Here is a 72,089-nt window from a genome sequence, read left to right on the forward strand (position 1 = left end):
AAGACAGTTACAGATATGCGACAACCATTTTGGACATGAGTGTACTAATCGAAACACCTTACCGAGTAGAACAAAATGATATACGTCAGCGTAAAATCTCTTGCAAGTTTTTGAGAATCTGATATTTTCATAAGATTATTTCAATAGTACATAGTGAAAATTGTTATATACGGTACCTATATTACGTATATGACAACATAAACTCAAAAACACAAACAGGGTACTCAAACCAATGAGTTATAGAACCTCAGTAGTATAATACAATTGGACAAAAATAGATATTTAGTATGGAATATATAAACTCTATACATGTCACTAAAAAGAAACAGTAATGCATCACCTGGGAGATAGCATTTACCTGGGAGAAAATTTCTGTAATAGAACGGAGCACTACATATGGAATATTCAATTTTTCTTTCTTCTAATAACAAATCACCAAAAATTACTAAACTTTTGTGTAAAAGTAAGAAATTCGATATATTACAGTATATAATTTCCAATTATCAAATTTCAATTTATGTCACGTTATAAGTTAATGATGGAGTGGGCTTCTAAGAGGCAAGTGCATTTTCTGGATAATCTCAAAATGGAGCTTAATACTACTAACTGTTTGGTTTGTCTAACAGCAAAGGAAATGGGTGATCTAGCGTGCGGCCGGGGATCCCAGGGTCCCAGTTTCTTAAACGATAAAAAAAACTAAAACTATTATTTATATTTGAATTTTTTTGAGAAATTAGATATAGTATGAGTTGCAGGTTTTCTGCTGTGCAATGTGTAAAACAATCCTTGAGGTCTACAATGCCAACGTCCGATCTAGCTATAATATCCATCGGGTGAGAGTTAAGTTAAAATCTCCTGGAGGACCCACGAAAAATTGTAAACCATGATATACGTATTATAGTTTGAGTTCTGGCTGCTGCACCTCTCCCACAAGTTTTACCTTTTTGATCTTCCACTGGCAAAATCTCGTAAATTTATAAAACCATTGGTGACAATAGGTGCCGTAATATTATGACCTAACATGGATATGCATTAGTATTATTAGCGTTAAATATAAAGCAAACATACACGTATACGTTGTATACGTATACAGGCCTATCCCGAAATGAAACATAACAAACGATAAATATCATTGAGATCGATAAACACAAATTTCCTTTTGTACAAAGAAAAAAAATATCCTGTACGATTTCCCACTATCTATCAAGATGAAACTCATCTTGAAATACTCACTAATCAAGCATTTTATTAAGACATGAGCCAGATGATACCCCAAAACTATGATGATTATTTTAGCTATAATATTCTTTAAAGACAAGACACTTATTAATCGATATGTTGATAATACTGTTCGAAGACATTTATCAATCAACACATCGATAATATTGTTCGAAGATATTTATCAATCCATATATCGATATTACTATTCGAATACATTTATAAATCGATATATCAATAACACTGCTAGAAGACATTTATTAATCGATAAATTGATAATACTGTTGAAGAATTTATCAATCGACATCTCAATAGTACTGTTCGAAGATATTTAACAATCGATATGTCGATAATACTTTTCGAAGAAATTTATCAATAGATATATCGATAATATTGTTCGAAGACATTTATCAATCAATATATCGATAGTGCTGTTTGAAGACATTTATCAATCGATATATCGCATTGAGATTAACAAAATGACATATTTGGTGGTAAGTTATTATGAGTAGTTTTTCTAGAAAATCGAGAGGAAAATTTTTACAAAAAAAAAAAAAAAAAAAAAAAAAAATGTTAAAATGATCGTTCTTTCCCAATCTAATGTAATAGATAGCCTTTATACTGCTGAAATAGCTTAGTATTACTGATTTATGTTTTGCATGACAAAAATGTGATCCATTAAAGAGTATTTTGTTGTTTAACTTCTACCAGTAAGGCACCTTACTACTTGTAAACCAAACTTTGTTGTAATAGAGTAAACGCATCAATATTGTAATTTAGAATCAGTGAATCAAGGTTGTGCAAAAATACTCTGTCCCATATACTTTAATTAGATGATCTTTAGTTGGGTCAATGATGAAGTCCTTACTTGCAAGAAAATAATTCATCATTAAAATTCTTGTACATTATCAGGAAGAGTAAGCAAGAAACATCAAGGAATTTCCTCCATTGCTTACATGAAATAAAATATAACTGAAGCAGGAAAATTGAGGAAATTGATTTTTATTTAAAAAAAAAAAGTTTTCTTTGTCACTTATAAGAAATTGATAATTTCAAGAACACAAATTAATTAACGAATATAATATCTACATATACTGGAAGGGAGAGAAATTATGGCGGATAGACCTTCGGATCGTCTTGTTACAACTGCTTCGTAAACAAACATGGTTCAATAGCCTGCATTAGATTCCCCTCCTCCTACTCTTCCAGAGACCAAGTGACGTCACTCATAGGTATTGGGTCATCTTGGCCTTCAATATTTTGCTTTAACAAATAGCTGTTGTCGTAATGGCCTTCGAAGATCTGAAAAAACAGGTACAGCATATTGGCTGGCATTGACGGATCTTCTTATCATGTCTTTCACCTGTTTGGTTACAGCACGAGATTTTTAATTTATTGGAATGCAACAAACAGGCTCTCTTCTCCGCATCACTCTACTGCGTAAAAAGATGGACAGCCTAACGAGACAGGTACAAGAGTTTTGTTCAATGTCACAGCTAAAGATCAAGTCAACTATTGAATTTTAAGGAATTGGAAGATACTATTTCTTAGCACGCAAGGATGTCTTTTTTTTTTTTAATGTGTGTGTGGGGGGGAGGGGTGTCTACATGCTTGTAAGACTGTCTAATTTTCGAGTGTCCGTCGTGAGAAAAAGCTTGCTTTATAATAATAATACAAGTTGTTCTGTAATTATCTTACAGAAACATATTATTAAATACAGAATTATGAAACCTGCTTCAATCATATAATGGTTCATCGTCATTCTGGAAGAAGTAGCTACAATAAGTTTAAAATATTAGGTTTGAGTTATAGCTGTGAAAGCTTTGTTGGCAATATGTATTGATTAATGTTATTATAATTTTGATACTCCTGCTACACGTAATTCCCTCTTACTTCTTGCTAAACACAATTTCAGTGTTTTTATGCTGTCTAGTGGAGTCTTTGGAAGGTAATCACAGTAAACATTTAAACGTTGTAGCTGTAGGATAAGGGAATATGTACTAACTATTTCGTAGTACAGTACGTAAGCTTTGTTCCCTTATTTGTTACGATAAAATTTAATTTTTACTGATGTTACTTCCCTCAACAGCATCCAGTGATACTACCCCCCCCCCCCCAGCGCCGTAACTTAGAATTTTTTCTGGGGGTTCAAGCATTAATACGCGTATTTGTCGTCTAGAAAAAGTTGTTTTTCTAATTCTTGTTCCCCTCTTTTCATCTTTCTCTTACTCTTTATTGCCCCCCCGTAACCTGTGGTCCCACCCTCACGGCAAGGTCTCCAGAGCCCGTTTCATAAATGACAAATTAATTAAGAGGGCAATATTGATAAATCTCAAAGCCATACGAACAAATATTATTTCTAGGGCCCCTATTAGTAGACATTTTTTTTTTTTTTTTTTGCTGAAATGGGCTCACGACTCATTTTTGTTTTATTTACCTCTTGGGTGCTGTTTTGTTTATGTAATGTAGTGAACCTGTTCGATGCTTCATTTATAATTTCATACTCCTAATCGCATGTGGAGTAAGAAAATTTTATCACAAAACGGGCTCCCCTCGAAAGGTGGGGAGCTTCCCTGAGGGAGCAGTTGTCCCCTGCCCACCACAAGTTACGGCCCTGCTACTTCCGATCACAACGAAGTATGAGAAATTCTTTTTTTCTTGTCAGTCTCTTCTCATGGACAACATTATGTGGCACGTAAAAACATACTTAATTTCAACTTTATGTACAATGTCACTATCCACACTAACTTCCTATAAAGTGCGCCTTTCTACGAAACATTCATGAATATTAATATATATATATATATATATATATATATATATATATATATATATATATATATATATATATATATATATATATATATATATATATATATAGATATATATAGATATATATATATATAGAGAGAGAGAGAGAGAGGCGGATTTTGGGGGTGCATGTGCACCCCGCTTTGTTGTAAATATACACTATCTAAAATGAAAACAAAAAAGCAACACTTCTGTAAGGACTCTGTACGATACAAGTAGTATAGGCCTATATCATGTTTCAAGTATGAATGATTAAAGAAATTCCTTATCTAAAACAACAAGCTAATTATATGCTAAACATTATACTGATACAAAGCGGCAGTGTCTCAGTTAGTCAATTGTTAAACGTTGGCTTTGCATTTGAAAAGTCGTGGGTTCAATTCCCGAGACCAGACACATTTCGAGGGCAATTTCTCATTCACACCACAGATGCCTAATGGCATTAAAAAATTCAAATTTAATTCAAATGTACTAGTAGTTATCGGTGTATCCCCGTCAAAGAAAGGCAAGTCTTTACTTTAGGCAAGGCAATGACAATAACCAATTCATCTGAAACGGTTCCCAGAGTTATAGTTACAGTTTCCAAGAAGGAAAGACAAAAAACAATGTTCTCTGCCGCACTCTAACCCGCCTTCACTCGCTAACGCTCACTTGGCAATACTATGTAGTGACAGGATATCACTGCATTGTTCAAAGTAAAGAGTTACAATCTGGATCCGGACCTATATACGTAAAATCGATGTATGTGTTAAGGAATTATGCTTGGACATACCCGCTACAATATGGTTTGCTAACCTCATGAATTGGATACGATTTTTTTCAATAATTTAATTACTTATTTTAAAATTCAAATATTTTATACATAAGAACCCACCTTAGAAATAGCTAATTCGATTTGGTGTGAAAACAATTCGATTCTCGATATGATCTCGAACATTCTTACAAATGTATATAAACATAAGTTTATCAAACTAAGAACCTCGTGATCTTGTGACTAATGATCCTGGAACTATATTGGCCAAGATCGCAATCTTTTGATGCATTTTTTTTATCATTCCTAAAATTCTTGACGAAGATCGTAATCTTTTGATCCTTTTTTTTAGATCATTCCTAAAATTCTTGTTAACACATTACTTGACACTCTGAATCGAACCTTAAATAAATAAATAATGATGATTATGCTACTATAGTAGATTACTAGGAAGCAAATATAATTCAAACTAATCTTTAATTATTTGTTTGAAATAATAATCAAACAAAGGCGCGTTGTTCTTGTGGTATTTCGAATTAAATAAAATAAACTATTTTTGGACAAAAAATTGTATTGATAACACACATGTAACAATAACAACAGTACATTTACAAGTACGAAGACAAGTACAATACGTATCCGGAAGGAGAAAAACAATTATTGCTGTCTATGCTGAAACTACATATTATTAAACCGAAATAAAAGAATCTTGGAAAGAAAGTTACTACAGTACAAATGGATTTTAAAGATCGTGAGATTTAATCAATAAGAGACTGAAACCATAAACGAACTATTCCTTCAAATCATTAGATTTAGGAGGACAATTTGAAGCTTCCCCTCAAGCCTGTTCCTTTGGTTCGAACCAGCACATTTCCATCCAAGCCCTTTTGAATGGCTTTCTTGAGGTAGGCGTCGAGACGACTGCTGTTTCTGTTGGTGTAGAACTCTCTGCGTATGAACTCTCTTATATACTTATAGGACACGCCATAGTTTCGTCGGCGGTTACTTTGGATGGCAAGTTTTGCCATTTCAATCAGAGGGAGGCGAGGCCTAGGCGGTTTTGCTGGCGCTTTGAATGATTGCGGTTTTTCTATATGCGATTCGTTGTTTGCCATTTGGTGAGTGCTGTTCGGTTTTGGTACCTTCTTTCCTCGTTTGGCACCAGAGGGCAGTTTCATCTGCGGTTCAAGCTTCTGTTGTAAATGGAAGTTATTGGTATGTTCTACAAGGGGCTTATTAACAAATGGAGCTGTTGCACCTGCTTGCGATTCTTCTCTATTTATTTTCATGTTCAATTCTCTAAGTGTATCCAACAAATTCGCTAAATCGGCAGGAGAAATGGACTGAAATCTGTCACTATTAGCATTATTGTCAGCATCTTCATCATCATCAGAAGAAGAAACAGATTGAGATTTGTCATCACTATTTTCATCATCAGCGTCTTCATCATAATCATTAGAAAGAAATTGATATCTGTGATCACTATCATTATCGTCAGCATCTTCTTCATCATCACCATCATTGTCATGGTCATTGTCAGCGTTTTCATGATCATCAGACCCATATACCTCAGTCTCTTGATTTTCATTTAAAGGTTTTACATAAATATCTTCAGAATTCCCTTTTCCCAATTCAAAATCTTCAATATTTTCACCAGTTTTATCAAGTACTACTATTTCAAAACTTTGATCGACTTGATTCTCAACTACATTTCTTTCAATTTCAATATTTCCTTTCTCCAAATCAAGAAATTCAAGATTTTGAACATTTTGATTATCAGGTGTTTCTTTTTCTGTGAAGTTCTCTTTAACATTTTCTTTCAGAATTTGTAAATAGTCCCCCATTTTTACGAAAAACTAACTAAACTTTCTTTGTAGATACCTACGGGAATTTCAATTTGATGAACATTCAATATTGTTTCTATGTATTTTTAGTTGTTATAAGAGCATTGTTAAATTAAATTATTCCTGCCATTGTTGGATATACTATTTATTAGGGCTTTAAGACTTTTCTTTTCATTATTATTAAATACGTATACAGTTTTTGAGTTCAAATTTTTTCTTGCAAACTACTTGACAGGTTGTATATTTATATATAATGTGTGAAGTATAAATTTGTCTTTTTAAACACTACCGAAGAAGGACTTAAAACAATTAGTTTTGTAATTAGCACCAAATTACTGTTCTCTCGTTTGTTACCTACAGGGATCAAACCAGTGATCGTAGGTTTCCTTAAGCCCTGAAAAATATGGTAGCGTTATACATATATTAACGACCCAGGAGGAGGATCAGACACACACACACACACAAAAAGCTGACATAGCACGTATATAATCTTAAGACGCTTTTCCTAATGTAAAGATTTAAATTTTACGCTTTTCGTACAAAAATTTAGCGAAAAGGGAAAAAGGGATTTTTCGATAAAACGTGAGAATCCAGGGAAATTATGGCGCTGACTGAGCAATGTAAATGCTTAAATTTTTTCATTGTTCTTCAGAAATAAACTAATACAATATCAACTGTGTGTGTTTATGTGCCTGTCTGTTCAAAGAGGCATAACTTGCACTCATTGTTAACTGAGTGTATTTGTATCTTTATTTCTTGTGAAAAAAAGTGAGGGGCAAAAGTAAAAGTATGAGAAACAAAAAGAAATTGAACCGAACTAATGTACTTGCAACTTTCTTTAATGTAGCTAAATTAATTTTATCATATAACTTCTGTCATATGCATTAGACACTAGGGAAAAATTGACAAGAAATGGGAATATTTTGTCAGTCGAAGGAAATTTTCTTAAAAAAGGAACACCTTCCTCAAAATTTCCAATTGAATGATGGGAAATTAAGAATACGTGGCAATGTGCGTATAGGTAATGTATTGTATATGCTGTGAACAGCTTGTTTAATGTTTTAATTCGGCTCTCAGATGTATCATTGCGATGTTTGAGATACAATAAATATTGGGTTTGGTTCCTAGTCTTAATTGATTTTCTTTAACTCAACCCAATCCAACCCCACAGAGTAATTATAACGTATCTTCTGCATAAATAATTAGCAGCGTAAAGAAGTTTGGTTTTTTATGAACCCTTAACAAGCTCAATTTTACCTAGCATAGGCTTAAATTTAGCAATTTACTTCAAGTTAAATGAAGTGTATTAACTTAAAAAGATGAATGCTATTTTTGAAAATAGATAATATTTAACTCTTCAAATTGGCCGAGTAGGAGAACGTTGAGTTTCATTTTAGTGTTGGATCCCACGGATCAATATTTTGCATCCTGCGCATTATACTAAAGTTCTAATCTCGACAGTACTGCTAGTATAGTCTATGAATCAGGTATGATATCCATAATTACTCCCATAGAAATACATGAGAAACCGAATTTTGATTGTTCATGTCTTGGGATCAACTGAATGAATCACCTCCATCCAAATGCGCCCATGTTATGATTTCCAAGCGGGCAGGGGGGGGGGCAAGTGTAAGCGACATTTCAAATGTAGTCTCAAATTTTGCGGTAACTATTCTAAAATATCTATTGGGTTTTCGATATTCCGAAGCACAATTTCCTCTAAAAGGGGGCTGGGGCGATCGACCCACCTTGCCCCTTCCCTGATGGGCGCCCTTGCCTCCATCAACGAAGTAGATTTCTAAATTTGAGACTTTACGTTCTGTCGAAAATTGATTGTAATCCTTCACGTAGTTCTTGAGATTTCTTGTCTCCCGGACAGACGGACACATGGACAGGCAGAATAAATATATCAAGGAGTTTTTGATAAATTTAACTCGTTAAAAATATATTAATGCTTTTGAATATAACATGCATAATCTTTCATTTTAAGGTCCCACAAGTATGACCTTTAGGCTAAAGGAGACGGTGATTAAAGCAAGTAAATTATGATAAAAGAATTGGTGGAATGAGAAAGTGGAAGCCCCGAAGAGACCCACGGACACCAGAAATTTACTTGGCCGGAGATCGAACCAGAGATCTAACACACCAGAAATAAGAATTCTACAACTGAGTCACCGTGCACCCTTAATAAGCAAAATATTATTATTTAAGTTATGTATATGAACAATAAATCTTATATATTCATCAAATCATACGTGTTTCAATGAACCTTAAAAATTCGAGAGAAAAAATATACAGAATAAAGTAATTCTTCAAGAAAAAATAATACCATTTTCGTGTCTCGACTTTACTTGAAAAAAGATTCGAGACTAGGACCAAAAAGAAAGGACGGTCCAGCCTAAATCGTGATGGCTGGTAGCCTTATTAATAAAGAATTGAATTTATCTGGACCCAAAGTCATGCTGCACGAAATTATCTAATTATTCCGTTCCTTTGTCTCCCACATGTAAGTCGAATATCAAGAAAAACTGAAACCAGTTTTAGATTATATTGATTTAAACAAATCTGAATACCAAACTTCATGTCTGTAATTTGAAGTGATTAGGAAATAAGTTCATTTCATTCTAATTAGAGACCGGATGTTAGGCAAAATACCTATTCTTTAATATTAAAGATATAATCAAATATATCAAATATTACGTTTTAAAATTTATATGAGGGTTACAGTTTCGATTTGAGCCAATTTTATTTTGCCTATTTTGCTTATTTCGCCCCTTACTGCCTAAATAATTGCTTTAGTGCCTAATGTTATCTATTCTATGTATTTTCTTCAAAATAAGTTTTTATTGGGAATATATATATATATATATATACAGGGCCGGATCCAGGATTTTCTAAGGGGGTGCACCAATAACTACCAGTACATTTGAATCAAATTTTAATTTTTTAAATTCCTTTAGGCATCTGTGGTGTGTATGAGGAATTGACTTAAACTATTGCTTTTGCAAAACTCCGCTTTGTTTTTTAAGCCCCAAACGGAAACATGACATTACATTTTCGGAAACTATTGTTATTTTCACTACCAGCTTCTCAATTTAGATAGGTATATTCACACGTGCTCCGGTGCACCCCCCTAAATCCGGCCCTGTATATACAGTAAAAGAAGATATTAAAAATAGGTATATTTTTATATTCTTTGAACATTATCTATGACGTGAATCTATTTTTAATTGTATTGAATACTATTTATATTTTACTTCCAATTACATTTTAGTGCTTACATTTTAAATTTTAAGTGCCTATTTGCCTGTCTATTTTCCAGGTTTTTTATGCCTAAACATCTTATCACAGTGTTTGAAATTTAATTATAATGACAGCAGACTCACCACTTTTTCCTTCCATATATTTTTGTAACTTTTTAGGTCATTCGCAAGAATCCAAGATTATTAGGCTAAAAGTACCAGGTCACGTATGAACATTTGCAGTAAATTCCTAATTTTAAACTTGCTTTTTGTTGAAATATTAAATTAGTTAAATAATAGTTCTATAGTGACCAAAAATGAGAAACAGAGAATATTTTGTCCTAATAACATGAATATGAACATCTAATGGACTTTTTAAGTATTAACTGATATTTTGGAGAAAAACGCCAGAACGTTTGGAGTTTTGAACGATCTTGGAGAGAGCAGATTATGTAAGCCTGGGATGTCCGTGGTAAACCGGGACGTTTGTGAGTCTTAGCTGATTATCAAGGAGCACTTAAATACGTATTTAATTACTTCAAATGAAAAATCGGCCATTCCAAAGTAAGAGACGTGACATTCGCACAGCTATTTAATGCAGCCCCAGATTTAAAAGTGGTACATACAAACTAAGAAAGCCTTCATCTACAACGACTTATCAAAAATGATAGTCGTAAACCTGGTTCGTTTGCTGAGATAAAAATTCGAAGTGGTAGTATTTCTTTGGCATGAAAATATTAGCTTTGATAATTATGTACCATTAATCTCACCTTTTTAATAAAAATGACAACGTCTATAAACGGTGCTAAACTGGTTTATTATTTGATATAACTTATAATATCCTTTTCTTAAAACTGTTAAGTACACAAACTCACTGACTAGGTAACCATAAAACATGTCCATAGCAACAACTATCCCATAATAATCACTTACATGTATTAAAAACATTCTTCTTTTGTTAATATGAAATTAACATTCTACTAAGTATAGTGCACAGTATGAGTACTTTCTGCCCAAGGTACAGGTAAATATTACTCAAACCAAAGTATTTTGTTATATAAAAATGTCGCTCGACAAAGGGACTGAATATAAAAGTCATGAGTTGGCTTGGCTTTTATCTTCAAGAACCACTGGTCCGTTTACATTAGTGTTCTTACATTACATATGTCCATCATATTTTGATCGCACCTTGTATATCTATTCATTACATTTCACATATACATTAAACAAATCTTACATTTCATCAATATTTATCTTTAATTACATTAATTATATTTATTTCATTATTATCCATTATATTATTAATATATCTTCTTATTAAAATATCGTCGCTTATTTAATTCATCGTCGCAGGGTGCGATTTCAAAAAATGTAAAGGACAAACGTGGGTTACAAATAGTATTAATCTTTACGGGCGCATTAAATAACAAACAAGTCGGATGTTGCATTTAAAGGTATACATAGTGGCACTAAGATGTTATAATAAAGAAGAATTTCCTACAAGGTATTCGTTGAATAATTAATTTTATAGAATAGAGCTTCTTTTTAACATAATCTTTGACAATTAAATTTTCAACACAAATCAATCTAATATAAATAATCTTTGCTTTTAATCATTTATGAATCGAATTATGATTCTTCACATTAACAAGAAAGAATAAAAATCATTTGAAAATTATCATTGATTAATGAAAATTAAAGAGAATTAAATTGACTAAAAATAAAATAAATGTTCATGAAAATCTAGAGCTGATATGAGTCTAACTAAATTTCATTGACAGTAATCAGGTTACATTCGTACTTGCATACGGTTCTAATAAAGTACACTGTACTGCGCTATCATGATTAGGTTCTACATTATGTGGTACATGTCTTTCATCGTGATTTTGATGTTGATATGAAGTGCCCTCTCTTGCTCTCCAATTACGTCTATCCACGTAGTTCGCTGCATTTCTGGAATTTCGCTCATTACTTCGATTAATTTTATGTCTACTGCGGTTGAGTGATCTGACATCATAATTACCATGATTAGTTAGGTTAGGCGGAGTCCCTACATAACTTTGTCTATTTTGCTCATTTTGATTGCTAGAGTATACTCGGCTTAGGTTAGGTTCTGTATTATTCACACTCCGAATATTTAAATTCCGAACAGGCACCAAATGATCTGAATTATTCTTATTTTTACCTATTCCCGATTGTGGATTCATGGCATGGTATTGAGTTTCGTAGCATTGGACAAGCATCAATAAATGGCTGAAACTCATACACTGTGTGGAAAATAAGATCTGTTGCAATTTAAATGGAAGCAAATTTCGAATCGATGCTATTATTCTCGATTCCGATTGCAAAGGATTAACGGCCTTTAATTCGTTGTAGACATTTACAACAAATTCTACAACAGATTTGTGCAATCGAGGATTGAAGTGTTGATTTCTAAGGGTGGCATCTCTATTTGCCAGCAAAAAGTCATTTTCATAATTTGCGATTAATGCCGCTTTGAATTCCTCATATGTACTAATGTGATCACGTATTGCCTTAAACCATAAGGAACAAGGTGGGAGTAATACATGGGGTATTAATTTCATATATTGTGATCTATCTATACACATTATATTGCATTCGTCTTGGAATTTCTCTAAGAAAGAAGTAGCATTCTCATTACACTTACCACTGAATTTGCTCATAGCTCGAATTTCACTCATTTTAACACTTAATTTTACCTTCTTTTTCTCATTCCTTGTTCTTGTCGAGTGATAGTTCCTATCCGTGATATGCTGTGTCGTCACACCATCTATGTTTCGCTCATCAGTACTCTTCGGACAACTTTCTTCTAGTATAATATCTTCATCAGACCCCGGCGAAGGCGAGTTCATCTCTAGTGAGTGGGGAAACTCAAAGCGATCACTACCCAGGTTATTACGGTAAAGGTTGTCTTTAGCCTGTAACGTTCTAATCTCTTCCTGAATAGTAGCTAACAACTGTCTATTTACACGTATGTTATTAGAGTTGTTGCTGACCTGGATCTTTTGCTGTTTAATGGAAGATTCTATTACTTCTAAATCTTTTTTTACAGCACAGATTTCTTGATTTTGGTGATTGTGCTTTTCTTGACAATCATCGGATATCCTTTTTAACTTTTCCTCGAACTGTGAGGATATGTCGTTCACCACCTGGACAATTGTCTGTTTCGTTTCATCTGATTTCTGTTCTATCCGTCTACTTAATTCTTCATATTGCTTGTTAGCTTGGTCAAACTTCTGTTCCATTTCGTCAAACTTCTGTTCCAATCGTCTGCTTAATTCTTCATTTTGCTTGTTAGCTTCGTCAAACTTCTGTTCCATTCGTCTACTTAATTCTTCATTTTGTTTGTTAGCTTCGTCAAACTTCAGTTCTATCTTCTGTTCCATGGTCTTGTTAGATTCGTTGAATTTCTGTTCCATGTTCTGCTTTAATTCTTCATTTTGCTTCTTTATCTCGGTAGACATCTGCATTAATTGTCGCTGTAAAGCTAACAAGAGTCGATCCTCTGATGTCAAACCTGGTGTTACACTAGTTTCATCTTTGTCACTAGTATTTGATTCCTGCTGCATTGTTTCGTTGTCCATTTTTCTTATGATTACTTTACCACTTCGCAATATGGTTAAGTTCGTATTCATTAACTGTAATATAAAAGTAAATTCAACCTTACTCTTCTTCTTCGGGAACTGAATTTACAAGGTCCCGGGTTTCGGCAAACCAAAATTTTTATAACGACTTATCAAAAATGATAGTCGTAAACCTGGTTCGTTTGCTGAGATAAAAATTCGAAGTGGTAGTATTTCTTTGGCATGAAAATATTAGCTTTGATAATTATGTACCATTAATCTCACCTTTTTAATAAAAATGACAACGTCTATAAACGGTGCTAAACTGGTTTATTATTTGATATAACTTATAATATCCTTTTCTTAAAACTGTTAAGTACACAAACTCACTGACTAGGTAACCATAAAACATGTCCATAGCAACAACTATCCCATAATAATCACTTACATATATTAAAAACATTCTTCTTTTGTTAATATGAAATTAACATTCTACTAAGTATAGTGCACATGTATGAGTACTTTCTGCCCAAGGTACAGGTAAATATTACTCAAACCAAAGTATTTTGTTATACATCCGATAGATATTAATGTACTCTGTATACACTTGTATATGTATATTTATTGGAACATAGCTACATGTGTATTAGGCATTGGAACAGTGGTAACGGACATAACTCGCACGGAAGCTATAGGGTGCCGCATATGCGATTCTGGTGCACCTGCGATAGCCATTTTTCACCTATGGATTGTTTAAAGTATTAAGAAAGTTAATAAATTATCATATTTATATCATGGTTAAATGATTGAGATTAATCAGAATTTTATGTGTCCTAGTTGGAGTAACGGACGTGACCGATGAAAGTAACGGACGTAAAAGTATAATTTTATCATATCCAACTTTTCAGTTAACACATAAATGTAACATTGAACAATAAATTTAGTAAGTTTACTGACATGTAAGTAGATTCGTACCTGTTTTATTGTAGGAAAATTTATTTAAACTTACTACAAGAGTGTGTCATCTTTTACGTACTAAAAAGAAAGAAAATATTCAACATATCTGTCAATAATACTGAGTGTTGATTAAATATTTCAAACGATATAACAGTACAATTTGGAATATAATGAAAAGAATGTCATAAGAAATTACAAAATTAAAAACAAACATCAACCATCATCACTACTATAATTATATCAGTGTACCTTACACCCTGATATCTTAGAAGATCCTCAAAATCAACTTTAACTTAAAACACCTTTACTTTTGTCAAGTCAGAAAGAACAGTACTACTATCAAAAATATTATATTTGCCACATTGTTGAAAGTGGTGATAAGGAAGCAAGCCAGGAATCGTTAACACTAAATTTCAACATGCATCCAATACACTGTTGCCACACTTGGTACAATTGTACCAAATTCAGCTCTTTTTGTCGTCCGTTGGTACCACGCTGGCATTTTCAGCTCCTTTTGTGAAAAATTTGGTACAATTCTACCGCATTCAGCACCATTTAACAAATGTGTACTTGTCACATATTCAAAAGTGTCAGTAAGACCTTCTCTACATCTCTTTCTTTCGATGTCTTTCAGGAAAGCTTCTAGGGCCCTGGGCCGGTTGTACCGTACATCTTTTTACAAATGTCAGTTTACTTACCTTATATTCTTCTTACAGTCTATTACCCTCCTTCGGTAGTGAAATAGGCGAGAATAAAAGGCAATGATTTATATTTTAATATTTTATTATAACGTACTGTTTACACTCGAACTCGGAGATGATTGATTTGTTCCCAGTTTTATATTTTTTCATATATGGGCATAATACCGTTGTTTTGGATTATTAGTCACTTTGAAATAAAGGCGCGTTTGGTTTCGTTACAATACATACCGAAGATGATAACTGTTTTCCCTTTTAATTTGCGGCCTCTGTTATACTTCCTATGCGCAACAATAGTTTCTTCTTCTTCCATGGTTGTTCGGATTTCTCCTATTTGGATGTTTTTTAAAAAAGAGTACTTTCTCGACTTGCACTCTTGGGAGAGGGTGGTTGGAGTGTTTTAGAACTTCACCTCTTTAAGTTTCGTGTTATTATAGAGCCACTGGTATTACGCTGGTATAAAATAATGAGTTGAGCCCTTTTTGTTTCTATTTAGTACTATTTTTCAGCCCACTCCAGAGATTGGACTGTGGCAACACTGATCCAATAGTATCTTGTTTCCTTCAATGTCCTCGTTGGGCACGTAAGAGAGATAGATATTTTTGCAAATATCCTCAGCTGCGTGATAATATTCAAAAGCAGAATTAACACTTCATTTAGTTAAAATTCTTCTTCAAACCAGTTTTTTTTTTTTTTTTTTTTTTTTTTTTTTTTTTTTTTTTAGCTTCCCCACAGCATCCATGAGGATCCGTTTTGACGTCAAAACATTACATGCGTCAAAATCCTTACGGTTTAAGTTAACACAGAAACCACTGCAACTTAAATTTTACAACAAAATAATACTCAATGACAAGTTGAATAATGTTCACACATTTATAGATGCGGTACGTTACATAACAGCTAATTTTAACGTTATGACAACCTACGAAAAACTGCTCTATAAGAACCAACCCAGCACAAGTACTCAAACTCCTATTTCATCAGTCGCTCGTAAAACCACTATTTCCTACTACGACAGGTTTATTTTGCTGAATCAGTACAATTTAAACATTTTTCTGTACAACCAAAAAAATGGTTTCATTTGTAAATAGTTTCCAATTTTTTGACTGATTGCTTTCAAATTTTTTGGAATGGCCAAAGTGTAAACTAAATTTCCTGTACCTAAAATTTAAGTGATTTCCGGATATGGATACCTTATTAAAATAACTGCAAACCCGATTTTATTTTCTTCCACTTCAAATTTTAAAAAAAAGGAAATCTTTGTTAGTGGCACCTTACGTAACAAGAGCTTACAGTGTTAAATTTTCAAGTTTCTAGCTTAAGCCGTTTCGCCTAGACATTGATTAGTCAATCAAGGAGTTTTTTTTTATGTATATGGGGACTTTATCTCGATTCTGCATGATTCCTATTCAATATCAAGTTAATGTTCTATTTGATGTTGAATCCACTTAACCGCAAAACGGAAAAAAAGAACTTAAAACAGCGAACTAAATTCAATATGTTAACTAATTCTGTAAAAACAGTTTACCCCGTAGCAGAAATAAAACTATGTAATGTCATTCAATCTACTCATGCAAATCAGTTCACAGTCCACTCAAGACTGTTATTACCCACTTCTGGCAAGCAGCTCGATAAGCTGGAAGAGGTAGCTCACTGTGACCTGTGTAAGTAACGATTACTGTTAATATGTTATGATTATCTCTTTCGAGCTAATGAAGACATAAATAGCATGCCAGTGATTTATGAAATGAGTAACTCTCAATCGTGAAATGGTTGACTACCTCTGCTCTGTACCAATTATCCGAATTAACAGGTTCTGGATATCCAGAAATCCAGGTAGGTGTGGGTGTCTTCAGAAAAAGAAAAAGATTATATATGTTTGAAAATTTCTAAAATCACTTTTTTATTAATGCAAAAGAGGTAGGTATCTCTTTTATTACAAATATTTTTTAAAAAATATATAGAGAGAAGTTTACAGTTATATATACGTATTAACGGAAGATTAAATTGGGATTTCAAAATAACTATATTTTCACGAACGAATACGTACTTTTCACATTTCAAAACACTTTCTTTTCTTTTATATATATATATATATATATATATATATATATATATATATATATATATATATATATGCATTTTCATTTAACATTAGACGCATAAAGAGTGTACAGCACAAACGGATCGTCCGATTTGAAAAATAATTCCTTCACTTTAGATTGAAAACATATTTGGAGACGGTTTTCCCTCTTACATTTTTTTTGTTGCAACTATAATAATAACAGAGTTACCCTATGTCAGGGAAGTTTTGAGACACCCTGTATTGGATGTGTTGCTAGGATCTGTAGGTACTACTAAACAAGTTGCAATATTTGGACATTGTGGAAATAGCATGCAAGATCAGTGGCCTACGCATGGTAGACAGAGCTTGAGAACTTCAAGTCCCGTTGATAAAATTCTGTGTAAACCAATAGCTACCTTTCGATATAGATTTGCATTCAGCAAAGCATAAATTGTCCTTAATGTTTTGCAAGTATGAGAAAGAGTAAGTACTTTCCCATACTTGAGAAATGATTTAGTATTAGTGAAATGACAGTAGTGTCGAAATATTAAGTCGTTACAGATCGTAACATACTTATTAAACAATTGTTTCACAAATATTATGCGTAATCGCTTTATGCAATTCATTAAAGTTGTTTACATTTTGTGCAGAGCGTTCATAATTTATTTTCTTAACGTTTTTATTAATGTAAATAAAATAAGCAAAGAACAAAGCTTTAAAAAAAATAGTCATAAGTGTATTACGTAAAGATATTTCTTTTTTCGTTATTTTCGTCTGTCTAGATTGTAAGTTGGCATCCGTATTTTCTTTGTTAAAGCCCTGAATCACCGTGACATAACATCGACGACACATCAGTATACGGTGTGTGTTAATTTGAGGTAGTGTTGGTGTTGGGATGGTTATGCGCCAAAGACTGCAGAGAGTGAGATCGGGTAATACTGGTAAGTCGAAGCCAATGTAGGAAGAGACATTAAGTGGTTTGGGAGTAAGGAAAATGAAACAAAACGAAGAAGAAGAAGAAGAACGAAGAAAACAACAAGTGTGATGCGCTGTTTTAATGCGTCTGTCACTGGCAATAGTTCTTCTTCATACCTCCTCCCCTTCCCCTTTCCCAAAATACCCCCACCCCGGCAATTATTGGTAAAGGAAAGGCCTTCGGTTACTCTTAAGTCACACACCATCTTCTTTGCCCGCAGACCATGATGGTGACCTTTTTTGATTAAAGAAAAAAAAGCAATGAGCAATTCTTTATCTTTTTTTTTCTCCATCATCATCTTCGTTGAGGGATAGATGTCCCTTTCAAAAAAAAAAAAAAAAAAAAAAACTAAGAAGGAGGACACACAAAAGTCTATAGTAGAGGGGGGGACAGAGGTAAAAGAGAGAGAGAGGGAGAGGATGAATTGGATTATAAATGCCTGCCGACTACCCCATCATTCTCTAAACACCTCGCGTACACGTAACACAGAGTAGACACACTGTGGATATTAAACAACATCTTATTATTACTAAAACACATATCAAGAACTACAACGCATACCGACAGGATGAAGCTGGTATGTATTTTGTATACATTTGTTCGTATTGTGCCACTCGGAATGTATATATATATATATATATTTTTTTTTGCATACATGTGCTTTCTATGTGAAAATGTGTGTTTATTTTTTTTTTAAATGCTTCTTGTAAAAGATCATCATAGTGTATGTGTGTGTCCTAAAAAAAAAAAAACTTCTTAAATCAAACATTGCACAGCAAATTAAATATGTTTGGTGCTAGTTATATAAATATCAGGTCAAGGCGAGAGAAGCGTGAAAAACCAGCATTAAAACAAGTGCGTGTGCCTGTAAGTGTGTTTGAAATTTAGGTACACAAAAATAAACAGAAAATATAATCAACGTACTCTAGAACACTTATGGACGGTGGCCAACAGTTAATGACATTGACTTTGATTTGTTAATTAGTTCAACATATTTTTTTTTGTAATGTTAGTTCATTAACTACGCTCTGAACCAGGTTTCTTGCACGAGCAATATCTAAGTACCACATATTTCTTAATGTCTTCTTGACTGTATTTGGTTTGCAAACATACTTAAGTGTTCTATATAAGTATCATTAAGATCACACTTGAAGCGTAATCAGATCCAGATTAGCAAACACTTCAAAACTAAAGTTATGTTTGTATTGCTGCCAAGAAGTGATCTTACAGGTAGCGGGCGCATCACATTGTTCCATTTAGCAATCTACATATGACAAATACAGTATTAATTTAGAGATTAATGATCTGCATTGTGTTTCGTTAAAAGTTGATCTCGAATAAGAGATACTAAAACGGTTTTCTTTGAAATACGTGTGTGCCACAGGGTTTGAAGAAATTGATTCACAGAAGAATGAAATCTTTATTTTTTACGTCTCGCGAATACGCCGGCTACACTAAAGGACGCGGTGATGATGAGAATGGAATGAAATGGTGGAATTAAGAAAGTGGGAAGAAACGGGAGAATCCCGAGAAAACCCACGGACATCGTGTTTGTCCACCGCAAAGTGCAATTGGCGCAAGCCGAGATCGAACCAAGGACCCCATGCACCAGAGGTGAACGCTCTACCACTGAGCCACAGCGATTTACAGAAGATATTCACTTCTGTAGCTGTAAGTGATAACTAGACACTGGAATGTTGAAATGGACATATGATAAAAGTTAATACATTGAAGTTCGTCTGACTCTCATGCTTCAACTTCAGTAAACTTTAAATTTCCTTATGTCACTCTATATTGCATATATTATAGCTTGAATGCCTAAAATTGCCTATTCATTTCATTTTCTTCAAAATCAGGACTCTATTGGGATAACTACATTAATCTCTTGTTGAATAAGGAATTTTGTTGCCTCCGAATAATTTCTTTCTTTAAATTACTCTGTGTAACGTTGCTTGAAGCCTTGGTCTGCTGTCTCAAGTGATTACATTCTGTAAATAGTTTATTAGATACGTATAAAAATAATTTCATGCTTTTATCTGTAGACTAAGATCTGAAAGCAACGACTAGGAATGTTTATAGACTACCTGAACACTACGCTTGGCTTTATTTCAGTTTCGGCATGTCATTGGATGTTGATATTCATTACATAGTTAGACTTAGTGCCAATTTTTCTGCCTATTTCCCGTGCTTGTAAAAATGCTACCTGAACATCCAACGAGTTACCTTAATGGTTTAAAAAACTGATGAATTATTGCCACAGAAACAATCTTCTCTATTGGATCAACTCTAGATTTGTTAATCTCTTCTACCCTAACATCTTACTTTGTAATATATTCTTAACTTCAACTAATCTACCTAAAGATCTTCTTCTGTCTTACTAGAACTCTTTGTATCTTTCGCATGTTTATGTTTGTTCTATCACAAACGTATGGATTTTACTACTCGTATGATATTTGGTAAAAGATAACTTGTTAAAGGTCACCAGTTTGTTCGTACCAATTTTTTTTCTCAAAACTGTTCTTCTGTCTATGTGTCAATCAATTCATACCGCATAACGTCTTAGTTAAGGTCTTATTTTTAAAAAAATCCTTATTTCCTCGCTGTAAGTCACAAAAGTAACAAGTTTTGTAAAGTGTTGGAATATACATTTCCGTACATTAATCTACTTTCCATTTCGTCGTTGATTTCATTCTTACTTGCATTAATATTTCCTTTGAAAGTTTGCCCTTATGGCTAATTATCACGGATGCTGATCTTGGGATCAAGGGGCCCCAGGCCTTCCAAATTTGATTGAGCACACCTGAAATCTGGATATTTTTGCTTGGATCTTTGTTTGGGTAGCTGACATTCAGATACATTCACTTGAACTCCCGTCCCTCTCCCATTTACTCAGAAATCAACGCCCCTGTTTCTCGAGTTCGAAATGTTAGTAATAAGGACATAAATTGTCTGATGCTTTGAAGGATTATTTGAAGAAAATTGAAGCTGATTACATTAAACCGTCTTTCACTAAAATTACTTGCAATAACTGACAATCATACTGTCATTTCAGCATTGTTAAATTAACGACAGAGGCAGGTGCGTACCCATAAACTTTTCAAGGAATGATCCAAAGTCGAAATATTGGAAAAACTCAATGCAAAGTGGAAACCCCGTGAGTGCTCCCCTGGTGGAGATAAAACAAGTATATTATCTAAAAACAGTTACGAAGTATTTAGAGTGGTTCCAAACCCGGTGAACACCCATTGGTTCGCCTGTGTAAAGGGGTAAAAACCTATAAATGCACAGAAATACTGTTCGGATAACTTAATATACAATTCTTGCTAAAACTTAAATAACTTACATACTTCATAACATAGTTGATAAATTAACAGGTGCCAGGAGGAATATGATTGTTATTTTAACTCTGACGATAACTCCCTACACTTTTCGGACGTGTTGCGTCAATCAACGCCTTCCAGAATCAAAGCGAGGCAATGGAGTCCTCGCCTCTACTGGTATTCCTTGCCCGTTAGAATTAGATTACTTCTAATATTTCTAAACAACTAGCCATGATAATTTGCTTTGTTTATATTTTTGAAATTCTATTTTGTTTGCCTATTTTAGATTGAGACTTATTATAGCCATTTATAACAACGGAACTATATATATATATATATATATATATATATATATATATATATATATATATATATATATATATTAATAATTATTAATGGACTGTTGAAACTGAAATATACAAACTGGTCTATGTAGAACAGCAGAGAAGAAAAAAAGCAAAGATTGTTGAGGCAAGTTTGAACTCATGCTCTCTCGGAATGCCTTTTTCCTCACTGGTAATAAAATTGGACTACCAAAAGCAATATTTCCACTTTTTAAATCATTCTGTCTTATTGTAAATTGAAGTAATTGAATTCAAAAACATCGATATTGGCACGAATTAGTTCTAGAGAATAATGCTGACCGAAATGCAACATTTTTGGAGTACAGTTTGGGTAACACGGCTTGAAATCGTGTGGTATAGTTGAAGCGATAATTTACTAACGTGTTATTGCCAGGGTTAAACAGATAATGAATTGCTATTATCTTTGATCGCTGTCTTAATGTTGTAATTAATAGTGATTTGTATTTGAGACAGAGTAGCGTGGTTTCACTTCATGATATTCATCACTAACAAAGGCCATTCGGTGAGCTCTGGTGATGTACAGTTGATTGGAGGTGTAGTTGACCACGAAATCTTCTCCTATATATGGCGAATTCTAGAAATTGTCGTGTGTACGTTTCTCCTGTCTCCTGTAGCTTGCCCATAATAATAGAGCTATGTTTTTTTTTTTACTTATTAATGATTCATTATTATTTTGATACTAATCATACCGCTGCGGTTAAGAGTAAGGTTAGCGTAGTCAGTAAATAGTATACTCACTAATGAAGTGACTTAGGATTGATCTGTTCTGGGGGCAGGATACTTCTCTCATTCTTCCTTTGTGTTCCAATCTAGTTCTGAGATTCGCCCAGCTTTTTTAAATTGGGTACATGATATAACATAGGAAGGGAAAAAAGCCAAACTTTGGTGCTGAATATCGAATACCATGAGTGTCGTAGTTCTTATCTTCATATACTCAGCCCATTGGTCTCCTTGGCCAGTCCCTAAGGGGAACTTCTTAACTTTTCCTCCCTATCTTATGATTTAATCTAGAATGCTTGCTTTTTTTGTCTTCATCCATAATTCTTGTAAAAGAAATTTGGCTCTTATTGATTGCCTTTGAAGGGAACATTACGCAAATTTTTAATACCAAAGCATGTACCCTGTGACTAACTGTAATATCCTCGAATTTTATGCAACCACATTTTCAGATGTGTATTGCCGGTTGTAGAAATAAAAGGGGTATAATGAGAATTCCTGATAATAAACGCAGTCTTAGTATTGTAATTCCTAATACTAAACAGTCTCGCTAAAAAAAATGTCGCCACGTACGCCATCACTTGCTTGCCTGATGCTAAAAGATGTCGCCAGGCAGGGGATTGTTGTGTACCATTGTATAAAACTTTGGAGGTCAGTGAAGAAACTTAATAAATAAATAAATAAATTTGTTAAATATAAATATTTAGAGTGTTCAATTCAATACGATTTTAACCAGCAGAGAACAGCGATCCGAACGATTTTGCACAACACCTTGTTTAGAATATATCAGTGAATTCAAAGAGGTGAATGATCAAACTGCATCTGAATACAAGTGAAATAAAGAAATGAAGGTTTATCAGTCATTTTCAGAACCATTATGCTCATAATGATTAGGCAACAGCTTATTTAGTAGTAGTTTTATTTTAAGTGGGATTTTAATTACTCAAGAATTGAAAAAGTAACTTCTTTGTAATATTTCTTTATTGAACTTTATCAAAGAGAAAGTTCGGCGAATAGGTTAAATTCAAGGGAGACAGTATTAAAATGAAATGAAATTAAATCTTTAAGTTTAACGTCCCACGATTATGGCGGTTAGGCTAAAGGAAATGGTGGTGATGAAAAATGAATGAAATGGTGGAATGAAGAAAGTAGGAGAAAGTGGGGAGAACCCCGAGAAAACCCACACACGTGACGTTTGCCCACTACAAAGTTCACTTGGAGCGAGCAACAGTCTTAATTATGGATAAGAACGATCTTTCTCATAAAAGTATTGAATAACAATCAGCAGTACTTTTTCAGTGTGGGAATCTAGTGGAAGTTATATGACTTGTTTCTGCGTACTAAATTGTGGGTTTCCATTAAATTTAAGCAATTTTCTGGAGGAAAAGATAAATAAGCAACGATATAATTTTAATCAGAAAGAAATCTAATACTACCTAGTTTAGTCTACTACAATAGAGTTATAATTCGCGGATATATGAATAGCAAGTACGTATTGGGTTCAGAAAATACGGGTTCTATTCCCGGTAGTGTATCCTGTGATTTAGGTCCTGTCTTAACCTATAGAGTGCATATAGCCTCTTATAGGCAATTTCTCATATAGGATGGTTAAACTACAGATCTGCCATAACAGACCGACAGTTTATCAACGCATTAACGTATCTTTCAATGATGCATCTGTGCATATCATTTTATCTTTCAATTAAGGGTCCCAGGATAAAATTCCGAGACCAGTCATCCAATACGATATTTTTCAAGGAATTTTCCTAATTATCAAGCGACAAATCTTGGGATATTAACTTGAATACTAGGAGGAGGGGCTTTTTGTATCTTTTGTTGCAAAATTTCCCCACTAACGAATCGGTTTGTCGGCAATAATTCGAACAGGAAACAAGTAAATAAATATACAGTAGCATGTTAGCCCCAAATAGGCTGTATTTTTTTTTTAAAGTTTTTATTTAGAAAATTTTAGGTGGGGCTGAAATTCGCGACGAAACAATTATATTTTTATGACATTCCCTCATATTAGCTCTAAAGTAGGTTTCATTTCGAATACTCACTTCTCCCTCTCTGTAGGCCTTGGAAGTTACTTATAGTTCTGAAACGGTACTTAGTTTTTTCTTTCGTTCATGAAAAATTATGACGCAGCAGTGGCTCAGTGATAGAGTGTTCATATCTGGTAGGAGATGTCAACGATTCGAACCAAGTTGGCGTCAAATGGCCCTTGTGGTGAAGAAACACTATGTGGGTTTCACCCAAGTGGAAGCCTGCTGAAGTACACTATTATTGTGTATTTTTGTTCATCATTTCTTATTACTTCGTTTCGCTTCGCTTCAATCACTTCACCGTTAGCTGTGTAAAATTTCTCATCGCTTATGGTATCTACGTATGGATACCGGACAGGCTTCACCTCACCATTCTTAGCATCCCTTAGCATCATTCCTTAGCTTCGGAGGATTATTGCGGACACTATACTCAGAAAAAATATTAACGTGGTAAAATAAGAAGAATCTGTTACCTCAGCTTTAATTGCAAAAATTCGTATTTAGTTAGTAACATCGCTGTGCCTTCAAAATCCGCTGTGTGTAAAATTCAAAATTTTATAGGAAAAATAAGGAACGAATGCATTATTTGTTATGGTTGGTTAGTCATCAGAAAAAAAAATCAGTTATGTGTAGCTGCTAGGGAGGTATTATTGTGTCCATTTTAACACAAAACAGCTTTGTGTCTCTTGAAAACACTTAGCCTAAAATGGTAGGAGCAACTTCACATGGCAAGTTTTGCTTTTATGACGTAATTACTTTTAAGTGGACGATAGGACATAAGGGTATTTGTATACCAAACTGTTCCTATGTCTGCAAAAATATCATTTTAAGCAAGAACTCTACATAGATCTTTTTATAGGTGCTACGAGTGTTCAAATCCTGTATTATATTTCTACCATTTATTCACATGTAAATGGAACAGTAATAGAAATATCGTTAATATTTTTAAAGAGATTTTAAAAGAAAGTTAAAATAAGGATCGAAAATTGGTTCAGAAAGAAGAAAAATGTGTTTTAAGAAAATTATACACGTACAAAAGTCTTATATTAAGGTATTATCAGTTTTCTTTCTCATCTTTAAATTTTAAATGTGCTCATCATTTCCGTAACAGTACGATATAAGGGAAAGGAGTAGGGTGACAGAGAAGCTCTTTAATATTGGTACAGATGGCCACTTGTTCCAAGATAAAACACATACTAAAAATCTACATTCTTCTCTATGAGGAACCGATAATGTTTCGCAACATTTTTTTTAGGTTAAATTTAATTCTGGAGGTTAATGGAATTATGGTTATTTGGTTAAATCTAAAAAAATATATATATACTGGTGAGGTTAAAAACTCACATGGTTGAAGTGCGGAAATATATACTTCCAATACTAAAGGTATGAGAATATATGTAAAGCCTTAGAATATTACAGTTTTTGACATCTGTTTATCTCAAATATAAGATATTTTGGTTAAACCTAAAAAAAGTTACATATTTAAATTACAAGAGGAATATAATATCATTCAGTTCAAAATCTCTTGTCGTTGCGAACTCTGTCGAGGAATTTGAAGCTTAAAATATATAAAGCGATAATCATGCCTGTTGTTCTGTATGGTTACGAAAGATGGTCGCTTACTCTCAGGGAAGAACATGAACTGAAAGTATTTGAGAATAAGATACTGAGAAGAATATTAGAACCTAAGAGGAACGGGAATGGGGAATGGCGGAAACTTCATAATGAGGAACTACCTAATTTATACGGTTTACCAAATATTGTTAGAGTCATCAAGTCTAGGAGGCTCAGGTGGGCAGATCATGTAGCTAGGATGGAAGAAAGTAGAAATGCTTTCGAAGTCTTGACTGGAAGACCAATCGGAAACGACCATTAGAAGACCTAGGCGCAGATGGGAGGACTATTAAGATAGATCTCGCAGGGATTGGAATACAAAGTAGAAACTGGATCCAGTTGGCTAAGGATCGAAGTAAATGGTGAGTTTTTGTGAACGCGTCATTGGACCTCTGGGTTCCATAGGCCACAGAGTTAGTTAGTTAGTTATATAATACTGACTGCTTCACTACCAGCACAGATTCATTTGTAAAAGTAAATTTCCCGTCATTCACTTGATTGTCTTTGCCAGAGTTAATGTGGCACTTCTTGTAATTCTTCGTTAATTTTTATCATTGTTTTTTGTCAACAACGGGGCTATATAGGGCCTGGCCAACAGATTGTAGGTCTTTCTACCGACAGGGCTGAGTTAATATGACTCCACGTTTAAAAACAATTTCCTTATGCTTTATACTGATCCATAAATGTAGCCTGGGCTGCAATTGCTTCGTTCAAGTTCCAATATTTTACAATTAAATCCTTCCGAGGAAGAGTACTACAATTAGCGAAAATCCATCTACCATTTATACATACTGGTCGTGGAAGCTCCCATACCAAGTGGAACTCTACAAGAGTTTCCAGTATCGGAGCATTAAGGCAAGTACACATCTGTTTTTGATGTTAGGTGCAGTGACAAGATAACAATGTACCAAGTCCTACGGTTAGACCACAATTCGACAGAGTTCAGCTCGTTTCTGGGAGCTAACTGGATATCAAGGAGGAGTTTGAGTCACAACTTTGCCTAACTCAAGTCACAACTGAGGACCAAGAAGGACACACTACCCTGAACCAATTCTCCTATTAGTGAGTGCGACGAAACTCTCCTCCATCCACTGCTGGAAAGGCGTCTCTTCACATTTACCACGTCATCCTGAAATGAACTGAAATTTTTAGTTTTACTTTCGACAGACATGTCTTTTAGGCTAAGAGAAGGTGGATGATTAATGAAGGTGGATTACAGTGAAAGAATTGGTGGAATGAGAGTGTGGAAGGAGATGAAAAATCCACGAGGAAACTACGGGCACAATGTTCTCCACTACAATCTTATTTTGGCTGATATCGAACCATGAACTCCTAGCACCTCAGGTAAGCGCTCTACTACTAAAGCACTGTACCTGGCTAATCTTTCTTTAGATCTATAGAAAAGACTCAGCTAGTGAAGAATGTATTTTCCCAACTAGTTATAAGCACCTGCCGTTACCTCATTTTAATTCAAAACCTGGGGGAAAAGGGAAGAAGAAGTATATCCTTAAAGGAATGTCCCCACAGCCATTCCGTGGCCCCGATATTTATTACCTATTGTTCGTAACCCCGCATATCCAATATGTAATATTAGTTGCACATTCTAGACCGTTCTTAAAAACAGCTAGGAATGTGCGCACATTTTGAACTCCAGCATATCTCGAAAAGATCCGATTCTAGTAGTTGAAAACATTTGAGAATGGATTGGAACTACAGTTTAAATGGGCTCTCAATCACTGAAATGCGTTCAATGTTCTACTATCGGTAATCGTACCCAGCATCTTCCGTACTAAAAGCATGCGCTTGAAGGAGAAAACAACTTGTTATTCTTGAATGCATTAGTAGCAGTGGAGAGAGTGGTTTTAGCAGAAGCACCACTTATAACCTTCCATCGAAAAGGTTTAGAAAGAAACTTAATGGTCAGGTCAGTTCAAAGGTAAAATCATAGCGTCAAATTTTTAGTACTTATATTTAGAATGTAGAAACTTCTTGGTTCCTTAGTACCATCAATTCAAGGTCAAGGCTGAATCTTTGTATATGTCAAGGATAACCAAACGAAACTTTCGCTTTTCTCCTCATTTCTTTCTATTTTTTAAAGTGAGATATTCTTTCTTAGATCTTTAACAATAGACCATTTGCATAATGTAAAGGCTATCAATAAATTGCTGAAGTAACTTTCACTACACATCATGCCAGTTTTTGCTCCTCAAGCGAAAATCAAACAAATTAGAGTTTTTTTTTCTTTTGCGTACAAGACACAATGAATCATGCTATTGTTAAGTATCCCGCAGTAAACTTCTTTTAACTAATTATCAATGACAGAATTCCTTAGCATATTTTATCCTAAACGTGTTCAACTTGAAAGCCTGCAAGGTACACACCACCTAACTAACTCAATGGCCTATGGAGCCCGGATGTTCAATGCTGCGTTCACAAAAGCTCTCCACTGACTTTTATCCTTAGCCAGCTTTATCCAGTTGTTACTTTCTATTCCTATCTCTGTGAGATCCATCTTAATATTATCCTTCCATCTGTTCCTTCGTCTTAATAAGGGTCGTTTCCCGATTGGATTTCCAGTTAAAACTTTGAAAGCATTCCCACTTTCTTCCATTTTGCCCGCAAGATCTGCTCACCTGAGCCCCCTCGACTTGATGACCCTAACAATGTTTGCTAAACAGTATAAATTATAGGGTTTCTCGTTGTGAAGTTTCCGACTACTACTACTACTACTACTACTACTACTACTACTACTACTACTACTACTACTACTACTACTACTACTACTACTAATAATAATAATAATAATAATAATAATAATAATAATACAAAGCTAACCAAGAAAGTTATGTTGCTTTTTCACTCAACACCTTCGAACACCGATGTCACGTAAGACGTACCTGGAAGATTAAAAGAAGTCCTATCAACATCGACGACATTCTGCCAACGTTTTGGAAGGCCATGGATTCCATCGCTGTAGAACTTGGTGGGCCGTGAAGGTATCAAGTGCTTTCTGCACCTCTACAGTGGATTTGAACTGGCGTCCTCTAAGGTGATTGTTCAAGGAATGGAACAGGTGATAATAGAACGGTGCAATATCCGTGGAGTAAGGCGAATGCAATAGTGTTTCCCATCCAAGGCGTAGAATGGTGTCCCAGTTCATCCTAGCCACGTGGGGCTTAGCGTTGTTCCGTAACAGGATGACCCCTTTGCGATTCAGAAGTGCTGACTAGAGAGTTTAGAGTTTTTCTTGAAGAGGGCTCAACTGTTGACAGTACACAGTTACATTGATGCTTTGACCAGCAGGTGGCAGTTCCCGATGCACGATGCCGCGAGCAGTCCATCAAACACACAGGGGGACCTTCTTCTGGTGCAACACAGGTTTCCGCTGTTTTGGAACCAGTTTATGGGAAGCTCATTAATGATGACGGCGCCGTGGAGCTTCGTAGAGGTCCCACTTCTCATCACATGCCAACACCCTGCCCAGAAACGGCTCCTTCCTCAGACGAGACAGCAAAGAAACACAAGTATCTGCTCGCGTTGCGTTCTCGCCCGGAGTCAAATCATATGCGAGCCATCGACCAAACTTGTAGTGCTTCCCAAGTTGATGAAGGTACTGCCGAATGGTTACTTCACTTACGCTGAATTATAGTATCAGTTCCTTACATGTCTGGCCACTAATCGCCTCAATTGCTGTCTGAAGTTCTTCATATTGTACAGTGTTGATCTTTCGGCACGTGGTGTGTCTTCGAGTGTTTCGTCACCGTCCTTAAACTTGTTGAACCACCGCTGCACTATCCGCGTAGTCACGACACCCTCAGCAAAGGGCTGGCATATCCTCCATCCCGCTGCAGCGCTGTTTGACACCAGTTTGAACTCGTACAGCGTAGACGCTTTTCTGACGCTCTCTGTAACTCTTATGTTGACTCTGTCCTTACCCAAGCTCACGATGTAACTGAACTTTCACAATCAGGTAGTATGTTGGATATACCCACCCAACAACTGACCTTCGCCTTATCTCTATTCGTGGGCCGCGGTGGCTCAGTGGTAGAGCGTTCACCTCTGGTGCTTGGGATTCCGGGTTTGATCCCAGCCCCCGCCAAGTGGAGTTTGTGGTGGACAAACACCGTGTGCGTGGGATTTCTAGGGGTTCTCCCGTTTCCTCCCACTTTCTTCATTCCACCATTTCATTCATCACTCATCATCACAGTCTCCTTTAGCCTAACCGGCATAACCGTGGGACGCAAAACTCAAAGATTTCAATTCATTTTTTATCTCCATTCGCATTGAACTCACGGTTGCCTATTGCAGACAGACCTCCAGAAAAAGCAACAGAACATTCTTGGATACCTTTATAATATAGGCCTACATGTTTCTAAATTATTGAATTTCTCAGTGGTTCGTACTTATCTCTGATGGAAGTGACCAATGCTTTTTAAGGGCGGTATTATTTAAGTACGAGGTCTGTAATTGATGTGTGAGTTATGGGAAATGCATGTATAGTGCTTCCTGATTTTCAGAATAAAATTACTGGACACCCTATGAATATTTAGAGTGTAATAATTATTATGATATGCACTTGCTATATGCTGAAATATCAGAATTAATTAGGCCAACATAGAATGATTATTCTAAAATATCAGAATTAATTAAATTATATAGTTCAACATTCAATAACCAATAAAAGATGATTTTTTAAAAAATACATGATATGAATCATATTAACTAACTTTGGAGAAAAATCAAAGCATATAGGGCTCTATGCAGATTGGTTTCTAGCATTGTATTAAGAGTTTGACTATTTAATTCTTTCCATTCTGTCTTACCTCGATTACTTTTAATGTGGTTGGATAACTGTGCAGAAAAGTCGTGACTGCCCTTTTCCGAATATAAATAGTTGCTAAGTTCAGTAATGTTTTTCCAAAATAAGAAAGTTAGCATCATTAGTTAGTCAAAATCTTAATAAGAAGCTGAAAGTGACTCTAGGTGGGCCCATAGAGTATTGAACGATATTAGGGAGGGATTATCAAATATAAATCAGGAATGTCTGGTATATATCTGTGGAGGAAAGAAGTAAAGTAAGCGAACGAGATTCTTATATAAAGTGATATCATAATGATGAGTATATACATGTCCTTGGAGCGCAAAGGTTCTATGTCCAATTTTAGAAATTTTACAGGAGAGCAAAAATAATAGACATAGGATATAGGAGGACATATGGGATAGGACAATATTTCATCCATTATTTCTTGTAAATAATAACGATTTCGTCTGCTTTCTTATCGCCATGTGAAAGAGCTCATCATGGGCCATCTATAAGTATAAATATCTCAATTTCGAAAAAAAGTTGGACAGAACGTTTGCGCTCTAAAGACGCGAATGATAGGAGAAGTTTCGTTACAAATCTCACAGACGCTGGAGTAGCTCAGTCGTAGAGTCATCCAATGTAACCTGAGAGCCTCTGGTTCGACCCTAGCTCCCGCCAAGTGGACTTTGTGGTGTGCAAACATCGTATGCCTGGGTGTTCTCTCGGAGTTCTCCCGTTTTCTCCCCCTTCTTCATTCCATCATTATAATCCTTAGAATCAAAATATAATCATGAGACGTTAAACTAAAAGAAAAAAAATGTCATAGATAGTTCTCATAAAAACTGGTATTGGAAATATCTTTCTTAGTCAGACTTCCCTAAAAAAAAGAGTCGCAATTTAGCAGCACTGAAGCTAATCTAATCTAGATTGCTATTACGAGCTTCCTTAAGAGTGTAGAGTACCTGTTCCCTCTTTGTTTTTAGTCTGTTGATTTACATATGTGAAAAAGTAGTCTTTGAAATGAATTGGAACTTTAATGACGACCATGACTTTATTGATTTATTGTTAGACTATAATTAAATGTCCCTTTTTTTGTGAAAATACATTTGACTGCTTAGATTTAGGGTTACTGTTACCTAAGCTATATGAGACATGGACCTGGAACTTAACGTAGAATTCGAACAACGTAAACTCCTGCTGAGAATCGAACACGGATAACGCACCCATAAATAGCGTATGCTAACCATGTAGCCATGAAGGATCTGACAAAATACAATTCGCATTATGATATATAAATTTAAATATTACTTAAATTAAAATTTGATTTTTAAATATTAAAAATATGTACTATAAAATTTTACTTCTCATCAACCAAGGGACATTGAAATGAATTTGAAAACGAAATCAGTAAAATAAAACAATTAGATTTGCTGCCCTTTTCAAAGGAAAGAGTGAAATGAGTTCTGATAAAAGTATTTAATGGGCTAAATAACGAAGAAGATAGAGGTATCTCAGATGCAGTTAAGCCTAATTGTTATATGGGAAGAGGCGCGTACCCAGAAATTTTTGTTGAGTAGGGCTCCAAACTTTGGGAGTTTATCCAATATAACAAGACACTACGTCTGTTTAATACCGAACCCGCATTATTGCATTCTTCTACACTTTATAAGGGAGTACAGCTGAAGTGTAAGCCAAACTTTTTATGCTACATCTATTATTTCTATAATAAACAAGTTAAGTTGTAGGTATTAAGAAAGTGTACAAATGTATGCCGACGTACGATGATTGGGGGCAGGATAATCCTGATCAGGGAGTCTTTCCTTGTGGGTGGATGCTCCCCTGTATGGGAATGAACTTTAAGCTTCATTGTCTACTTGTTGCTTATAGTGGAAAATCTAAAGCTTTCAGTTTAACGTCCCACAATTATACTCTTTAGGCTAAGACAGTCGATGATTAATGCAAGTGAATGATGATGGAATAATTGAGTGGAATGAAATGTGGGAAGAGACGGGAGTAACCCAGAGAAAACTCACGAACACGATGTTGTCCACCACAAACTTATTTGGCCGGAGATCGAATCAGGAACCCCACACACAAGAAGTAAGCCACTGAGCCACCGTGCCCCACTGCTTATTGTGGGCTTGGTCTACTTTGCCTTTCGCTTGAAAATAACCGTCTTTGTTTACTGTGCCTCCTTGATTTAACTAAAGAAATCAAACATTCTCTGAAAAAAAAAACATTTATTGCAAGACATTTTCAAGATAAGTGTTTTCTAAAAGTCATTTCCCACGAACATCAACCATCTTGTACAAAGATTAAAGTAAGATGTTACACTATTATCGTATGATACATAAGGAAGATGGTTATATGTGTATATATATTGAAGAAAGCGAATATACAGACAGCATTCACTTTCCTCAAAAGAATTTCACCGTCAGACATCAAAATTTTTTGGGGAGGAGATAGGTGGCTCTGCTGTTATTATGTAACTTTAGAAATATCCCAGAAGATGACTCTTCGTATTCTTTGTTCATCATCCTTTGGTAGCAACCATTTTATGTTGGGGTCAACGAGATGGGAGTAACCTCAATTATAATGAAAGAGTTTCATTCTTTAACAGAGTGGGTTTGGTTTGGGTCTCGATTTTACGCTTTCTAACATTTAAAGCGTGCAGACAGAAAATTCACTCCTAACCTCTAAAGAAGAAAAGAGAGGTAAGCTTTAAAAAAATGATAAAAAGAACAAGAGCCTACAAACCTACAAATGTTGGAAATCACTTTTACACGCTAAGTAAATGCTTAAGTAAATAATGGTAGGTTAGAAGCACAAAAGATTGGTGAGATCAAATGAAGAAAAGCTTATACAAAATGTCTGTTGAATTGCATTTCAATGTAAGTCTCACTTAATTGATTTTCAGCACAAGATGTAAAGACTGTCATTTTTCAGTTCTTCATCTCGTAACTTTCTTTGCATGACATAACCTAACGATGAGAAAATAACTGAATCCAGTGTGGGAGGTCACGATTTTTGTTTAATCATGATTTTTTTCCCCTTCGTTCGCCAAAGAAAATATTTTAGCAGTGCATTAATGCGTAAGGGAGTTATCCTTTACTTTTCTTTCAAGAAATACGCACAACTCTGAAAAGTTAATTAAAATATTTTAAAATTAAATTTTAAGAGTTAATGATAATTTCAAACTATTATATCATATTAACTCTGCGTGTACTGACCCTGAGTTTGAGAAACACATGTTTTTTAATAAATTGTTTACTACTATACTAATTAAGAAAGTGAAATCATTTTTCGGTGAATAATCTTGCTAAACCTGAAATTATGTCACTGACTTAATGAATTGGCCCATAGATAACCGAGCAAGTGCATGGTGCTGGTGCACCCTCACGTTTATGGCATCATCCTCCCCGAAAGAAAAATTTAATAAAGAGAATAAAACAAAATACATTTCCCATAAATGTTTACATTATTTGCCTGTAACAATACACAAAATATTGTGCGTATCTTGTGAATCTTAATTGGTATTATGTTTTCAAAGAATGTCTAAATTCAGCCAACCTGAAGTTACAGATATATCGAAGGATCACCGCCGCCCACTTTTGAAACTCGCCATCAAATTATACAAGCGTACCTCCTCTGATATATATATATATATATATATATATATATATATATATATATATATATATATATATATATATATATATATTATATTATATGTACTAGCCGAAATATACGTTCTTCGCACGGGGAATAGGTTTGTGGGGAAATTTTGAATCTCCTTCTGCCTAAAAAGATTCATTTTAATAAAAATACAGAAGATATTCTACTTTTCGCATAAATACTGAAAAACCTACCTATCAGGATACGCCTGTAATCAAATTGATATGATTTAGAAACCTAACTTGAATTTTTAATTATACTAATTAGCTTCCAAAAGTAATTTCAAATGGGCCATACGTTTCCCGATTCCGAAAACTCCACATAAATGCACTTCATTTTTCCGCAACCCTTCCCACCCTGTGCCCATGAGGATAAATTTGGGCTTAAATGCCATTGATGTTAGCGTCACTATTCATTTCAGAGGCCCAGAAAACTATGGACTACACACTAATATTAATAGTTTTTCACTATTCTTACACGCCATTCCTTCCATCTCACACCCTTTTGGAGTGCCTTACTCGCACAGTAATTTTTCCAGACTGAAAGTCGTATGTCTATCAAGTTTGATTAAAATTGCTCCAGACGTTCCATAGTTATGCTGGAAAAGTCTCTCTCAACAAATTGTCTATGTTACTAAAACTGTCTATCTCCTGTACAGTGGCGTATTTAGAATATTTTTGAAGGGAGCTATGCACAACATGTGAATAAGTACATATATTTTTCCTTTCAGGTGCGACGAATTTTAATGAAGTTTTGCATATAACAAATTTCTTTCGGGGTTGGGGGCTTGAGCCCGAGCCACCCCCTAAATACGCCACTGCTCGTATATATATATATATATATTAATTTTAGTTAGGTACTTGTAAATTCGTATCCCATTGACTACGGATTTCCTTAGTAAGCCTTAAATAATTATATCTCAAAGAAAACTATACACAAGTTATTAATTTATTGTTCGAAACATTTATCCGAAAAATTTTAAGAATGAGGAATCTATTTTTCTTAGCCTGTGTTTTGTATCACATATATATCTTACACTATATATGACGAGTTATAAGAAACATTTGTAAACATTTTACCTTAATGAAATGTGTCAATTTTACGATGTCAATAATGGAATTCCCCTCCCTAACTTCTGCAGATTTGATTTGATTTGTTATTTTTTTTTTTTAGTTTAGCGTTCCTTTCAGCAGCGAGGCTATATGAAACGGGGACCTAAACTTCACGTGAGATTCGAACCACATAAGCTCCCGTCGGGAATCGAACTCGGAATTATCATGCCAAAGGAGTGTACGCTTAGCCACTAGGGAGCATCTGCTGATTTGAGGAAGTAATATGAAGAATATTGAGTCACTATGACACAATTATCAAGAAGACAAAAATATAACAAAATATTAGTAAATATATTACATCTGTCATTTCGCGTGACAAACATTTTTTTCTTTCGCGGAATATCCAAAAATAGCTAAATAAAAAATTTAGAAAAACCTTCATTCGTTGTTTTAAAAATCACGACGTAACATAATATGTTTACACAAATTACGCCTAGAGTAATTCCCTTAGTCATTTAATATTATGTAAAGTCATCCTTTTAAATGATTTTTCCCTGGTTAGTTAAGCGCAAAATACAACTTTCCGTTTCATCATACGAAATGATTTTATATCGTCGTCATAAAGTTTGACATGATAAATTTCTTTTCTTTTTTTATTTATTTATTGCTGAGATTTTCTTATATAAGACGCCAGAAATGGAATGGTGTAATTATGATGGCATCAACAACGATAGGAACTTTTGATAAATAACTTACGATACCATCCAAAGTTAAGTTTTGTTTTGTTGCAAAATGGCCTCCAGGTATCAAAAAGATTCTTTTATTAAAGGGTACGAAGTAGGGAAAAGTTAGCATCTTGAAAATTGTTTTGTCCTTTGTTACGATCTAATTTTTCTTGGCTGGGACTTTCATGTTCCTATACGATAGATGTTGGTTGAAACTTTTATAGGACTTACTCATGATCAAATTTTAACAACTAGGAACATTTTTTCTGTTAATATTGAAACCGGAATAGGTAGCAGATTTCGATCACTTCCGGTTTTAGTAGAGAGATTAGACTATATCAAACATTTTCTTGCAGCACTCAATTGATGATATAGAGAACCACTGATCGCTACTTATTATAGTATATACTCTCTGAAAATCAACGGGAAAATCGAAAGTGGTTGATCCGTTTTAAATATTGTCTCAATAAACGAACTTGATTTCAATGATTATGATTTTATCAATTAGTTTCTAAAGATCATTTAGTCTTCTAGATGGACGTACAAACAGGCTAAATATATAAAGGAAATTTTTACACATCTTGAAATTACTGCTTGTTACTCTCGTATTAATATTTGTTTGTTAGATTCTTTGCTTAGAAACATAATTCAATTTATTTTATATCTAATATTACATGCTTTTATACTTTTCAAGGGACCTTTAAATGTATATATATCAGAGGAAAGTATACATTTCAGGAAATGAGGAAGGACTCAATAATGTATATTTTTATGGCTGATCATTTTGGTGCATGTGAGTCCATTTCTCTATCCAAAAGTGTTGAATGGGATAATACTCATTATTGGGTTAATAATGTAGTGTACTTTGATGTTTTGAACTGCTGTTAATTGACTTATAGTAGTTGAACAAGAACTGGCCTCCTGACTCTATTGTTATCTTTTAAGATATCTACTCAACAGAGGGTAGATCTAAATACAACAACGAATCTAGAAAATTAGCATTTTTTTCGCGAAGTAAATATAGTGGCATTCCATTGGTATCCTACTGATCATGTCTGTCAGAAGCAGAAAGCAATGGTTAATTTTGTTGGCATGACCGATTCTAATACGTATATATATCTCTGTGAATTCATCTAGCTTTTACAGTAGAAATCTACGTGACATTCCGTAAATATCGGGAAATTAACATTTCATAAACATAAAAACGAGTATAATCAATACAGAGAAACTGAAGGAGGAAATGGTGGTGTAAAATAGGTGGCAAAACTTTTAATGTAGGAAAGTCAAACCACAGTAATTACTCTTTAGTAAACTTGGGCTCCTTTCAGGACATTTAGACTCAAGAGCAGCGTGCGGGTACACATTTTTCTTTATTTAGACAATCATATAGGTGATATATCAGTGACACACTCCTTTACTTTTCCAGATTACTTCAATACCTATTTGGGTTAATTTCAGATCTGCATTGGGACAAGAAAATTTCCGTCCCCACTGGGAATCCAATCCCTGCTACCCAGTTGGCAGGTACACACGTTTTCCACCATACTATCGCAGCTCTAGATGAATAACAAGCATACATTACTTTTCGTGACGGAAAAAAAGAAAAAAGTAGCACTTCTAAGTGCACTGAAACTGGAAAGGATTACGTCAATTCCAAAAGTCCTAACCGCAACATTGCATCGCCCGATTATTAAGGAAGTACTTTCCTCCCAAGAACTTCTCGAGATGCCGGAAGATATGGTGGTTGGTGGGAGAGACTGCAGGGGAATACAGTGGCTGAGGAAGGATTACATACTGAAACTCATGAAGAGTTTGCAACGTTCTTTGAGACACCTTTGAATGTGCATTGTCGTGAAACGTGATGGCACTACGGCCTTTGAATATTTCTGGATACTTGCGGGCATAGTTGCTGTGCATTTCATGGAACTCAACACTGTAATAATCTGCATTGATTTTTCCTTTGATGCGAAAGAAATGATGGATCATTGTCATCCTAGATCATCATACCAGCAACAATATATGGATTTTGGAAACCGTTCTGAAATTTGATAAGAACTAATCACTGCCCAGCCCATTTATGATTAGCGTAGAGTATGTATTCTTCATCTAAAGTCACGCTCTGATAAATGTAACTTAATTTTGTCACTTCTTCTTTACAATCATAGAATTGCACACCTCTAGACGTCGATTCTTTTCGGCGGATGCTAACTCATGTAACACCCATCAACCCTATGTATTTACTTTACCAACTGCACTGTGCCATGGAATGATATTGGTATGGTGTATGTCTAATTCGTCTGGATGTCACGAACACGTTTACAGAAGGTCTACTTTCACGATGTTCCTAAGGAGTTCATCCGACAATGATGTTGTTCAGGGCTTACTGTCACTGGAATTATATATATATATATTTTTAAATAACGGAGAACGGCGAGTTTATTTGCCATTCCTGGCACAAATGCATCGTTAATGTTTATTGCGTTTTCTTGTGCAGAATACCACGCCTTGAATTAGTAAAGAAAAGAAAAAGTTTTCTCCATGGTAACATTCATACGACGCTGTTCGACTGTTCAACAACACACTCTTCTTTTAACTCTATGGGTATCCCAACCTATTTACTGGAAGTGTACAGAGTTTGCGACGTTAGACACGTGACCTTACTCTATACCTGTGCTGTGTTTTTGAGTTGAGTTTCCTACCAAACTTCAAAGCAGATACTTCAATCGTACCAACCTACCAATTACAATAGCTCAAACTATCTGTTTCATAAGCATCCAGTTTGCATGTCCCCAAACAAACAAACAAAAAATTATCAAAAGAGCCAGAGTGCCTCATCTTTGCTTAAGACAACAACCTCTCAACATTTTTTTTTCGCAGGACATCAATTAATCTCTATAAATAAATATAGTGTACTACCCGGGTGGCACACGAAGAGTCTACAACTTCGAGTATACTACGTACTGTACATTATACATTAATATTGTTACATACATACATACATATGCACACATACATTGTTACATGCATACAATTTGTGCTGTGGTGGGAATATCAGTTAATAGCTCAGAATATGATTACTAAACGCTAAACTTAGGGATGTAAAATATGGGGAATGAAAACTGATGTCCTACACGGAACTTAACTGCAAAGAAGTTAAGTTTGAATGTAAATACGTAAAATTCAAATGTCTCAATTTTGTAAAAAGTGACTAGTTTCAAAGGTGAGGTGAAAAGAATAAGGTTATGAGAATAAAGGATGAGCACTAGCCTGAATAATTCCTGGGTGACTGGCGTCGTTCTTGTTGTCTGGAATAACGAATGTATCTCTCCGGCGTCTTCTACTCTCTGGATCGAAACTGGAGAAATAGAGCTAGTTGACATCTGGAACCAAATCTTGTCAAACTGCTAGGGGCGTTCAATCTAATATATGATGAATGTCATTCTCATCTCTCTTTAACAAATCAGGTGTTCTTCCAAACTACGTCTGCGGTGATGAACCCGCAGAATGTATCTCAAAAGATATGAAGCTGGACTGTCTCCAATAGTGTGGTGTGCTCCTTTGGACGATTTTGCACCTACCAAATCTTCATGACGAATACCCCTTGTGATCGTGTCCTTCATGGTTTTGTTTCATCAGAAAACAATGACTCTTGCTATCAATGAACGAGATTGTACTAGTCTAGCTGGAAAGGAATATATTTCAGATAGCAAGAGAATCTAGTCTGACGTTTATTGGTAGCTTTTGTAATGACAATAAAACAAATACATGCTTACTTAAACTGTCTAAAAATGTACAAGATGAATAAGAGTTTTGTCTTGATTGAACTGAAGATTACAATAATTTTAATAAAATTAACTTGTAGAATGAAAATAAACTGATTAAATTATGATGATTAAATTTAACAAATTATGATAGAAGTACACATAACTATGGGTAACTTCACAATATACATTTACATTATAAACATACATATAAGTATAATATATGTACACGTATTATGCATATACGTGTACATTATACGCATATGTTGTTACCAAAGAAGATACCAAAACAGGAGTTTCCTCAGTGTTTTCAGCAATGGCAGGAGCTATGGAGGAAGGTACCTACTTTGAAGCAGTGGCGGGTGTAGAAGGTAAAAACTGGAAAGGGGGCGGCCAGAACCCAGACTATGACAGGTATATCATAAGTTTACTATAAAGTTTCAAAAATATATAAATAATAGCTTTAATTATTTTTGTCACTCAAAAATCTGGGGGACCTAGCCCCCCGGCCCCGGGCTATATCCGTCACTGCTTTGAAGGTGATTAAGTAAATACGTACTTATATTGTGGTAATAAAGAGCCGGGGACACATTTTGACTGCTCCTCATTGGGAAAAGTTACATGAAAAGACTGGAACTTTGCAAATCAATCTTTTCTGAAGAAGTAGGGCCTAGTAGAAACGATTTAAAAACTACTTCGTTAACCCTGTTTTCCTATGTCTGTAAAAACTAGGAACAAGAAAACTTCCATCACATTGAATAGATACTAAAGCTTAAAATACTAGTAAGAATGTTGTGAGTGTAATTGTGTATATAAATATGAATTAAAATACATTTTATGTTTAATTTTTACTTTGAATCACATTTTGAAAATAACTTTTTTTCCCCCTTAACTCTTTGCAGATCGTAGTGCTCTCTTTTGCTCTAGTATTATCTGTCCAAGCTAAACCAGCTCCACAGCAACAATCAAATGAACCTCCAATTCCAATAACCAAAATGGAAAGCCAGGTGAACGGTGATGGTAGCTACAGTTATAGGTAAGTGGAAGTGAAAAATTTCAGTAATTGTAAAAATATAAAGAGCTCTAATTAATTAATCGCACACTATCTTAATGATATATGTGTTCCATACATCTGTGAACTGCCTGTACATACTGCCTTAAATGTTACCTCCGTATTTCGTCAAATTCTTATTAACACTGTACAATCAGAAGTAGCCATTGCAGTAGTTATTCTTTTCAGGATGTAAATTGTACAAAATAGTCAATTTGAGCACTTCTTTAGCATATTTGATAGGCCTGTTGTCACCTCTGAAAAATTAAATTACTGGCATCCGCTCATAATCCTGAAAAGACATGAACAATAATTCTACTTTTAAGCCTTGAAATATATAGTCGCGACCGACAAAAATACCGGTCAGTTGATAACCCTACCTTCCGTAGGTTAATGTTTAGCATGGTTGAGAATTGATAATTGCAAAAAAAAAAAAAAAAAAAAAAAAAAAAAAAAAAAAAAAAAAAAAAATCAAGTTGAAAAATATGTTGGAACAACGTAGTTTAAGTAGCCAATGTAGTATACGTTGGTCAACCAACAACTCGTCGTTATAATTTGATGTTCACCTTCTCAGCAAACTACACGTAGAGAACAAGGAGTAGGCAAAGCAGGAAACTTAGCATTGAGAAGTGCAGTACTGACAGCTAAAGAAGTTCATTGATAGTGTACTCCATAGCTTTACAGGTTTTCTATTTGTTGGTCCATGATGACGCGTACACTGCCAACGCGTGCTACTTTCAATTCATCTCAATCATCTTACCATCTCCTTTTTCCCAACGTGTTTCTCTTGGAAATTCCTCTGCTTGTGAAAGAGGGTACAAAAAAGCATTAGGTTGCTAAATTTACCCGATACGCAAGTTCAGTAGATAAGATGAATTCTCTGATCCTAGATTCTTGAAGAGCATGATATCCAATTAGAATCGTCTGATTGCTACATATTGAGAAACCAGAAAACAATATCGTCGTTTAATTCTAGATTTGTAATTATAAGATAGCTAAGGTATCTACCCTTACTCTACAGCACTATGTGTATACCGTATATGGTATGGAAATCACATAATAAACCCTCTTCTTTTTCCATAAAGAACAGGTTCTTTCGAAACATTAAACTCTAGATTAAGTTCAGCCTCCATTGTCAGCATCGAGGTTATATAAGACGGGGCCTTCGGTTTAAGAGGGAGTAGGAGTTAAGATGTCTAGTATGGATTATGAGCTTCGATTTAACATAAACTGGAAACATCTTTCGTTACACATATCTTGGCTTTATGAAGTTTCTTGCACTCTTGTTACTGCAGCAATACCGAATGACGATTCATAGACATATTAAAGGTTCTAATTTATTAAGAAGTTTGGTCTACCAACCAGGTCTCCTTTATATGTGTAATATGTATTATGTTTGAGGAAAAAAAAACTCAATTATACTAAATGGATTGCCATCATTTTTGGCCATGGTATAAAGAGTCAAAAGTTACGATTCAAGTTACTTCGTGCAGATGGTTCACTTGATCCCAACATATGGACATTCAAATGTCGATTTCTCATGAATCGTATATATATCTAAATAACCCCCTTTTGGTATGCAACCAAATTGTACCTATATGCTTGATTGGTTGCATACCTGTAAGATCAAACCCCTTCACATGGTGTAGATATGATACTTATACTCACTGTCGTATTAAGCCCCCCCCCCCGAAATCTTACTTACTATTGTAAAGTATATGAGATATCTTGCAGAACTTTCACATTTTCAGGCAAAGCCCCCCCCCCGAAAGTTAGCAAAGCCCCTCCCGAAACAAAATCGTAAATACGCCACTGCTTATACTTGTTATATTAACAAACGCATTAACGTCGTATCTGTAGTTTACATTGAACTGTAGGTCCACTTCTTATATAGCCTTACTGCTAAAAAAAAAGACACGAAACTAATCCTCCATCACAATCATCTTCCTGTAATATACTTAGGTTGGAATAGATACATATATTATAAGGTCGAATTAGAATAACAGATTAATATGTAAAGTTATCATATTCCGAAAATACCATAATGTTGATGCACTTCAACCAAACTAACTTCTTGTGTAAACATTCACTTTAGAATGTACTGTCCTCCTTACCTGAGATATGCTGAAATCTTATTATAATCACAATAATTAGAGAATGTATACACAGCAGTGGCGTATTTACGATTTTGTTTCGGGAGGGACTTTGCTAACTTACGGGGGGGAGCTTTGCCTGGAAATGTGAAAATTCTGCAAGATATTTCATTTACTTTATTATACTAAGTAAGATTTCGGGGGGGGGGGCTTAAGCCCGGAAGCCACCCCCCTAAATACGCCACTGATACACAGTATCCCTAGATTTAACTATTTATATATGGTTACATGTCAGGGGCGGATCCAGGACGGACTTCTGGGGAGGGGCGTTAGTTCGTAATACTGCTAGTTCGAGCTACTTTTAAGAGCTCCAAACTCTGGGATGGGTATTATTTATATATAAAATAAGAAAGTTGCCCCATCTTGTGGGGGGGATTGCCCCCTTGGATCCGCCATTGTTACATGTTCACAAAACACTTACATATCAAAGGTCAGCAGATAGGACCGGAAGTGTTCATATGGAAGGAATGGAAAAAACAAGCCAACACGATTCATTATGGTAGCGATTATTATCATGTCAAAGTAACCAATCCCTATAAATGCTGACGTATGGTAACCCGAATAATGTGCTAAGTGGGTTCGAAACCAACAGAATGAAATAAATGTTAATGCTCTTTATGTCACTGATAACTTATTTCTCTTACTCTAACAACAGAAAACAGATGTCTATCCTTAAGATCATTCAAGGGAATATCACTAAATCCAATGTTATTTACAATATTTCTACAGAGAGGTAAATCTCTTTTAAATCTTTCTTAACTTCTAGAAGCATATAGAAGTTGAATATGGACTGATAATATCTGTAGCCTGGAAGAGCGGAATCTCTAAACTTCGCATAATTAGCAGTTTAAGATTTAACTTTATCACGAATGATGTTGGGAAAGAATCCATATCCTATATTTCGGTCCTTATTATTCTTAGATTAATAGAAAGATGGTGTTAGTTAACACTTTGATTTGCCTGAATTTAGAATCATACTGGACGAAAAACAGTAAAGTATCTTTGATATCACATGAACAAGTTAAACAAAGGATATGTCGTCAGCTCTACGAAAATGTGTTTCTTCTGTAACAAGACAGGAAGATACTTCACTGAAACATAACACTACGGACCCGCGGTGGCTCAGTGGTAGAGCGTTCACCTCCGGTGCTTGGGGGCCCTGGTTCGATCCCAGCTCGCGCCAAGTGAACTTTGTGGTGGACAAACACCATGTGCGTGAGTTCTCGGGGTTCTCCCGTTTCCTTCCATTCTTCATTCCACCATTTTCATTCATTCATCATCATCTTCTTCTTTAGCCTAGCCGGCATAAGCGTAGGACGTAAAACTCAAAGATTTCATTTCATTTCATGAAACAGAATACTGTTTCTTTTATACGTATTTACTATGCTACCTAGGTATACCTTATTTCTTGAAGGTCGATTTAAAAAAAATAAAATATAGTTTATTGAATTATCCAAAAGCATATGAGAGAAAATAATACTACCTCAAATGTAGTTAAGAGCGTTCAGAGCACAAGGTAGTCAAGTGGAACTATCAAAGTTGTCAGAAAAAGGAATGTTAACTTTCAAAAATATATATAGGGTCATTTAGGGACATTTCAACACGTTAAGAAACAACTCGATACTACTCTGAAAGTTTTTTCATTTCATTCTGCAAAAGCTATAATGACCATAATTCTTGCCTTTGCTATAAAACACAAAATCTTCACCGTGAATGCAGTAATTGCAAATGCAAGATCACATAAACGGAATTGTGTGGATAAGTGGTGTTTGGAAGTCTTGCGGGAGAACTCGATACTTACTATGGGAGATGTCGACACTATATAAACAATGAAATTCTTCACATCTTTGAAAACATTGTCTTTCAGAAAAAAACCTAAAACGCAGTGAAATACTAGATGTAAGGTTTCTACTATCTACATATGACTTATTGCAAACTTTGCTGCGATTCATTACAACCTGAGTTGAAGTACAATAACATTAAAACAATGGAAGCTCGTCAATAACAAACTTTGTTTTCAACCTGTTTTGCAACATATAGCTTTTAATATTTCATTACGCGTAATAATCAACAATCGAAAATCACAATTTAACACAATCATTTTCGGAATCGATATGCAAAGAATCCAACAGAGATTGATTTCTTCCAACTGAAACTGACTTTCTCATAGTCTTCTTTCACAACATTTTGCCAGGGGTCCTACGAACAAAGTTGCCATAAGATAAATTGAGATTGTTTTTCAAACTGTTTTTCAAGATACGTTAAGAATTGACAATTTTGAGTACTGTGTAGTGGAAACATTAGAGGTTTTCTTTAATACATCAGGATCTTTAACACGTGTACTGTGTTAATCTAACACCAAAGGTACTTTACCATTAGGCTTATACCGGACTAAATGACCTAGAAGCTGAGAAAGCGTGTTTGTTATGCAACCTTAACGTATGATGTATTAACTAAGATGAACCAGACGGTAGTCCTTTTGTCTGATGACTTTCCTTATAACAAAAGAAGTACTTGTCTCTATCATAATACCAATTCTTTGCCTCCTTTCATCAACATATATTACCGCTATACCTTATTTTTGAATTACTGAAACTTATAACATGAATATTTTTTTCTTAAATAAAGCTTTATGTACCATAGCTATTTTAGAGGCTTCTGCTTCCTTTGTAACAGGCAAAATTAATTCTATGCATATGCAACTTGTCACTAAGAACTGACACTAATTTCCCACGTACTAAATTTTCTTCTGGCGTGTGTGTACGATAATTAGCTTTGCCAGACCTTAAAAGTGTCGAGATCTCCCTAAACGACCCTAAATAATACATTAAATTACTTTTGTCTTTCAAAAAGCTGGGAGCACCTTGGCCCCTTGGCCCAGGGCTGGATCCGCCACTGTGTGCGGACACTTAAATATACGAAAAGTTAAGAGTTAGGTTGTAGGTCTTCGTCTTCTCATGTAGCATCGGTGGGAGATAATATAGTTCGGATTCCACGTTAAGTCCTTGTCTCATGTAACCCCGGTGACAGATAATGTGGTTTGGATTCCATGTTAAGCTGTACGCCATCGTCTCATATAGCATCGGTGTTAGCTGATATGGTTCGCATCCCACGTTAAGCTATAGGTAAACTGAAACTGAAATCTAACCAATTGAGTATATTACATTATTCTTACTACTTTTTTCAATTGTACTGTATTTTAATGTAAATTTTTTACATCTTTCAAAAATCCCACATCCCTTCCTATACATTAAAAAAAATTCTTGCGGAAAATCAGATCTACTTGGAGTTCTGCCTCTACTAGTTCACAATAGCTTCTCCTTTTGATATCAGTATATTACAATTGATGAAAACTGTGATATAATAAAAATAGTGTTGAGACGAAGGGTAAGATTCTTAAACGAAATCATAACATAATATTTAGCTGTGGATTAGATAGGAGATGAAAACGCACCCTATTCCATTTTCTCTCTGAAAATTAAGTTGCATCGTTAGTTAATGTTTAATAAAAAATAAGTTCTTCTAATTAATTTTCGACTTAACTTATACAAATATTTTAAGTATCCAGGAATTTCATTTGTTTTATTTATTTTTAAAAAAGATATCGTTTTACAGCGAAAAATCGCGTAATGTGTAGGCCCAACCGGAAAATCCTAAAACTTATTCGTAAAACGTAAGATCCATCAACACTGCGGTACGCTAGTCAATTGTCAATGTTGGCTGTACCTTTTAACTGGTCGCTTTAAGAAGCATTTCCCAACAATTGAAGCACCCTGCCGAACAACGATATAATGTTAAAATTTAGTGATTTCGAGAAAAAAAAAAGTTGTAGGCCTATATTTCAGAAGTACAGGGTGCGGTACGTAAAACCGGCCCGTAAAGTGAACACATAAAATGAAATGTAATGTATTGAATATGATTAACTACAACACATAAATGAAATGTAATGTATTGAATATGACTACTCACCTTCACAGCAGCCTTCACAGCAGGTGCTGAAGGTGTCCTCCGCCCACTTCAACACACATGTGAGCACGATTGAGGAGATTCATATATACCCTTGTCAGTTCTTGTGTTGTAATGCTATTGGTGACATCCTGGATCCTGGTCTTGAGTTCTTCAATTGTGTGTGGATTTGTTTCGTATACTCTTCCCTTTAACAGTCCCCATAAGTAAAAGTCACACGTGGACAAGTCTGGTGACCGAGGAGGCCACAAGCCTTTGCTGATTGTCCTCTCTGGTGTAAACATCTCATGCACAAGGGATAATGATGCAGCTGATGTGTGGCATGTTGCACCGTCCTGCTGAAAGTAACATGAACCTGTTGACTCAATCTCCTGGTTGACTTTCGAGAACTTCTTGTCATTATCTCCTCCACCTGCATCTTTAATTCAGGTGTGCAGACAGATGGTCGTCTGTTCCTGGGAGCATTTTGAACCGATCCTGTACGCCGCCATTTTTCAATCAATTCCTGAATGGTGCTTTTTGCTGGCACAGAACGTCCTGGAAATTTCTCCCGAAACAAATTCTTTGTTTTCACAAAAGATCCAGTGAGAATGAACCCTTCAACAATGGCAACACGCTCGGGTATCGAATACGGCATTATCACACACTGACACTCACCCGGCTTAACACAACGAGGCCTTTTTCTCAACTGGTTTCGACAAGTTTCACTGGCTGCGGCTGCACGTGACTGCTGCAGGTCACGTAAGTCGACCCGACCTCGACACGCCATCTCTTGGTAGGAAGGTAGATTATTTAAGTGTTGCCAAAAACACAATATACCAGAATATTACGACGGGCCGGTTTTACGTGCCGCACCCTGTACAACAAGGAAAAAAAACCAGCAGCTAGCGGCGTTCATCGGAGTAATAGAAGCTAAACACGTAAAATAAACGTGCCTGCATGAAAAAACGGGCAGTTTTTCTCGAAAGCGCTAAAATGTAAAATATTGGGGCTTGTAACTCGTAACTTTTAATTAGGATTTCATATACCGAGTTCTTTCTTCGTAACTATATGTGCTTGTGTAATACTCAATTTTTCCCCCAAAAAAAAATTAACCCCAGCCCGCTACATTTTAATCCCAGTAATTTGATAATAGTCCAGTTTGAGGTAGTTCATAACTTCTGTATATCCAAATATTTATTTCAAATGGTTCAGCCATTTTCCCGTGACACTTTCTCCAGTATAGATTACATTTGTACATTTCCTTTGACTTCATCCACAGTAAAGACTCACGCTTCACTAAGATAACAGACTGAAGGTATCTCTACTGATAGTAGAACTACTTTCAGTTCGCTTTTAGTATGTATAAAGAGACAACTATACTACGCTACTGTTTATTCACAAGAAATACCAGGGAAGCAAGAAAGTTCGTGCGCTTTTGAACCACTCCCGCTTCCATTTGGCTGCTGCGGCGACATCTGTCCCCGTAGCATGAAAGTTTTGACTGTTTGGGAAAGCTTATTCATTGACGCATCAGCCACGGTGAATATAACAACGCATTTGTCAGTGTAGTGTGTAAAAATTGCTCGTGATCATGTCAGTGTCAAATGAAGTTTTTAGAGCTTGTTTGCTTTACGAGTTTAAATTGGGGATAAATGGTGCAGAAGCATCTAGAAAAATATGTGTTGCGCTCGGAGAGGGTGTAATAAGTAAATGTACAGCACAAAAATGGTTCCAGACCTTTTCAACTGGTGACGAGACCTTTCAAGATAAGCCTCGCTCTGGGAGGCCTAAATCAGTGGATATGGACCACCTGAAGGCCTCTATTGAAGATTATTCCAGTCAAACACGCGAGGAACTTGCTCACCGATTCGAGGTAAGCAGGAAAATTATTCGGGTAAGTCTGCATCAGTTGGGGACGACCTGAAAACTGGGTCAGTGGGTCTCTCACGAGCTGACCGCTATGAGCCAAGTTCTAAGACTGAATATCTGTTCATTTTTGTTGACGAGACACAAAATCTGTCAATTTTGGACCGTATAATAACTTGTGACGAGAAATGGGTCATGTATGACAATAAAAAACTGTCATACCATTGACTATCACCGAATGATCCGAAGCTTTTGACTGCAAAACCGAACATCCATCAACACAAGGTTTTGCTCTGTGTTTGGTGGACTACGAACGGTATCGTGCACTACGAATTCTTGGAACGTGGTAAGACAATTGCCAAAGATGTGTACTCATCACAACCAGGACAACGCGCGCCCTCACACCGCCAAACAGGCGCTGGAAGTAATCTCAGAACTTGGTTGGGAGCTTGTATCTCATCCTCCCTACTCCCCAGATGTCGCCCCTTCGGATTGCCATTTATTCTTGGCCATAGACAACTTTATGCGTGGCAGGCAGTTCAAGACTGAACAAGACGTCAAAAATGCAGTTGCTGAGTTTTCCGAGTCTCGGGAACAAATATTCTACAAAACTGGCATTTACAAGCTTGTTGAGCGCTGGGAGAAGGTTGTAGAAGCAAATGGAGGCTATTTTGCCGAATAAACAAACCGTTAAAACCCTGTAATTGACAGTTTTCTTCCATAGTATAAAAGCGCACGAACTTTCTTGCTTCCCTGGTATTACAGGTATTACAGTCCAATTGGTCTATGCTTAGCAGAAGGGGTCCAGCTCTCTTTTCTCTAAAAAATGTTACAATTTTGGTAATTTCTGTTCATATTCGGTTAGTTTAGGGCAGGTTAGGTTAGTTTAGTTTATGTTATATTAGTGTAGGGGTCCCGCATAATTTTCCAAAAAATGATAGAATTTCGCTTATTTCTACCAATATTAGGTTAGTTTAGGTTAGTTCGGGTTAGCTTAGGTTAGTTTATGTTAGGTTAGGTTAGATTTGGTTACGTTATGTTATGTCTAAGTATTTGCATCATTCATTTCTCCTGTACATTTTGTGTTTTTTATGTGCTTCTGGACTAAACATACTGTATTACGTGCAATTACCTGTTAGTTGCAATGGAGTGAATGTATGATTCCAAATATAGACAAAAACAAATTATTCAAAAAGGTGCAACTTATTTCATTTTAAAAATGTTGTTAATGATAATATTATATCAGTTCTTCATGTATATTGATTAAACTGCATAAAAAAGTATACACATGCAATAACTCTTTAAGGAGAAATATAATCACACTTCCTTTTGCAGCCTCTGAAAACGTTTACCTCTCTTCCTGTCATCTATTAGTAAAATTAAAACTTTGAAGCTTGCAGGGGCCTCGACTCCGAGTTTGTTCCGTTGCTGGAGCACCCCTCCAAAATGATTGTGTCGTTGCCTTACCCCACACACAAAAGAGGTGGAAAATAATTTTAAAAAAGAGAAGAAAACAGAATGAAAAAATAAATTCTAATCATTCTCTCTATTTCTTAATAGTAGGATCTGATTTTATTTTTGTCTAGAGCGGAGAAGGAGATATACGGTTAAAGTTTGGGTGAAGACTTTACCAGGTATGAAATCATGTAAAATTCCGGAATTGTGATGCTGTGAATCAAAAGTGGCTAAATCTTATTCAGTGCATTTTCTTTTTCTCGTCAAGGCGAGTATTACTTTTTAAATAACAAAATGAATGAATTTTCAGCTAAAAAATTTCATTACTAAAAACAAAAAAGAGAAAAGAAAAAACACGAAAAAAACTCCAATTTCATTCAAAAAATATTTAGAACTGCATATTCAGAAGGGTCAATTTTTGATAATTTTCGGGAGCAAGACCCTATGCCATACAATCCTCAGATTTCTCGATTGAATACTGTGAATTAGAGCACCACTACAGAGTTTCAAAAAACCAAGCGCTTATGGAAGCAAGCGATATTTGCATAACTTACACTAAAATACAATAGCTGAGCAAAGCAACGTTTTATTATATAATAATAAAATAATAAATGTGACAGACAGAATTTGATAGTGTCTGAAGAAGGATCTATTAGATATCCGAAACTGTCATATTTATTATTTTTTTATTTTATAATAAAACGTTGCTTTGCTCAGCATTTGTATTTTAGTGTAAGATATTGAATATAGCAAAGATAGTATGAATCTGATCGATATTTGCAGTTAGTCTAAGTGGTAATTAGTGGATTTACACTTTTCTTCACTTTGGTATTATTAAAAATTAAAAAAGCATAAAATGTCAGAGGTTGTGTTGTATACGAAAGTGTGAATCTCAGAAAATAGTATAAAACGAAATATAGTAGAACTCCAATAATCCGAAATTCAGTCATTTGGATCCCCAAATATCCGGATTAGTATGAGGAAATAAAAATATTAAAAAATGCACTTTTAAAAAATTGAAATGCAAACTGTTTGTATTGGTTTGCAAAAATATAATTTTCTTAAAATCCAAATTTTACCAACGTTAAAATGAATATAGTTGTATTATACAAGCTGAAATGTCCCTTCTTCGCACGGGAAAATTAGGTTTATGAGAAAGTATTTGAATCCGTTCCCCTCATATGATACTCATTTTAACGAAAGTGTAATAAGAAAAACCCCTAATGCCATTCTTTTGCATCCTTCCCCTGACTCATTATGCCGATGAAGGATGAATTTGGACTTAAACGGCATTGGGATGTGTCACTATTCATCTCAGCGACCCCCAAAACTATAGATTGTACACTAACATCGGCCACTTTAGATAATTTTGAAACAGTTCTTTCCCCAACCAGTTCTTTCCTCACCCTCTATCATCCCCATGCCGAATACGTCATAAAAAGTTAAGGTATACTATGGTCCATTCACTTAGCAAAAGTAATCAAAATTGGTCTCCCCGTCTAGGAGAAGTTAGCCGTCAAATATTTTTATATTCCATATATAGTATATTAGTGGAGACATTGTTCTTACATCAGAGGGTTTTATCTCAGTACTACAAGAGTTCCGTAGGTGATGTGACACAATGAAGGAAATGTGAAACAATGAAGTGTGATGAGTGGTAATGTCTGTGTGTTATTCAGTCAAAAGTAACAGTGCCATAAAATAGTGGAGGAAAGTGGAAGCATATAACAATATGTTTCAGAACGACGAACAATATACTAAAGTGTTTCAATTTAACGTCCCACGATTATATTCTTTAGGCTAAGGGAGACGATGATTAAGGCTAGTGAAGAATTGGTTGAATGAGAAAGTAGGAAGAAACGGGAGAATCCCAAGAAAAGCCACGAACACGATGTTGTCCACAACAAAGTTACTTGGCCGGAGATCAAACAAGGGAGTGCACGCAGTAAGCACTCTACTACTGAACCACCGTGCTCTCTTACGAACAACGTAATCAAGATTGAATCAAGATTGAAGTGACACTTGAGCGCATTGTACAACAATGTTTTCAGAAACTTGTGGGCGGTCCGTGTGGGATATCGACAAAGATTGACGCGCTGACAGTGTACGATGCCTTTGACACGTATAGCAAAAGGTCATACGGATGGAGGCTGATTACGTTGATGAAATGTAACAGGTATTCTTCTGTGCATAAGGCCAGGTACCAAATATAACAATGTTGCTATTGTTTACATTTTATCCATTCCTTGTAGTGTAAGAGATTATTTATACACATTAGGCTTACTGTTTTATTAAACAAGAGATTTTAGATTTTCGTTTTTTAATTTCAACATTTGATGATTTCTCCAGGATTCCTGCATGTCCGGATTACGTCAAAACCTCATTAATCTGAATATTTGGAATTTCACTGTAATTAGTATCTTAGGAGATTTCTTTCTGCTAAGTTTGAAATTGCAGTTTTACCGAGTTGCATAATCTCTCGCACTATGACATTATTATTTCCTCTCCAATCTGGAGCTAATTTGGTTTACCTTCCAAATTGCAGTTTTTCCGAGTTGATTCATCCCTCGTAGTATTGTACGTGTATCTCACCCTTTTACTGTAGACTGGCTCTTATTAAGCGATTGGTGACTATAATGATGTCTCCTTTGTTTATTCAAGATTAAATAAACCAACCTTCATTTCTTTTTAACATTCATGTCCGATTTAGCTCCAGATTTTAAAGGAAATAATAATTAATGTGCTAGCTCTCACAGAAATGTTAAGTTACAAATATTAAATGCATTATACTATATTCTACTTCATATTCTTTAACTAAATGACAAAGTATTCTTTTTTTATAAAGGTAAGAACATACAAATATAGCAAAATAAGAGGTGAAAATAATCTTGTGCTGCAAATCAAACACATACTTTGCAGTATAAATAAATGTTTTGTTCAGGATGTCTACAAGTAGACAAAAGAAGCTCACGTCCTCATGACAGAATGACATGGTGGATATCATCGGCTAACGTCGTTGGTCCGATAAACATTTCCCAGAAGATTTACATCAAGTGAGTTTCTACCTTAACCTTAGAGTGCACCAGAATGGCTGCCACCGTCTCTAGTCGAAGCTATCATCTTGTTTAGTATCATTCTCTCTCTCTCTCTCTCTTCCGATTGTTGAGAGCAACAGACTTAATTTGGAATTTTGCTAGAGTGGACAGGGGACACTCTCAGATATAAGTGAAATTGCACTTTTTTTATGTAGCCCCGAGTGACGTACCTTGTTGAGTGTGACAAATACGCTAGATGCTGATTCTTTTCACAGTAAATTATAATACTGCACCGATACTGCCATTTGTGTGTTCATTATTTTTAAAATCGTACTAAAAATGAGCTTCGTTACTCGTAAATCATTCATGCCTTCATTAATGAATCTTATAATAATTTCAAAGAAAGATAAAAATAATTTAATATGTGTTCATCTTATAGCAATTCTTAGTATGTATTTTTTTCCTTTTTGCAGCTATGAAACTGGCAATGGGATCCAGGCACAAGAATCAGGCTACGTCAAAAACTTGGGACAAGAGGATAACGAAATCCAAGTAGCTGAAGGTTCATATTCTTACACGGATCCAGAAGGTACTCCAGTTCAAGTCTCCTATATCGCCGATGAATATGGATTCCAACCTCAAGGTTCACATATCCATCCAGCAATTATAAGGGCTATTGAGCTGATCAGATCACTTCCAGTTGAACCTGAAAAGTAAACATGTGTTATGCATTTGGCAACACTGTCGGTCACTGATAAAAAAAACACAGGATCCAAACGGATTTTGAAAGACTTTGTAAATAAAACAGAAACCACCTCGTACTTGGAAATTGCATTCAGTTTCCTAAGCAACAAAAAATGGTGCTTCATGAATGCAAATATTTCAGGGAATATACATGTTCAACAATTGTATTATTTCTTTTTGTGTGTGATAAAAATATATTAAAATCTTTAAAAAAAATAGTTCCTGAAAAGCGAGAGACTTGCAGTGACAATATGTATCTTATCTGCAGAGTAATAAGCATTTTGTGAATTTAACAATGTTGTACAAATACAATATTATCCGTCTTTACTTTCATGGAAGATTTTTTAAAGATGTATTTTCTTACCTTGATGTAAAACAGTAGTCCTAGAACGAAAATATTCTTTACTGAAATTTTATAATAATAATAATTAAAACACTTAAGAGCTACAAATACCGTATCAATTAAAATTTGATGTGGTTTATTTGAAATATTTTGGGATACAATTTATCGGTTATCTTTTACAAGTCTTTGTATAATTTTCGTGTAACTTGTTCTACATATTTGGCCTGGATGCAACGTCAGCTGTAAAATTATTTGAGTACATTTATACCTTGAAAATACGATACAATGTTGTCTTACATTGTATCACATCATGTTATTGAAAATAAAGTGAAATACATTTTTATCAAACTGTGGTAATTTAACCTATTATTGGAAGAATCATTTCTTTATATTTAATTCCTGAGCTGCTTGTAGCTATGTTGATAGCGTACGCACTTTTGGCTGAGAGACCCGAATTCTATTCCCGATGGGATTTCATGTGCTTCGAATCCCACGTTAAGCTGTAGGTTGACGTCTCATACAGCCTCGCTGCTCAACGGAGCAACAAACTTACACAAAAACCAACATTTAATTTCAGTCTTTATAGACTTAGGAACATTTGCCTCTTTTAATGAGACCGGTACACATTGTTTAGTAACGTATATTGTTTGCTAGTAAAAGTATTTTAAAACATTAAGAATACATGGCAGAGAAACAGAAGTATGGCCTATTATTTACATGAACACTATTATGCATCCTATAAGAAATTAAAATCAAAGTAAACACACTATATCCATCCGCAAGCGCACGTAGCAGGTCAATTAGAATCTATGGTGGAAAGAAAATTTTAATAAATGTATTAAGCAAGCTGGGAATTAATAATATTTCCATGCACAGAAAGAGAAAATACCATGAATCTGAAAAAAGTAAATATGATAAGTTCCTGATCTAGTGGCCAATCGTAGGAGGCACCATCCAGCGAAAAGAGATGTCTTTAGGAAACATCTCTTGTGATATATATTTAAACCTGTATGTGATATATATTTAAACCCTGTTGCATACTGCAAGTCTGTATGGAACATATGTGTCTGACGTGTGAAATAAGCGGCAATGCAATTATTGCATGCCGTAATGCTGTATGTAACATCTGACGTAGGTAGGGATAGAAATCAATATAGAAAGACACGGAAATCGTGTGGTTACATACTGCACGTCCGTATGTGACATACGTGTCTGACGTGTGAAACAGGGGGCAAACCAGTTGTTGCATACTGCACTTCCGTATGGAATATACTGTCATGTGTAGGAAATATACTTCCAGCAACTGAGAAACATACGGAGATCCTGTGGTTGCATGCTGCAATTCTATATGGAGTGTATTGTCGTATGTACGTCAAGCATACGTATTGAACGTAGGTAACTTATGTACATTTCAGGAAATGAGAAAATTTCACATAAAATTTTCCTTTTTGTGAATATCCCTTGACTGAGTTTATTGATTTACGTACAAGACAATGTACTGATAGCTGTACACAAATCATCAAATAAGTATTAGTAGGTATTCTAGAGACATTTTATATAGAAAATTAACTTACTTCCGAAAGTATAAGTCTTATAATATCACATATATGTATAGTCAATTTGCTACTACTTTAATGATTTACGAGTCTTTTATATCGAACCTTTGAGACGAGATCATTATTTCATCATTGTGCTCTTCTCAATATAAATTTCTTATGTCATATTTAAGAACAACTTAAAGTTTATTAAAATGTATAACTGCCTATCTTTATTTATTGAACAAATTCTCAGATACAGCGTAATTGTGCCATTTTACACAGGGAAATGTTAACAAGCAGGAAAAAAGAAAAGGGGTAAAGAAACAATAAAAATAAACAACAGTAACTTCAATAATATCAACAAAGAGTGTACAAGTAATATTATTTGGCCAGCACGCGTTTTATTGCTCTTTCAAACACCGGGTAGCTCGAAAAAATGTCCATCGCACTAGTTAGATTATTATAATAGTTCAGTACTCGGTGAAAAAGAGACCTCTGTATAATTGTCAATCTAGGGCGTGCAAGATGGAATAGTTGGGTATGCCGCGCTTTGCGGGAAGGGACACTTAATGATAGTTGTTGAATTAGGGTTTTTGATTTTAGGTTCCCATTAACTATCTTATGAAGAAAATTCAGATCAGATTTACTTCTGCGTACTCCCGGCGTCTGAATATTAAGATATTTCAAACTTTCCTCCTTAGGTAATATTCGAAGTGGGGTAACACGAAAACGTACTATTACAATAAAGAAATTGAGAACAGACTCTAGTCTAGAGAGATGTGTAGGTGCGGCCATGGCCCATATGGGGAGCAGTATTCGATTTTTGTGTTCTATCAGAGTTTTATAGAATGTTGTTAATGATGCCACAGTACGTAGTTCAGTGAATCGGTTAAGAAGCCCCAGCATACGCATTGATTTCTTAACTATTGAGGAGATATGGTCAGAGAACGAGAGTTTCGAATCAAAGATTACACCAAGATCATTATGGCTGGCAAAATGTGTTATAGGGGAATCGTTAATATAGTATTTGGAGGGAACAGGATACTTTATCAAAGTAATTGTAATACTGTCACATTTCTTACTGTTACGTTTCAATTGCCACATTTCACATCAGTCCAGGGCCGGATTTCCCAAAAGGCCCGGTAGGCCCGGGCCTATGGGCGCAAGCTCCCAGGGGGCGCACGGTCGAGAGAAAAAAAATAAAAAAATATCTAGAAATAGAAGTAAATAGCCAAAACTTAACATATTTTTTGAATTGATTTAAAAAATCAGGCTAATAAAGGATTCTGATTTTGAAGTTCATTGGAACAAATAATTGTTGGTAAAGTTAAACTATTTTTCAATATTATGCATCAACTTCGTTACAACATTGATCTCAAACACGGGAGAACTGGCTGTTTTTTTTTTACTTATTTACTTAGTTTTTTCTACAGAGTTTTCTTTTTTATTTATTTACCCAAATGGCTAAATTGAACAAAACCAAAGTTATTCAGCAATCTTTTGTTAATACATTGACGGTATTTTGTTAAGCCCAGAACCAAGTAAATTCCTCAAAAAATTGCAATGATAAAATTGCATCGTGGAGTGGTGTTCCCTTTCCGGATCCTGGCTTTTTGGGCTATTTTTTAGACTTTCAATCAAGCAGCTACTGTATCGTCACTATTTATCCTAGGATCATGGTTCATACCTCATTCTCTTCAGAATAGAGCTGGCTTTCAAATGATACTACTTGCATGCTCATACCATATACCAGAAGCGGGAAGAAATATCAAAGTGAAAATTTCGGAGGGAAAATTTTTTTTCTCGAACTTTGGCCCCCCCCGGACCCCCCCTGTGTGATCGTAGCCATCTAAAAAAATCTGATAAATAGTACTTGGTGTACTGAATGTGTGTGCCAAATTTCAAGTTTCTATCTTGAATAGTAAGGGCGGGAGAATTTTTAGCAAAAATTCCCACAATGCCCCAAAATACCATAAAACACTATGATCTCAGGAAAAAAAATTCCTGAGACATCCATAATTACCCTAGGACTATAATCCGCCAATCATTCTATTCAGAATAGAACTGTCTTTCAGGCGGTACCATTTACATGTCTCCATAATGTATCTAAGGCGGGAAATTCCTGAAAAAAGGATTTTGGGGGGCAAAATTTTCCGTTTTTCAACTTTTGCCCCTCTGGACCCCCCTGTTTTTACGCAGAAATCGAAAAAAACTTCTGGTAAATACTACTCGGTGGACTGAATGTTTGTACAAAATTTCAATCTTCTACGTGAAAAAATAGGCCCGCCAGAAAAAATTTCCCTACTTTGCCCCACATTTACCCTATACAGAAGTATATTTGGATAAAAATTCACTGAGGCGGCCCTAATTCCTTTTTTAACCATTTTCCCCTCTGGTTCACTCCCTGTTTTAACACTGACATCGGAACAAAAAATCTGGTAAATACTACTTAGTGGACTGAATGTTTGTGCAAAATTTCAATCTTCTACGTTCAAAAATAAGCCCGCCAAAAATATATATATACATACAATGTCCCATACTTCCCTATATAGAAGTATATTTTTCAAAAAATCCCTGAGACGTCCCTAATTACCCTAGAATAATAATTCGACCGTCATTCTCTTCAGAATGGAACTGCCTTTCAGACGGTATGACTCACGTGGTCCTATCATGTATGTAAGGCGGGAAAATGGCCAAAAACGGGATTTTGGTCGTAAAAAATCCCTTTTTTTTACCCCTTTGCCCCTCTGATTCCCCCCTATTTTAGCACTGACATCGGAACAAAAAATCTAGTAAATATTACTTGGTGAACTGAATGTTTGTGCAAAATTTCAATCTTCTACGTAGAAAAATAAGCCCGGCAAAAACTATTGAACATAGGCTTAGAAAATGAGAAGAGAAATTTTTGACTTATGACGTCATCACCTCCTATGTCTGGACCCAGGACGGTCTGAAACCATACGTAATGTCTTATCCAAGGCCTCTGGATTTGAAAAAAAAAAAAAAACCCGGACGAAAAAGCTCAAATAGAAGAGAAATAACGCAATGTACCATGAAAAGTGCATATGGTACAAATTGTACCATAGGATCCCGAAAGCAATTAACATATAGGCCTGATATAATCTATATATATAAAAGAGAACGCACAAAATCCTTTGTCCGCTCATCACGCTAATACGGCTGAACCGATTTCTTTCATTTTTGGGGGGTTGTTAGGATTTGGACCCTAGATGGTTTTTATCATATCACTTTAATTTTCAATTAACAGTGTCTTGAGATAATTGACCAATCAGGTGTCCATACGTACAAAAAATCCTTTGTCCGCTCATCACGCTAATACGGCTGAACCGATTTCTTTCATTTTTGGGGGGTTGTTAGGATGTGGACCCTAATTGTTTTTTATCATATCACTTTAATTTTCAATTACCAGTGTCTTGAGATAATTGACCATTCAGGTGTCCATACGTACAAATCCTTTGTTATTAGTTCATCATAGGTATAAAAATAAACGTATTTATATGCAACCCGCATGACCCTGTGACTCGGCGGGTTAACATAACTGACAGGCGCTATAAATCACTTGAAAGCGAAAAAGTAAAAATTATCTAAGTAACAAAGTTTATTGCGTTCCGGGATGACCGCAGCGAAGCGGGGCGGGTTGGGGTGACCGCAGCGAAGCGGGGCGGGTTAACATAAATGACAGGCGATATAATGTTAACATTAGTGCAATCTTCTATGGTTTTTATCATATCACTTGAAAGCGAAAAAGTAAAAATTATCTAAGTAACAAAGTTTATTGCGTTCCGGGGTGACCGCAGCGAAGCGGGGTGAACGCTGCTAGTTTTTTAATAAAGCTTTTTAGCAAAGTAACTTTAACCAGACTAGGGGCGGAAAAATTATTCGGTTTAGAGGCGCCAAAATGCTAAATCCTGCCCTGCATCAGTCTACAAAATAATTTATGTCTTCCTGTAGGGCAATTGCGTCATGGAAAGATGATATTTCTCTATATAATTTGCGATCATCAGCAAAATGCAAAAGGCCACCAGGATTAACTGATAAGTGAGAGTAGAGATCGTCAATATACATTACAAAGAGCAGGGGCCCTAGTACGCTTCCCTGAGGCACCCCCGAGATCACAGGTTGTGGGTTAGAAGTCGCCCCTGAAAGAACAATTTTCTGTTTAAGGCCATTCAGATAGCTGGTGATTAAAGAGAGAAATTTATCATGTACATTAAACCTATTGGAAAACTTGTGGAGAAGAAGAATGTGACTGACAGGATCAAAGGCCTTGGACAGATCAAAATAAAAGACATCTAATTGAGTATTGTTATTTATACATTGAACTGCACAGGAAAGAAGTTATTTAGGTTGCAGGTTATTTAGTTGATATACGCAATATATCAATATATTTTGTTGCGTTGAGATATCGCAAAGTTTTTCCGAGTTTGAGAATAAAAGAAGAAACAGAAATTAATGTAGTCTTTGTACAGCCTGTGAGAGAAGTGAGTGAAAAAGAGGGATCGAACAGAATGGCTGCATAGTTAAGGAAGGAGAGGCTTTGTGTGTCTTTTGATTGTTTTGTTATCAAGAAAGAATACATCTTCTTACATCAAAATGTAAGAACGAATACATCTTCAATGAGACGTGTTAGGCTGATCGCAGTTTTCAGGCAAAAATAAAGGGCTTATTGGTGGATGAGTTACATGTGTCGTAAACAGTAATGTGCAGAATGTCCAGTTTTTAGGTAGCTACAGGTAGGTGATTGTTATTTAATAAACTGTGCTGGTCAACTGGCACTCTCTCAGAAGTGTTCTTGTCAGGAAGAAGATATTTACACTCATTCTAATGCTATATAATCCTTACTGAGGACAAGGGAAGTGCTATTAATATTTAACAGTGGTTCATAGACACCCTATCTTGTCAGCACTTCCCTTGACTTCGTGTCAGCAATATGTCGTCTCCATTAACACGTTTTCACACTTCAGACTTAATAACGAAGGCCTGATTTTTGCATAGCTCGTTCAGTTCACTATGTCTGCATCAATAATAATAATATTTGTATATCAGGGAGAGCCTTATATTTTTTTAATATGTCTATAAGGTAAGTTGCCTCGCTCTGCACGAAGGGCAGAAATAGTCCCCCTGCTTCCGTTCCTCGCTCGTGAAGCCAATTGAAATATGATTACGTATAAATTGTAAGAAAATAGTCAGATATTGCTAATTGTAATTCATGGTATTGTTTCCCTTCGTCTGTCATGTTCAGTTATTCTCAAATTCACTAGTACTTGTTAATGTCCATTAAAACTTATTATCGGTCTATAAAGTGTATAAAATACCCAAAGGTCATAACGTCAATCTTACAGTCTTCACTTCCGAAGTTGGTAGCCAATGTCTGCAGTTTGTAACTGCAGATATATTAACACATCATGATGTCTTTCCGCTTTGTAGCTCATGATCAAGTCACACACCACTTCCTCATGATAGACTTAACTACTAAATGTGAAATAAAATCAAAGTATACATCATTAAGGTCTCGCAAGCGATTGTTTGTATGTCAGTTATATTAAGGTGGATCACTAGGTGTTCTCGGTGCTATGCTAAACGGTGCTATAGTGTCGAGTGTTACTGACGCCAGATAATAAAGGAAGTTATGGTGGAATTCTGCTTGGATAATTAATGGAGAAATTAGTTTTCGACCTTTCCCATAATTCACAGCTAAGTTCCGCTTCTCAACCTACAACGCAAGAATCCAGGAATTTTCTTATGACTACTGCAGTGAATGTTCAAATTTGGCAACAAAGCATTATGGCGTTCTGCGCAAGTTTCGTTTCAAGATCTATTTCCTTAAATGTAAATTAATATTTAAATAAAATGTAAAACATAACACGAAAAACGGTCAAACAATATATTTATTTCGTAATAAGATCGTTAGTTTAACATACTTTACACATACAAATAAACATTTCATATAACTTAGCACTTCTAGTAAGATCTAACAGCAAGTGCCATCTTGTGTGCTCAATATAAAACGAATCAAATGTTTTCTTTTATTTGTTATCTCTTTCGATATCAGAAGACACAACCAAATGAATCAATATCTTGTGTTGTAGCTGAAACAAAACTCTATCTTACAGTACAATATTTATAATATGTAACGTTTCACTGCGCAGTAATTAAGAGAATAAACTAAAATATGTATTGGCTTCCGGGTGGTGATCCACCTTAAAGAAAGAAGATAGTTCTTTATGTCCAGTCATTGTCTGTGGTAAGACTTGACATATTTTAAGAATTATGTGGTAGTAAATAGAACAAGGTCAGGACTACTTAGTAGAAGTTGGTTGCACGGAATATTTAAGCTATGAATCTTCGTGCTTCGTAATATATGAATGCTGTAGTTAATAAATGTACTGAAGCTTTTTTAAATAAGTATTATACACAATGGTTGAAATAATATTGGGAGCTGAGTGAGTAATGAGAATATGTAAGAATTGCTACCCTTTTAAGGTTTGATTCAAGCTCTATCTTAACCCGTTTTTCTTTGTATGCGGTTCCTTAATATTTCGTAATATTTGCATCTCTTGTAATAGTCTTCTTGTGAAAGAAAAGTCTGATATGCAGATAAATTGGCATTGTAAATAAAGGTGTTTAGAAACTTGAGGCCTATGTGTTACGATCATGAATTTTGATCTGAATTGAGTTGGAAGGTAGTGCACTTTTATTGCTAATAAAATCGACAGTGTGTGCGATTTATATAGAAAGAATGGACCTAGATTTGATATCTGGAAAGAAAACCGAAACTTGTTAAGACAGTTAAGAATGGTTATCCACCTTGAACTACTGGTGATCAGATATATAATCACATTAGATAATTATAACAATTGAGGAGTAGTTACATTAAATCAACTCTGACTTACATGATAAGGTAAATATGGGAAAGATCTAAAAGGGAAACAGTAATTCAGAGACTTACTAAACTAATTAATTTCTATTCTTTGATGTGTTAACTTTTGGAACTTAAATATGTTGGTAAATGTGTTACGATTTTCTACTATTTAGTAACCGTTCTGTTTATAACGCTAATATCAAGTGAAATAAATTGAAGACTTTGGGGAAAAACCAGTTTAAGTCCAAAAAATGAAAATGTAAAGGAGGTAGCTTCGTAACGGTTTCCACTCATCCGATTTTCTTCAAATTTGGCACATATATAGTAGCCCGAAAATAAATCGACACATATTTTTTTGTTTCTTTCGGAAAATAGGTTAAGGCGGGCAAAAGCCCGATTTTCCAAAAAAGCCCCAATGATTAAAATGGCCAATTTAAACAAACGAAACTCTGCAGATGAAAAGATGACTTCAAAGTAGGAAATACAGGTTTTGTTGTTTTTGCGAGAAAAGGGTTACGGAGGCTATACCCCCCTTCGAAATGACAAAGGGCCCCGCACAATCCTTATGGAAATTGGATTTCCGTGGAATTGCTTAAAACCATGTTATATTGTAGATACGGTGTTCTTGAGAAAAAGTCTCAATGGGCACAACCACAAATCACTGACCGTTTGGCCACTACAGGGCCACTTGTTTGAAAACAGGCAAAGATAACGATATTCTGGATTTCGGTAAAAATGACTAAACCCGTGATATGTAGTAGATATTGTGATCCTGAGAAAAAGTCTTAATGCGGATAACCACCAATCACTGATCGTTTAGCCACTATAGAACCAGTTTTTTGAAAGCAGCCGAAGATAGTGATATTCTTGATTTCGATGAAAATGATTGAAACTGTGATATGTTATAGATGTTCTGATCTTGAGAAAAAGTCTCAACAGGTACAACCACCAATCACTGACTGTTTGGCCACTATAGGGCCACATTCTTTAAAACAGCAGAAGGTAAAGATACTCCGGAATTTTGGTAAAATTGTATGAAACCCTGAAAAGTCGATTCCACAAGCGGGAAAATGGATGGGAAGAGTAGTGAGCAACATCATTTAAGTACGGACAACATTCAGATGTTCATCTTGCAGGACAAAGAAAACCCTTGGAAAGCCCTAGACAATTTTTCTCAGGGTCACGACATCTACAACATATCATAGTTTCATTCATTTACACCGAAATCAAAAATATCGTTATACCGGCTGTTTTAGAAAAACCTGGACCTGTAGTGACCAAACAATCATAATTCGATGGTTGTGTCTATTAAGACCTTTTCTCGTGATGAGAAGATCTTCAACATATCTTAGTTTTACTCAATCTTACCGAAATCCAGAATATCGTTATGCTCGGCCGTTATCAAGAAAGTAGCCCTATACTGACCAAACGATTAGTGATTTGTGGTTATATCCATTGAGTCTTTTTCTCAGGATGACAATATCTACAACATATAACGGTTTTAGTCATTTTACCGAAATCCAAAATGTCGTTATCTTCGGCTGCTTTCAAAAAAAGTGGTCTTGTAGTGGCCAAACGGTCAGTGATTTGTGGTTGAGCCTCTTGGAACTTTTTCTCAGGATCGAAACATCTACAACATATCACAGTCTCAGTCATTTTCATCGAAATCTACAATATCACTATGTTCGGCTGTTTTCAAAAAGTGTCCCTGTAGTGGCCATACGGTCAGTGATTTGTGGCTGTGCCAATTGAGACTTTTTCTCAGGAGCACCATACCTACAACATAACATGTTTTTCAGGAATCCCACTGAAATCCAATTTCCATAAGGATTGTGCGGGGTCATTTGTCATTTCGAAGGCCATAGCCTCTGTAACCCTTTGCTCACAAAACCCACAAAACCCATATTTCCTACTTTGAAGTCATCTTTTAATTGGCAGAGTTTCGTTTCTTTAATGTGGCTCTTTTAATCATTTGGCCTTTTTGGAAAATGGGGCCTTTGCCTACCTTAACATATTTTCCGAAAGAATCAAAAAAATACATGTCGATTTATTTTCCGTCTAATATATAAGCGCCAAATTTGAAGAAAATCGGATAAGTGGAAACCGTTACGAAGCTACCTCCTTTACATTTTCATTTAGTTACAATTAATGTAACTAAAAATTCTATTGGGTTTTCGATATTCCAAGTACATTTTCCTATAGAGAGGGCAAGCGCCACACCTTGTCCCCTGATGGGCACCATTGTACATAATGGACAGACGAAAAGTTAGTGATAAGTAACTTAGGCCTAATTTGTGAATAGTTGTGTGACTACCAAGAGAGTTATCAACCTCAAAGATAATCAACAACAAAGATAAATAAATTCAAAGTATTGGATTCATTTTTAGACATATTTTGCATACACTATTCTGTATAATATTATCAACAAAGTTAGAATGCTATTATGAATATTCCAAGTGCTAGCCTGTCTTTCAAAATATGTTTCAGTAACAAATACTTTCTCAACAGGATACAAATTGATCTAACCAGCATTGTACAGGGAACAGGTTCTCAATTCACAGGATCTTATGCGCCTTTGCAATCCTTACGTTGCCTTTTGTCACAAGAGAATTGTATCTTTTAACTGTTTCAAAACATACTAAATTTTTGTGTTCTGATATTATCGAACGCGAACTATTGGTATATTCAGATAATATAACAGATAATATAGACAGTTCGCTTGAACGTTGGGTGACCTTTCCAAGTATAGCATATAATCTATGTTCTATCGTATTCTTTGATTATCATAGAAACTCTTCAATTTCTGGATCCAGAAACTGTACTATACTATGTGGTATTCCTGGAAGTTCAGAAAGCTAGGACACTAACTATGTTAAGTGATGGGAAAGAGTATTTGCAGCAAAAACATACCTTCTCTTGGAAGTAATACTTCAATGAAAATTTGATTTATTTGTCCTACCGACAGAAGATGTACGTGCATCAGATTGCAAAGGAAAAAGGTTACCTGACTGTACATGTCGTAAATGTTTTCTCAGGGCGCATATAGGACCAAGACCCTAGAAGCAGTGGCGAAGCGTACTATGAGGCTCTGAGGCCGGGCCTACCCAGTTTTCTACCTATATTTTCTATATCTTTGGTTTCTTATAAAATAAATTCAATACTTCAACATTTCGTTTTTTTTTCAGTAACAAAATAGTAGGTTGGAAGCACTCGGAGTCCCTTTCGTCTGAGCCTCACCACCTCGCTAGACAGGTTTACGGGCTATGCTGCTCAGGGAGCGAAGTTATTTTCGTTGGGATTGCACGCATTGATGAAAAGGTGCAAAGGCTCTGGGAGTTTAGTTTTAGCGTTGGAGGTATCTTTCAATGCTAATATGTTATAAAATGATTTCCTTAACACAAAGTAAGAAGTTTCTGCGTAGAATCATGTATTTCTGTTAGTAATAACTTATTTAATTTAGGTGTGTACTCTCAGGAGTTATTCAGAATAGCTGTTTTTTCCTACATGGGGCCTGGTCCATAATAGCATATAGAATATAAGGCTGATACATTAAACGTATGTATAGTTATTTGTGTGTAATTTTACTTGTTTTTCATTTCATAGAATCAGTGGAGTATTTACGATTTTGTTTCTGGGGGCTTTCCTAACTTTATTTCTGGAAATGTGAAAATTCTGTAAATGTATAAAATAGTAGATGTTGCGATAAAATTTCGGTGACTGCTTAAGCCCGGAAGCCACCATCTTAAATATGCCACTCCATGGAATACAATATTAAATACCTTGCGCTGATTCAAATAAAGTTCCTTCTGAGCATTAACATTTCCATTGAACTCATTATCATGTGATGCATTAATTAAATGCAGTATGGTACTTACTTTAAAGTGGGAGATGCAAGTAACAAACGCTTATCCAAGAAATTTGACAGCTAACAGTAAGAGTGCACTTTCCTTTTCTCTTCCTCCATTTTCAAATATGCAGGAAATGAAAAAAGCAAGAGAGGAAGAAATTCCTCTCATCCTCCCTGCAAATCCCAGACAGAAGAAAGTATAAACTTCACTTCAAAATATTTGTAGTGGAGCTAAATGGGAATATTCCATTAATACATATTACGTGTTTCCCTCGTGTAAACATTTGTTGAATAATAATAATAATAATAATAATAATAATAATAATAATAATAATAATAATAATAATAATAATAATAATAATAATAATAATAATAATTCAGTCTTTCTTGTAAAATTAAATCACAACAAAAACTACTGTGTATACATGAACATTTAAGAAAGTTCTTTAAAATAAATAGGTTTGGTAGTTTCCTTTGTTTAACTGAATAAGGAAAATAGAATTCAGAGTGTAATTTTGAACATTTTGTGATAGATTAAATGTTATTTGTGTTATTAGTTTTTCGGGCCTACCCTACTTGAGGGATTATGCTTCGCCACTGCCCACCCCCCACCATAAGCATAATTTTTCACCATATCTGAATCCTTTTTAACTGCCTGATGCACTGAAAAAATGCTCTCATATGTTTAAACCAGCAATTGGATTAGTTGGATGGCAAGTGGCCTATGTCTTGAATTGATATTTTTCAGGAGAAACATATGAAGCTAAATAGCTCATAAAGAAATCACATTTCTGTTCTGTTGTCTAGCGAAGTATTAACAAATTAACTATATAACTATGGTTTTGGTTGCAAACTTAACAGAAATATGATCTTGCACGATCTGTTTGAACTTTAAATTTATCTTCTAGAATATATCAATTTGAACTTAGGCTATTTAACATCTGGAAGTTCCAATAACATCATGTTTTCCAACATCCGTATTGTAAACCTAAAATACAAAGACAAACTAACATATCTGTAAACTAAAAAAAAAATGATTGGAGCGATCGTACGTATGTTTATACCGTAAAAGGCTCGTTGCAGAAGTAACGAAATGTCCTCCTCTTCTTGACTGCTTCTTTGAGTGCTGGAAGTTGGTAAATAATTGCAATGTCATGTGGTGATTGTCCTACTAAAACAATAATGTGCTCAAATGTTGTGCCCACCCTTTGGCGTTTGTTACGTCTTGCTGCAATTGTTTGATTCAACTTTGCTGTTGGGATGTGTGTTACAAATTACATATCTATTTTGTGAGTCCGGTACTTGATGATTCTGCGATAGTGCAATTTCTTCAAGCACGAGAAATTTTCAGCACATATGCACGTAGCGAAAGAGTTACTACATTCGTCACCTTTGGTTGAACATCTGAGAAAGGAAAGAAACGTATAAGGAAACTTAAAACGAACATGAAACACATAGTACTTTAGCAATACAAAAATCTTATCTCACACTGTGGTGTGAATGGTACACTCATGTCCAAAATTATTGTCGCATGTCTATAAATATGTTGTTGTAGGAATATAATTTGATAACGAATTCGGACGATATTTCTTACGCGTATAATCGGTAAAGACTTGTATGGGACAAACTTCATGTCAAAAGAGCAGTAAATAAGAACAATAAAACAAAAAAAAAAAAAACTCTCTTATCCATTTAACAACATTTAGTTTTGCTCATCCTATTTTTCGTATTTATAATTCTTTTATTATGAAATTTACATCAAATATACATTTCCCGATTATACACATAGTATCAGTATTAAAAGTACTCTGCAAAATCATTATCAAATTATATTCTTACGAGAAGACAGTTATAGATATGCAACAATCATTTTGGACATGAGTGTACATACCACAAAATTGAAGATCGTGTGAGGATACCTCTTGCTTTCAAAGCAATGGTTCCAGCTGTCATTGTTCACATTGCAGCAGTGATGCGTTCAGAAAGACCCATTGTTTTTGCATAGTTCCCCAACAAAATGCATTTTATCGAGAATGTTATATGTGGAATGGTCAGTTATGAAATATCATTTGTTTCGCTACGCATATTTGGTTCTATCGGAATGTCGCTCATTGAACGTCAGAGGAACAATATACATGCGTCAAATAATACATTTCGGTAATTATCATCATCATCGCCGCCTACTCTATTATTTGAAATATATTTTGAATATGCTTAAAACAAGTACCTTTATATTGATATTTTGAAACAGCGGAAACGCGAGTTATGGTATTAGTAGGGTTGGGGTTCGTTTCGTCCAAAGGACATTTCGCCCAGAGACATTTAGTTTCCAGGGATATTTGGTCCAAAGGAAATTTCGTCCAAAAGACAATTGGTCCAAATTACATTTCGTCCAAAAGACATTTGATCCAAAGGACATTTCGTCCAAAAGATAATTGGTCCAAGAAACATTACGTCCAAAAGACAATTGGTCCCAGAAACATTTCGTCCAAATGACATTTGGTCCGGTAAAGCTTCGGGGTTCGGGGTTTGTTTCACTTAGAAGATTAAAAGTGATGCCTATACCATTATGACTCTGTAGCTTCTTATTTCTAAAGAAAATTTGAAATAGAGATTTATTCCTCAATTTTCATTTCGATAGAACAAATATATGCTGAGATATTCAGAAAAACGTTAATGCCGCAAAAACAAAATGGCCACCTTTCTTTGCTTTCATTCATAATTTTACAAAAATACAGTTTTAGCTTCGTTGGTTAAGGAATTCACCTCCTCCCGAAATGATAAACAACCCTTTGAAAAGCAAACTCCCTCTTCCTTTGAGGACAACATTGCCTCCACATGGTCATGTGAATCTTCTATTTGGTTTGAGACTTTGTAATGGATATCTTAAATGTACTATACTGTACCGAGAAAATTAATATGAAAGCCAAAGTATATACTGTATTTGCATGAGGAGTAACACTGAAATAAAAGTACAAGAAAAGTGAACAATTCTGGTTTGACATACAACTCACTAATTATGTAGAAACGACTGCCGGAGTTACACATTATCAATAGTCTACGAATAGAAACCAGACTTATGGCTAACCTGAAAAGATACCTATATTCTACACGAAATGTTCCAACTTTCATCTTATATTTGTCAATCACTTATCACAATGTTGCAGCCAAGAATGTGACTGTTTAAGAATATTATTAACGGTAAATAGAATATATTTCACACATGTGTATTTTTCTATTCTCAGTATTTTTTCAAAGAAACCACACATTATTTTTCACTTTTCTAACAGAAGGGTCTGAATACCTAATATTTAACTTACTCAAATTTAAACTCCATTAATTTTAGTTATCGGTACTTATTTTAAAACTATTTCATTCACAACATTAAAATTTTAGATATCATGCCAGCAGTTATTGCAGCAACATACTTCACAATCCAACCTTTCCCTCATTCCTGTTGTTCGGCCATTTTGTTTTCAAGCGTTTACGTTTTTCTGAATATCTCAGCATATATTTGTTCTATCGAAATGAAAATTGCGGATTAAATCTCTATTTCAAATTTCCTTTAGAAATAAGAAGCTACTGAGTCATAATGTTACAGGCATCACATTTACTCTTCTAATAGAAACAAACCCCGGACCCCCAAGCGTTACCAAATGTCATTTCGACGAAATGTGCTTTGAACTAAACATCCCTGGACGAAATGTTTCTTGGATCAATTGTCTTTTGGACGAAATGTTTTTTATACCAAATGTCTTTGGACGAAATGTCCTTTGGACCAATTGTCTTTTGGACGAAATGTCCTTTAGACCAAATGTTTTTGGACCAAATGTCCTTTGGACCAAATGTTTTTGGACGAAATGTGCTTTCGACCAATTGTCCTTTGGACAAAATGTCCTTTGGCCCAATTCTCTTTTGAACGAAATGTCCTTTGGACGAATTGTCCTTTGGACCAAATGTCCCTGGACAAAATGTCTTTGGACTGAATGTCTCTGGACGAAATGTCCTTTGAACGAAAAGGGTGGTCACCATTGGTAGGTTACAGTAGTTGGAGGTCCTGAAATTATTAAATTTTAATTGTCACTTTGCTGCAGGATTATCATTCACCACACACTTTGTCCAATATACTTTTGGCTTGGAATCATTCATTTCGTAAATTTATTTTTATTTTTGCTTTAACTGAGGGAGACATCTTACATTTCTCTGCCAGTAGAATATACTCTTTTTGCAAAATCACTGTGAAAATCTTATGTTAATTTCATAACATTGTAGTTTTGCATTCATTCTTAGAAAAGCTAGAGGTTAAGTATCGCAGATACCAGAAAAGCAATATAAAATTTGGAGGAAAATTAAGAGAATTGCAGCAAATGTAGACCATCATTGTAGGATAAGCCTTCTTTTAGTCCTATCATTAGGGACTAAAAGAAGTTTTAATGTTGAACTACATGAAGGCGTGTAGTGAAACCTTAATAGGTGATGTAGAGAAACAACACGAGTATCAGTGTTGCAAACTGACTGTTTTATTAATTAGGAAGCATACGCAGCTATACGGAAGAGAACGTTCCAGAAACATAGCGTGGAAGTATATTAAGCCAAAAGTTGTATGAAAACCTGTTATAGTTGAGATTGACTTTATGTATGCTCAAGGTATGTCTATAAGTAATAGTTCTCTCAATAAAAGTTGCATTGGTCTTAGTAAACACTAGTGAAATATACCACATACTGTAATTCATGAAGTATATTTGGATAATTGCATAAATTAAAAGCATTTTCATATTTTACAATCACACTAACAATAAAATGAGACATAATGCACAGTACTTTATTTTTATAGGAAAATTAAGAACAGAATGAGATAATTTTAGAGAGTCCACTCTTTGCCCTCGTGGAATGACTTTAATTCTGTTGTTTACAATGCCACCACGCTATGAAGATGAAGCAAGTAACTATGCATACGAAAGTGCAATATTTAACAAATTAAGATTACAGCTATATAAGATAA

General features: G+C 35.1%; 1 protein-coding gene across 1 annotated transcript; it reads left to right on the plus strand.

Annotated features, from left to right (window-relative positions):
* The first annotated feature begins 18,573 nt into the window (after positions 1-18,573).
* LOC145686550 (endocuticle structural glycoprotein SgAbd-8-like) lies at positions 18,574-55,167 on the plus strand. The gene is made up of 3 exons (XM_081759987.1): positions 18,574-18,723; positions 41,127-41,260; positions 54,206-55,167. The coding sequence occupies exons 1-3, from the start codon at positions 18,715-18,717 to the stop codon at positions 54,447-54,449; spliced, it is 387 nt and encodes a 128-aa protein (XP_081616113.1). The 5' UTR covers positions 18,574-18,714; the 3' UTR covers positions 54,450-55,167.
* The last annotated feature ends 16,922 nt before the right edge of the window (positions 55,168-72,089 follow it).

Source organism: Thermobia domestica, chromosome 5 (genome assembly GCF_964235325.1).
Source record: "Thermobia domestica chromosome 5, izTheDome1.hap1.1, whole genome shotgun sequence".
Lineage (NCBI taxonomy): Eukaryota > Metazoa > Arthropoda > Insecta > Zygentoma > Lepismatidae > Thermobia > Thermobia domestica.

Excerpts from the sequence above, each read along its gene's own strand:
- LOC145686550 (XM_081759987.1), top strand. Across the intron at positions 41,261-54,205 it reads GATGGTAGCTACAGTTATAG|CTATGAAACTGGCAATGGGA; the intron begins GTAAGTGGAAGT and ends TCCTTTTTGCAG.